We start from the raw sequence: 68501 nt of genomic DNA on the forward strand, positions 1-68501 counted from the left end.
TGAAAAAAAAGGAGATTCATCTCAAAACAATTAATTGTATTACATTTTTAAATCACTTGGAAGCTATTATATCCATTACACATTCAAACCCTCGTTGTTTTCATCTACTTTGTGCCAACTAAACCTCTGAGAATAGCGCCAACCTGAATAAACATAAAAAACAAGTGTGTGTGTGTGTGTGTGTGGGGGGGGGGTGCCTTGCAAAAAGAAATGCTGGAAGCAGCGCGGGATGTTCCTGATTTGTTGCAAGATGAAACGCAACAGGAACACAAAGGAGAACCGATGACGATGCTCCCCGGGGACTCAGGAGGGATTCCAGCACTGATGCGGTGAACACAACTGAGACGGGCGGAGCTGCACATTCCAGCACTCCCAGTAATGTTAACAACACCAATAACCCGGCTGATGGGTGGCCGTCCAGCAGTGGTCCGCGGTACCCAGCGGTACGTATCTCCAGTCATGGGATCCACTCCACACACAGCGGCCAGGACAGGACCTCAGGAAGAAAGTCTCAAACTTCTGACACCTCTTGAAATCATCGACCGCATTGTGGAAATGACAAATCTCCACGGCGGAGGAGAAGACTAAGATGGAAGCTCCGGGTTTTTACAGGTGATGTCGTTTATTATTTGTACAAATTGTGTGTAATTGTGTCGTCATGTCTTTGAGGACCTGGCACCTGATCACAGTGAATTCATATTCTCACACCCAGGTAGTGAAATTACTTTGCAGCAGGCTCATAAACCTATAATAATAAAGGAAGACATGAAGATGTGCTGACACTGAGTATGTAAATATTTAATATTTATGTTACAGAGACAATCGAGTATCTTCACTAAGTTAAAAGATCAGCACTGCGCGGTATACACAGGGTGAACGAGTGTGTGTGAAGGGTCCTGTATTTACGCCCTGGACTGGAGATGTGTTGTTGATCCCTCCGGTGATCAAAGGAGCAAAGTGAGGAATGGTTGGCACATCCCAGCCTGTAACTCCCACATAGAATACTGGACAGTAAAAGAGCCCATCGTCACACCTCCGCTGACGTGAGCTGAAACATCAGAGCAATCACCCAAAATCAAAGTCTAACATTTTGAGAGGAATCTCAGAAATCAAAGCAAGAACCCCCAAAATCGAAGTTAGAAAGGGGGACGGCCATTTTATACATTACTAATTCATAATAAAGTGGTTAACCGGCATTATAAAACCCAGTTGATGAGTGTCTGTCCTGCTAGAAATATCAAAGATATTAGATTTAGAGACTATTTAAGTAAAATGTCATCATGCATTTGAAAGGTTCAACTTCTGTTACTCTAAAACCATGTCATGACTTTTTCTGACATCGTGTAAATGCAGTGACTGCGAAGTGCTGATAAAATCTATTAGTACTGCACCACAAGCAAGACAAGCCGGCAGAGAGGCAGACAATTTGGGAAATGTGGGCAAATCGTCTTGGGAAATGCTGTTGTTTGTTTGTTTGTTTGTTTTCCCAGGCAAGGACGAACAGACGGTCCCATTCAAAGGCTGGTCTTCTTCATTGCAGTTCATTCCGAAGAAGCCATGCAGATCCGGCATCAAGATTTTGGCACCGTGTGATGTAGAAGCCTCTTGTCTGCCGCATGCAAATGTATATATTGGGAAGGCACCAGGCACATCGTTGACACCAACCAGAGGAAACGGGTTGTCCTGGAAAAGAGGGACTGCGAAGCAGAACGGTGACATGTGACGGCTCTTTTTACATCGTATGACCTGGCGGAGGAACTTCTCAAGGGGTCCTCGTCTACAGCCAGACTGCAACCTGGCAGTCTGGCGCCTTATACGAGATGGAGTTCAACAGAAAATGTACCTTTAAAGCGAGTCCTATCCTCTGAGGGTTAGGAATGATGTCATCCTGCTCAGCACCGAGCACTGGGAACCTGAAGTGGCAGGCGTCTACAAGCGCAAGCCAGGTTCATGCTGGATTACAGCTGCTGTAAGGGAGGGGTCGACACCCTGGATCAAGTATCGGTGGTCATGACTGAGTTTATGTGTTCACTTTTTGATGTCATATTCAGTAGCTGACCTCTTATATTCATATGCAGATTGAATGATACGCCATTGTATGGTCAGGTCGTACATTATACATATTTTTCCTTTGGTTCTTTCTTTAAATATCTTCTGCAGTAGGAGAAAGACATGCCCATAACCAACGGCCCTGTTCTATAACGTCATTCTGTAACGCCAGGGTTCTGCCGTGGAACCCTCTCGGAACCAGCAGAAGATCCAGTTCATCACCAGTTCTTCTTGGAGGAGCTGGCAATGTGTCAAGAAAACTGAGCTCTTGCTCCTCAGCACATGAACCTCACAAGAAACAGGATCAGAGCAAGACCTAAAAGCAGCACCGGTATCATCAGACCCAGCGGGACCAGGATGGGAGCAGGAAAAACCTCGAGAACCAAGGATTTCAGTGCCAGGAATATGGCCTGAGGCAGGTGAAGATCAATTCAGAGTCAGGCCATAGGTGCATTATACAAGGTGGAATTCAATTGAATGGTTTCCTTCAAAAGCTAATGCCAGCAAAGTGTGTGATTAATGAATACTTTTATAATGGCTAATCATGGAGTGTGTAATTAATAAGCCATTCTATGATTGTGTTTGAAGTGTGTGGGGTTCATGGATGATTCTATAAATATAGCAATCCATCCATCCATCCATTTTCTGTACCGCTTGCCGTAGCCTATCCCAGCTGACATTGGGCGAGAGGCGGGGTTCACCCTGGACAGGTCACCTGTCCGTCACAGGGCCATCAGGAGCACTTAGGGGTTCAGTATCTTGCTCAAGGACACTTTGACACGGTCACCAGGGGAAGTGAGGATCGAACGAGTGACCCTTCGGTTGCTAGATGGCCACTCTATTCCCGAGCCATGCCGCCTTGGTCTTTAAATGTATGATTTTTAAAAAGGATTATTTGTTCACGACCTTTTGACCCAAAGTGTAATCTGAATGCAGCAGCGGGAGAAAAATAGGATGTGAGGTGATCAAACTGTTATCCTGAAAACAGAAGTAAGCAAGATACTAACTGTCTCTCAGAGAACAGAATTTTAAAGGACTGTGTCACCCTGAAAGAGGAACTAGGAGGGTCAAGTCGAGGCACTAATAAAATTCAACCATGAATGAATAAGAACAGAACAAGAAGCTTCATGACCCATCCTTAAAAGGTAACGAATGAAAAATAATTATAGAGACGATCCAGTACAGGGCTGCACGGTGGTGCAGTGGTCAGCACTGTGGCCTCACAGCAAGAAGGTTCCAGGTTCCAGTCCCGGCTCCATCACAGGATCTTTCTGTGTGGAGTCTCCATGTTCTCCCTGTTCCTGTGTGGGTTCTCTCTGGTACTCCAGCTTCCTCCCACAGTCCAAAGACATCAAGAGGGGACGAGGCTGATTGATACTCTAAATTGACTGTAGGTGTGACTGTGAGTGTGAATGGTTGTCTGTCTCTATGTGTTGGTCCTGTGATGGACTGGCGACCTGTCCAGGGTGAACCCCGCCTCTCGCCCGTTGACGCAGGGATAGGCTCCACCCCCCCGCGACCCTTAATGTGTAGGAATAAGCAGAAGATGACAATGGATGGATCCAGTACAAAGAGGAAATTTACGTACCGCTATAACTGAGTAAGAAATGAGGAAGAAGGCAGCATTCTAGTTGTCTCTTTCAGTGAGGTGTCTTCATCTGAGCACATGGACTGGTCTTGGGTGATGGACGCTCACTAGAGTGAAAGAGAGAGACTTTTGAATGGACTGTAGTGAAATGCTATCGTAGCAGAAGAGCGAGCAACTGAAGAAAAAGCACCACATTTATTGGCCAATGCAAGATCACCGCATGAATTTGGAACAAGATTTGGACATTTGGACAAGAGACTCATTCAAAAAGAAGATAGTCGAGATGCCTGCATGTCTTCTCCCATTCTCATCCAAAAGAAACAGGTCATGATATAGTTTTATTACTATTATGATTAGTAGTAGTAGTTGTAGTAGTAGTTGTAGTAGTAGTAGTAGTGGTTCTTACAATTACTTTTATGACTGTTATTATTGATTCTCTATTTTCCTTTTTCACTAAGTTTTTGAATCAACAATTGATTCATTTTTTTGATCATTAAATGCAAATGCCATTGCCTTTGCTGCAACTTCAATAAAGAAGAAAAATCTGCATTTAAAGTCTGAATTGTGGACATCAAATGATCTCTCTTTCATTTTCCCAAGAAAGGTCCATGGTGTGTGTCAATGCAATAACATCTGCAAGGTTCTTATTAGTTTCTCTAGCCTATTAACAGCTGAAACAAAGCTGCCCCTGGGACTTGGATGATCCGAATTACTAAAGTTCAACATAGCAATTCAACAAGTGCACTTGTTCAAAGAGGAGAGCTTCCTCGTCGGGCGGGGCTGCTGTGGCGTGGCGGCACTGGGGCTGTTCTGCTGGAATCCATGGGCAGAGTAAGCAAGGTAGCTGACTGAAGGAAGTGAGAGGCTAAGTGGGTCTCCCTCCTACCCGCCCAAACAAGGCCTCACAGGAAACCTCTGACCCTTTGAGTGGACAGAGCTGGGGGGTAAGATCAGGACCAAACATTTGGTACAGGAGCTCCTGCATTGCTGCATGAGGCACTGGCGTGGAAAGACAACCCCTGAGAATCTGGGTTCTGCTCCAAGGCATAATGAAGTAGTTCTACATCAGCCTGATAGAAAACAAATACAAGACCTGGTCATGTCCCTCCTTTTGCTGTCTTTGTTGGGCCAAAGCAAGCTGCACACTAACTGCCCAGAACTAATTCAGACGGTCGCTATAACCCAATATCTGGTTGATGTTGGACATCCTGGCAGTGTCTTTTTAAGTCCCTGAGACTGCTCAACACCATCTACATGGGTCTGTTGGCTGTGGGAATGCTCAAATGTGTCTTAAAACTGACTGTGGCTCTGCATGAAGAAGGAAGAAAACCTTGGCCAATAACCTTAGGAGCAATTGCGCTCTGGGTAAGAGGCGTGGGGATAGTGTCACTACTTTATTGGCTGGGTGAAATAAACCACATAAGTGTGCTACTATGGTGATTGACTCATGCTGCATGCTTCCCAAAAAGAGAGGTACCAGGGAAGATGACCTTGGCCACAGAACCACCTCTTGACTAGAAAAACTAGAATTTGATTTCAAAGTGGTCATGAATTCATGTGGGAAGGAAAACCAACCCCCAGTCACCATTTACCTGTAGTGAAGAATGTTATTTTAAGATCGGTGTGAAGCATTAGAAAAATGCACAGGGCCAGGAAGTGGTGTCCACCCAGCTGGAAGAAGATAGACCATTCACAGCTGTGGTACCTCTTGATCCTGCAGGGTTTGGCAAAAGACGAAAGAGACAAAATCAAAGCACCCAAATTTTCTCCGTGATGTCTTCTGATATTGGCACCCATGCCTGCCCAGAGATGATCCATGAAGTAGGTGTTCAAAGGGATACACTCCCGGGGATGCTTACCCCCGGTGAAACATCGGTGGACTTTGGAAAGTTGAGTGCCAACTATAACTACCACACTACAATGATCCAACATCAGCATGCGCTCGGGGCCGCAATGATCTGGGCACCTCCATCCACTCAGTGCTGATCAAACATCAGTTGCTATTCAGGAGATGGCATTGTTCCGTCTCCTGATGGATTCAAGACAGCATCTCCCCATGGTGGCACAAGGCTGAAGAGATAGCACTGTCTCATACATCACTACTGGGAGGAACACGAGGAGTTGCGGCTACTGCCAAGCCAGATAAAAGGGGAGGATCAAATTCCTGCTTTAAGTATGTGCAAGGACCACTCCCTTATTATTTGATGCAGTTGCAGCTGTGATGTGTGACACATACACACGCACGCACAGGATTTCAAGTCCTTCTGAATGAACGTTCTTTTGTTTTTGAATAAACACTGTTCTTGTTCACGGCGCACTGGTGTTTTCGCTTCTTTTTGCTGGAGCCGAATGACAGTGTACCAGAAAGGAATTAAGGGGATATCGTGAAAAAGGGGTTGAAAGTTGTAGGCAGTTTGAAAATGTGTGTTTTGAGGGATTTCTTAAATGTGGTGAGTCAGGAGTTCATGAGGGTGGAGAAGCAATAGAGAAGACCCTCTATGAACTGAAGTCATAGCTCCTCCGAGTGGTTACAGGAAGTAAGCCTGATGTAACAAACATTGGATCTACATCAAAATCTTCAGTGACGTCTCCATGTAGCACCATATTATACCAATATGGTACGTATAGTTTTAATTGGGGCCCAAGCACAAAAGTTTGGGTTGCCAAATTTATGCCTTGCTTGAGTTATTCTCTTTTTGAATGTTTTCTACTTCAGTCACTGCTTATTCATCATAATATTTGTTGTTGTTGTTGTTGTTGTTCTCGAAACATCTCCCTTTAGAGGCAGTGCATCCATATTATAACACACTCCTCAACCTGAGGGGGTTGGTAACTGTGTATAGCAAGGACGCGACACACTCAACTTCATTAGGAAATATTCAGGTAGTGAACGAATCACTTTGAGAAACATCTGAACCCAATTTAATCCCCCTCTATAGCAGCTGAGGAGAAGCTGCATGATAGTGGATCGCTAACAGTCTCCTTGGAGGAAGAAACTCAGGTAGTCAAACAGCATCCCAGGGACTGATGAGCTCCTTCAAGAAACACTGAAGGGTCTTGGGATTGAGGGGCTGGAATGGATGATACATGTCTTTATCACTGTGAGGAAGTCTGGTGAAAAACCAAATGAGTGGCAGACTGGGGTGATGGTTCCCTTCTCTAAAAATGGGGACCAGGGAGTGGGTGCCTGTTAAAGAGGCATCACATTGCTCAGCGCCCTGGAAAAGTCTTCTGAAAACTGCTCGAAATGAATGTTTGGGCAATTGAAGAAGCTGACAGACCAGCTTTTCACTCTTGCAAGGATCCTAGAGGGGGCCTTGGAGTATGCCTATCTGGTCGAGAGAGCTTATGACCAGGTTCCCCTACAGATATTGTGAGAGGTGCCCTGGGAGCATGGGGTGAGGGGGGCACTTCCCATGGCTGTTGGAGTTTGTTTTGTTTTTTTTGCTGTAAGCCAGTTTGTTATTAACTCAAAATGTTATATCGTAAAAATTGTAATAATATCTCACATGGGCAGCACGGTGGTGCAGTGGTCAGCACTGTGGCCTCACAGCAAGAAGGTTGCAGGTTCGAGCCCCGGCTCCAGCACAGGATCTTTCTGTGTGAGTCTCCATGTTCTCCCTGTTCCTGTGTGGGTTCTCTCTGGTACTCCAGCTTCCTCCCACAGTCCAAAGACATCAAGAGGGGACGAGGCTGATTGATACTCTAAATTGACTGTAGGTGTGACTGTGAGTGTGAATGGTTGTCTGTCTCTATGTGTTGGCCCTGTGATGGACTGGTGACCCATCCAGGTGAACCCCGCCTCTTGCCTGAAAGCTGCTGGGATAGGCTCCACCCCCCACCCCCCAACAGGATAAGTGTTAGAAAATGGATGGATGGATGGAAAATCTTGTGTTTTCTGTTGGATTAATTGCTTTTGTCAACACAACAGATGTACCATAATGATGTTGGTAATAATCACATGTACTACTTGTGGAGGGTTTCTATTACCAGCTAGTCGAAGCAGTACATTAGTGTGGTCGTTTTCCTGCTGCAGTAGCATCTCTCTTGGTCCTATCGGCTCTACGTGTGCAGTGCTCTCCGTCAACTCGATAATGTTATGTTGAAATGTTGAAATAAGATAAACACAATATTTGCTAAAATACAGGCCCGTAACCCTTCACTCATTCCTGTGTGTGACGATACTACAGGGAGTAAACTGGGAAGGGTTGGACCTGTTTATGTATTTATTATGTATTTATAAACAACAGTGGAAAAATGCTAATCTTTGTGCCTTTAAAGGTCTTAACTGGCTGATCCATGCAGGGAGGTTATTCCAGAGGAGAAGACTACTAAGCGTTGAGAGATCAAACCGTTATCCGGAGTGTTTTGCAGGTTTATTACCTTATTTGGCTCTAGAAAATACAGGAAATGCACAAGTTGACTTTGAGCAACAGTATTTACAACAACAACAACAAAAAGGACATTTCTTCTAAGCAGAAATATTGTTTCTGTGTGTGCCAGTCAGAGAGAGAGAGACAGAGAGAGAGAGAGAGAGAGAGAGAGAGAGACAGAGAGAGAGAGTGCAAGCACAACAGATGATTGTGGTGAGGTCTTTGTAAGCTGGCTTTCCACATTTCAGCAGCAGGTTTTGATCATCCTCTTTTTTCTTTTTCTTTTTTTTTGGCTGCCCAGTAGAGGCAATGCTTTCTGCTGTCCCTGGCAGCGGTGTGTGAGTCAGGGTCAGGACTACCGCCTCCCACTTCAGCCGCCATGGCAGCAGCACTTGGCCGCTGAAGAAGATGCTGTCTTGAATCCATCAGGAGGTGGATTAATGCCATTCCCAGCTCCTCAAAAGCTGGTGGCAACAGAAGCTCTTTTGCAGGTCTGAGGAGGGCTCCACCGCTGTCAATGATGTTGTAGAATAAGACCATCAGAATGACTCCCTCCTGCATGACTAAGTGGCCACCAGCTTCAAAAGACACACAAAAATGAAGAAAAAGAAAAAGAATGAAGGTATGTACTACCCAACATTTACAAGTACACCGTTCAATCCACAAGTACAGTATATGCAGGAAATTGACGACTGGATATAAAAACACCAAATATATCTATCTTACATGTAAATAGATTCAGAAATTACAATCAATATCTGATCCATGGTGTCAACTCTTCCAGCACCTTTAATCAGGGATCATCTTGGGTTTGCAGTGCTGGTTGTCTACCAGTTCTGGCTCCCAGTGCTTGGTGAGAAGGATGGCATTTTTTTCTAGCCCACAAAATGTAGGATACAGCATTTTCTGTCTGCTGGTAGACAGAGAAAGAGGACACAGACCTTGCCAACAGCAAGATGGGGGGCAGCTCAAGCTTGATTCTCCAGATGCTCCCAACAAGTGTAATCATCTTCCTTTGCAGGTCCTCCGAAAGGTCATACGATGTATAAAAGTTGTCACGTGTCATGGCCAGCCCATGGGCGGGCCCCTTCAGGTGCTGGAAATGGTGGGTGAGGTCATCTACCAAGTGCAGCTGCATCAAAACGCAAGGAAGACAGTGTAGAGACAGACTTGCCCTTTACAGAGGGAAATATTCCAAGGGCAGCGAGGTCCCCAGCATCCCTACAGACTATCTTCCCCCTTCCAGAGGAGGAAGTCCTAGTCAAGAGGGTGGCCTGGGAGATGTCATGCATCTGGGGTTGTGTTTGTTACCTGTTGTTCCTCTTTGCTGCTGTTGGAAGTATTTGTTGCCATGTTGTCCTTTTCAGTGTTGTATTTTTGGGTTGAGCGCGAAGAGGCATGTGTTCATTCTCAGGACAACAGGTGTTGGAGAGTTTCCGCTCGTTCGGGAGCTTCGGCTCCACGACCATCACCTCGGGGGTCATTTCAGGCTGAACGCCCCCAGGATCATCTTAACCTTCATCCCCATTTTTTGTGATCTACGTTTCTGTCCTGGAAGATTACCTGCCACAACCGGCATGGCGTATGTTTGAGTTGTCGTCCTGAACTGCGTCAGTGTGCCCGGTGCAACTACATCCATTCACTTCCTGTAACCACTGGGTAGCGCTATGATGAAGGGTCAACACTGACCTTAATCAAACTCCAATCAGACACGACCACGTCGAGTGAAAGGACAGAAGGGTTGGTGTTTGCAAAATTGATGTAATTCGCCAAGGCGTCTCGTATACATGTCTTAAATTTGAAGACGAACGGATAAAACCCCCTGGTGCAGTTCCTTAAAAGTACGACCTCTGGAAATAGCAAATAGCAGAAGAATTACAGACACACACACACAAAAAAACACACCACAAAGGCGAACTTCCTGTGAGGTTTATGTCCCAGTCCCAGTGTGCTTTTGTAGGTCTTCTCATGTTACGTGTGTACCTATTTTGGAGTATGTAGGTCAAACACATGACTGGGGCTTAATATTTGAGAAGTTTTTAAGGGGCGCAGTTGAGGTACATTTTTACAACACTAGAAACAAAAGCCATAACTTACATAAATGTTCACAGGCCCGATGCACATGCAGTGTTTCGTGAGTTTTGGAGCACGTTAAAACCCTCCACAAGGCGATTAAGTTCTCACAAGTACAATCCCTGGGCACCAATGAGACAGCCTGCTCGTCAAACTTTCTAGTTGTGTTAAATAAAATTTAAAAAAATTAAATTTAAATACCGAACCGTAAAACTGGCAGTAGATTCTCTTCCTCTAGCGCCGGTGGAATGACCTCCATCCACATACCAGACAGGCTGACTCTGCTGAGGCCTTTGATCAAAAGTCAAATCTCATTTGTTCACCTCAACCTGCGCTTGTTCCCACTTTTAAGGTTTCGGAGCTCACGCCTCCTGGATCCATAAACACATTACGTTAAGGTGAGTTGACAGTCAATGCATTTCCATGAATTTATAATGTTAAACCTTTTAAAACACGACTTCAATTAAATGCGTTTTAACGTGCAGGAGAGGAGATAAAGACTCCAGGAGGAAACGAACTTCAAATTTCAGTGATTTTATCAAAGTTGCCTCCAAGGAGGACGGCAGGCAGACATTATTACAACATGCCTCTTACAAGAGATGAGAGAAAACATTTTCTAAAAAAAAAAAAAAATAAACGCAGAATTTGTATTCTGTACTGAAATACTGAAGAATCTGTTTCTGATGTACAGTTGACTTCATGTCAAATTTCTATTAGATGGAGCGATGAAATATCCAGAGAAATGCTCCCGTCAGCGCTTGGACACCGACGTCTCGGGTCTATCGGTGCTTCTTAAAAGCTGCAGAGAAAAAAAAAAAAAAGAGAGAGAGAGAGAATCAAGTTTTCTGAATGTGAATCACATCAAAACATGTATTTCAATGAATTTGTACATCAAGGTCCTTACCCTTTCTCCTAGTTGCCTTCTTCATGGGTTTCTTCTTTTTCTTGGAACGAAAGCTATCCCCATCCTGCGCAAAAAAGATAAATAATTACAGAGGAAGAGACAAACTACAGAAACTTAGGGATTTTATGTAAATAAAAAGGAGCCACAAGCAGTTAGGCCTCAATTATTCTTCAAAACGGACAGCCGCAGACCCCGCAGAGGCACCCAGTATCAACACTTACGTTCTTAAGTTCCACAAGTGCGTGCAGCAGGTCAGGTGTTCACCGAGGACGATGACACTGATCGTTTTAAACCCGGTGGGTCAGTTTTTTTTTTCTCCTGCACCCACACTCGAGCCAGAAGACAGTGACAGAGGATAAATAGTGGAGCACAAAGACACACAGGCCTGGTCATGACGCCTGGACGCCTTTTTAGGATATCGTTTGATTCCCATAGACCGGCAACTAATTAGCCAAGCTAGTCACAAAAATTACTTTTCCTTTCACTGCTCTTCAGTGTGAGGAGAGTCTTAATGATGTCAACGATGACACACCAGGAAAAACAAGAACTACATCAAAGGCAACTCCTCACCAATGGGGTCGAAGGGCTTGTGATTATTTGTGCATCGAAGCGTTCCACGAATGAAGCCCACTGACTGAAGCAGAGGAATTCTGGACATCATGGAACCAATGTTGGAGTTTTCATCAACAGCTGTGTTTCCGGTTTTTCTCAACCAGTGAGAGACGGAATGCACACGCTGCCGCAAGAGCTCACCTGGCCGCCCTCGCCGCCCGTGAGCGCCGTGATGTCACTGAAGTGTGTGATACCGCTCAGCTGGCTCGACATGGACATCACGCCTCTCTTTCTGGAGTTCTTCTCCCGCTTTGGCATGTTGAGACGCACCATCATTGATTCCTCGTACTTTTTCCTGTGAGGAGGAAACGTTTTGGTTTTTTTTAACGGAGCGGCAAAGCGGAGAATGATCGCCATTTGGGTGTGGCTGATGTCTTTAAACGACAGATGTTCAGAACAGACAGGAATTGGGAGTCCAGCACATTATAAATCGCAACATGCGTCCGCTTTTGTGTAACAAATACTCCAGATGAAGGGAAGTAAAAAAACCTGTGTAACTCCTCGCGGCTTTCCCGCTCACTCTGGAAGTCCCGCCTCTCCCTGATCTCCTCCGGAGCGTCACTGTACTGCTGTCGGAGCTCCTGGATCACAGAGCTTCTCAGGGCTGCGCGCCGCTGCCGCTCCACTTGAGCTTTCTTCCTGTCTGCTTCTGTCATGTCGCCATCTAGAGGCAAAGGATAAGACGATGATTTCTTTTATCGATTGCGCTTCACTTAAGGAAAAAAAAACGTCTTTACTTTTGAACACTGAGCATCACAGCTGAGTTTCAATGTGATTAACTCCCACATAATTTAGCTTTCATTATCTTCAAGCATTTGATTTCTATGAAAAGTCAAATACACTACACTAAAACTACAAACGATATTACCGTAATGTACTGCAGCGATCTTGGGAGGTACATATTTCCTGCCAGTAGAGTGGGCTGTCTTCTTGTCTGAGGCCATTTTTGGCTCAGCTTCGTCCTCAGACTCTTCAGACTCACTCAGCTGTTTCAAGACAGAAGTATAACATCGAGAGTCTCCACAAAGCCCTGTTTGTTTGACTAAATCTTCACAAAACCTGTCATTTGTTAGATGCCAGTTCAGATTGAAGGGTCTTACTTTGCTGATGAGATTCTCAGGTTTCGGACGCAGCTGCAGAGGGTCATTTTCAGCTAAAGCCAACAGAGGCACAACACAATTAAAAAAAAAAGAAAAAAGAAGAAGAACAGGACAAAAACGCTTCAAAAACACAAGATAAATAAGTAGATAAGGCGCAGTGGCAAAATAATGATGATACTGATAATAATAATACTGATGATATGATGGTATGCATTTGTTACTAGTAACAATACAGTATATAGTAGTACTTCAAACAGTTGAAGTGCATACGACTTGGAATAGAAGTTTCTTATGAAAAAGTTCCTGAATAAAAGGAGGAAATATTAGGCTGCTTTTCTTACACTATATTTCTCTCATGTGAGTCGTAGTTGATGATGTCAGCGTTGACACGTTTGATCTCGCCATAATATTTCTACATCGAGCCCTACGTACACATTTGACTTTCATTCATACCTTTTAGGCCCTGTGGAGCATCGGCTCCAGATCATAATATTGCTGTCAACGTACACGCCGCAGCTGTGGGGTTTCTTTTTTCAAAACATCTTTTACGGGATCATCGATGGATGCATTCACTACATCAGTCTTACCTAAACTGCCAGTGACAGCGGTGCGCACCAGTTTATCAATCTGGTACTTGAGTTTGTGGTCAAGAGGGCGCATCTTCTCCAGAACCTTTAAAGAAAAAGAAAAGAGACAGCTATTCTGTGTCAGTATGACAAATGAGGATAACCTCTTTTATTACACCCTACGAGCGTCTCACCGTCCTCACTGTCACCACCCGCTTCAAGGCCTCGCTGTCTTTTATTTTGCCTCCTTCCGTCTTGATGCTGATCAGGTGAGTGAGGTCTTGAAGGTAGAAGAGCAGCAGGTGATAGCGAAGGTCCAAAAAAGACAGGCCCTGCAGGGAGAGGTAGTGGACAGGGACATTAGTATTCCAACAAGTATGCAAGCGTACTTTTTTAATGAAAATGCTGAATCCACACGCTAAATGACTTCTGCCCTCTAAATTTAGATTAATATTTGATCTTTTATTCGTTTTGTTTTGTTTACTAAATAATGTGCATATTTTTAAAGGTAAGTGACCTTATATGAGCCCATCAGAATTTCTGGTCTCATCCTGCGGTTTTCTGCCTTACACCTCCTGTCCCAGTGAAAGTTACAGGCCTTCTCATGGCTATAAAATACTGTTTCTTTGAGGGTCCAAACCATCCTTTTACATTCAGACAGATGACGAGAAACTCCAGACAGCCCAGCTCCTCACCTTTGCCGTCTTAAATGTCCCATCTTTGACTTTGGTGAGCAGCTCTTGTATGTGACTTGTGACTGATGCCACCTGGAGAGAAAAGAGGGGGACTTTTAGCCGCTGTGAAGAAGAATCACACTGAATCAAGATAAAAGAGGACAGAAACGAGTAACATAAGTTAATATGGAGTTTGTATATTTTTACTTTTGACACTAGAGTACTCAATTAAAATCACTGTTTTATTAATTAACTGATAATGTTAAGTTAGGAAATAAAGCTGAGACACCAGCTTGCTACTGTACCTGCTCGGTCAGAGTATTCAGCAGCTGAACAGCCTTCGGCAAATCACTTTCAATCAAATCCTGGAAAACATTTACATGTCATGAAATGTTATCAATGGAAAGATGGGACGAGAGAAAGATGACAACACACACACAGAAAAAAAAAACTGCACTCAAAGCTAACGTTAATATAAGAGGCAACTACAGAGGGATGAGCTGGCTGGGTGGGCTAAGTGTTGGAAGTATATTATTAGCTAGCGCTCATCATTAGCAGTTGCATGTATAATAATTTTAATAACAATTATCATAATGTTGACAAAGAACTAGAGCAAGATTATATCCTTTAAAATTATATCCTATCCCTATATATCCTTTAAAATTAGCAGCAAGCTAACTCTACTCACGTTGTCAACCGAAGCCTCCATTTTGGTTTTCTTCTTCTTGTTCTCCTTCTTCTCCTTCGTCTTCTTCTTTGGGATTTACGGCGGCTAGTATTAATGTATAGATCTCACTACTGCCATCTTCTGGACTCGCTCGGCGCCTACATTTGTCATCGTTCTTATCTTCGTTTGCTTTGTCCAACATGCCCTTCAACTCTTTTCCTGCAACTCCGACTCTCCCGCCGTCCTACCTGCCAGTTGATAATAGCAGTTTCCCCCCTCTTTCCTGTTCCCATCTACTATGCCATCTACTCTATTTTGAATTAAATATAATTCTGCACGGTGGTGCAGTGGTCAGCACTGTGGCCTCACAGCAAGAAGGTTCTGGGTTCAAGTCTCAGCTCCAGCACAGGATCTTTCTGTGTGGAGTCTGCATGTTCTCCCTGTTCCTGTGTGGGTTCTCTCTGGTACTCCAGCTTCCTCCCACAGTCCAAAGACATCAAGAGGGGACGAGGCTGATTGATACTCTAAATTGACCGTAGGTGTGACTGTGAGTGTGAATGGTTGTCTGTCTCTATGTGTTGGTCCTGAGATGGACTGGTGACCTGTTCAGGGTGAACCCTGCCTCTCACCTGCAAGGCTGGCTGGGATAGGCTCCACCCCCATGACCCTCAACAGGATAAGCAGTAGAAAATAGATGGATGGATATAAATGTCTACTGCCTATAATGTTCTTCCTTCTTCCAAATGCTCTTTCCCCCTTACTTAATTAATGTGATGTCATTTATATAATGTAACATTACCATAACTAACCTAAATCCCACCACAACAACTTATCATAACTTATCCAACATTTCCTCCACAACCAGTCAGGGTGCAACATTTATCTGTTTTATTTGCCACTGAAGAAATGGTAAGCGAATGTTAGAATTTTAGCAGCCACTCAAAAGATAACTTTTTTTTCATGCTGATGTGGTGTGGAAGAACTGAAGTCATCCCTCTCTGAGTTCGTTACATACTGCTGCAAATGAGCATTTCAAATCCCCATGAAAAGCAGTGTCACCTTTCTTTTTTCCTGTAACAATTTAAATTTCCATTTCAGTATGAGAGCGAAGAGAGAGAGAGAGAGAGAGAGAGAGAGAGAGAGAGAGAGAGAGAGAGAGAGAGAGAGAGGGGAAGTGATGGTGTGATAATCAGAGTACCTGTCTGGTCGTTCTCAGACCATTTGCTGTCAGAGAGTCAAAGAGGAGAACCTAGACAGTATTTGTGCAGAGATAAGTCATGGTAAGTCAGATTCCATTTTTGATTTCAATTTGTGTGTGTGTGTGTGTGTGTGTGTGTGTGTGTGTGTGAGTGTGTGTGTGTGAGAGTGTGTGTGTGTGTGCGAAAGTATGTGGAAACTATCATCAGTTACATAAAATGACATTATTTACATAAGAAACGACACATATTTTTTTTAATCAAATTAAACAAAGAGAAGTCCAATTTACCTTCATTTAACATATCAGGAATGTGAAATAAGGAGCTGTTTAATTTAACACCTTCTTTATGACTATAACTTCTTCATGACTACATCTTGTGGAGAAATATGGCTGAAATGTAAAAACCATCTGTACCGTTTAACCACACCAGCAACAACATCTACTGTTGTTCAATTTGAGATACGTTTGGGTGTTGAAGCCGTTACTTTTGAATTCATCACATTTTGCCTGCGACCCTGACGTGAAATGTACCTTGGAAATGTAAGCTGCAGTTAAAGGTGTTGAAAAAAATGTGCTTACCTCTGAAGTGTGGTCGCGCAAAGGAGCGTGAACAGAAGTACGCATCCCTCGGTTACGTTGTGCGTGTGGTACATTTAATCACGTTTGGGTTTTTGTCGGCCAAAACGGCTTTCCCTTCTCTTCTGAACCCCAACAGATGTCCGACTCGCGGGTGTCATCTGTCATCCAGGAGTGGGTGAGCGCCTACCCAGGTCAGCCCCACACTCAGACACTGAACCCCACATCCTCCACCTCTGCTGGGCCAACCAGTCAACTGAGTGCCATGGACATGATCCCGTATGGCCAGTCTCAGGGACTGGTAAGGATGGGCAGCGAGGACAGAGTGGACGAGCAGATGATGGGACTGTCGTACCTGCCGTACACCTCATCGTGTCTCAGTAACACCTCTAATCCGGGGAGCACGCACCACCACCAGAGCCACGCCAACAATCAGCAGGTGAGACAGGTTTGGATGCAACATGATTGGGACAGTCACACGTAAACTTTACAATGTTTTGATTCGCAGGACTTTAATCCCTTCCTCCTTCCAACTCTGCGAGCTCCGGTGACCAAGAGGAGTATCAGCAAGGACAGTGCGGAGTACAGGCTGAGGCGTGAGAGGAACAACATTGCGGTGAGAAAGAGCCGGGACAAGGCCCGCAGGAGGATCCTGATGACCCAGCAGAGGGCCCTGCAGCTTCAGGAGGAGAACCAGAAGCTTCAGATGCGGATAGGGCAGCTGACACAGGAGCTGGACACTCTCAAACAAATCCTGTCCCAGCGGCACCTGCAGGGAGCTGAGGAGGGACCAGCGGGGGGACCTGGTATCTGAACGGACCCTCGTACGTCTACCGCAGACGTCAGATTCGTCACATTACACGTGCATTTATTCATTTGGCTTTTATCCTGCGTGACCTACAAATGCCAATCCTCAAGCCTCCGTGATGTGGGACCTTAAAGTATCCTGGGTGATCTTTATAGTCATCAAAAAGGCAACCCTGTGTGATAGATTCATCCATCCTTTAATCCCTCCTTTTTAAAGTGCATAAATCTTCAGATGTGCCTCGACCGGATGCAGATTTGAAACTGAATTTGACAGCAGGGATGTCCTGGTTAAATGTAACTTCAAACTGTAAGGTGTCTTCCTGTGACAAAGGAGTTTTCCCTGCCATTATACCCTTACCCAGTGCTTCCTCATGGGGGAATTTTAGATGCCTGTAAATAACTTTGTATAGAGTTCAGCCTCCATTGGTAAAGTGGGTAACGTCCTTTAAGATTTGGTGTTACAAATATAAGCATGAATTAAATTTTGAATAAAGGAAGTGTCACACACTGGCTCGGCTGTAACCACCACTGAGGATGCAACTTTTATTTCTTGTACTAGCAGGGGAGGTTTCATCCTGCACTCGACTGCTCGTGGACACCCAACTTTGCCTCTCGACATCTCGTTTTTGAATCCGGAACGGTTAACGTTGATAACGCCAGGCTCTAAAGAACTGTTTCACCATCCAGCCAGGGAGCTCCCACAAGAACTGATTTCTGTTTGAGACCTTTTTTAAAAAAATATATATTTTCAAATCAGTTCTCTACAAGTGAGTTACAAGTGCTGCGTTGAAGTATCTCCAACCAATCGAGAAACACCTATGTCAGGCGCTAGCTAGAACTATGTTTTTTTACCAGTTCCTGCAGTCTGGACATGCCACAAGGACATGCTTTATTAAGTTCTTGGAACAATGAAACAGTTCCTCTGGTCTGAAAACATCTGAAATTTACACTTGAAATTAGCATTTTTTTTTTAACAATAATTTTACAGAGGGAAAATAAATGCTTCTCATTTATGACCAATGGTTGTGTATTCGGTGGACCATTTGTTAGCAGACGTTACCAGCCGTCGTAATGCTAATGCTAATGCTGATGCTAATGCTAAAACCCCTTGCTTTCTGTTAGCTCTACTGGTGTTTAGCCAATAAATGAAGAAGCTTTTGGATCTTTTCTTTGTAACTCTTGCTTTTTCCCCCCTGTTGATGTTCTGTTGAACCTCTTTTAACACAAAATATAGCAGAGGTTCAACAAGGGAATACTAAAGTGTGACTGGGCTGCTTGCTATCGTTGCTAAATTATGAATAGATAATTGCTATACAAGGGGGAGATTAAGATTGCTCCGATCGCATTCTTGGCTGATGGAATAAAACTTAACAAGAGAATTTAAATCCTTTCCGCTATAAACGGACGCTCAGCCTTAAACCCCCCACCCCCCGCCCTTTAGCTTGTATTCTTTTTATTTTTTCAAAATAAAACTGCTGACAGAACAAGTATCTAAGCAGTTGTTGGAAAAGTATACCTTCAACAGCAAAGGTAACAAATAAAAAAAATATAGGAAAAAGATGCAAAGAAGTGACATTGTGAGACTTTATTTTTGGGGTATTTTTCTGTGTGAGAACAACTCATTCATTACGGTGGTATGTCTGATATTGTGGATATGGCTTTGCAGAGTGAAGTGCTTCGTAGACGACACAAGCACCTGCGTTTGTTTGTCACAGAGCTCTTGAACTTGCTTTATACTGTGCAGTAATGAGGTGGATGTGAATACAAATCCAGGACAAGTGTGATAGGAATCTGGAAAGATCAAAAGTGTGAAACAATTGTGTAAATATATATATATATATGTCTTTAAAAAAAAAATATGTAAAGCTCAACATACTTCAGTTTTCCAAATAATCATGAGAATGGCATCACCTTCACTTACAGGAACTCAACATAGATGCAAAATCTACGGCTTTAATAGATTAAAAAAAAAAAACGATTAAACAAACTCTGTTTAATCGTCTGCCTTACACTTCTTCTTGTCAAATTTTATTGTTGCCCAACAAAGTTACACAACAATCTGTGGTTTGTAGGGTATTCACTGAAATCTAAGTCTCTCTCTCTCTTTGCATAAACTCTTATCTTTATGGGATTACTTGAAAGACCTTTTACACAGTTTTAGATGTGTACAGATGTTTGTTGTTTTTAATCTGATTTTATGATTCCATTCTATTGTACAGTGAACTACTCCCGATGTTAAAAAAAATTATGAATTGATCATTAAAGTATATGAACAGGAAAATGTTTTTAATGTCGTTCACTTGTAAAGCACCTCCCTCAAGTCGCTTTTGCAGATGCAGTAACATGCAACTTTGATTACGGTCCACTGTTCCCTGAGAGAACACGCCTGTCTCATAGATAATGGTGTGATACAACCTCAGAGTCTATATTTAACCATCATTTTTGTCATCGATTCTGCACAGCACGCTTCATCAGGGAACACTATGTGCACCCGCCACTTCATTTACCATAAGTAGTCTGCCCACAGAAACGGACGTCATGCCGTGGACCGTTGTTCACCAGCGGTTTCCCTTTGTGGGATAGGCGAGATTTCAACACAGGGGAGGATGGAGATGAGGAGCGCAGAGATAGCATCAGTGTTTGGGGCTGCCAGGGCCTTCCTGTGGCTGTGATGGTAGCGAAGGGGCGCAGAGATAGGAGACGCAGAGGAGGGGGTGGGGGAAGACATCCAGCACTTTTTTAAATACCCTAAACAATTGTTACATGATGTTATTTTTATTTATCATAAAACATTGACCACAATGTATAAAAATAGGAACAATAGTTTTTTTGTTGTTGTTGTTGTTTTTACCAGTAAGACTTGGTAGTCCTTATCAGATCTGCTCTTTGATTGTTATTCTATAAAAAAAAACAACATCACCATAGGTTTGAGTTGATTCATTTATATTTCTAGCACGGCAAAAATCACAAATTTTATTTAAAAAAAAAAATCACAGGGGCCTCAAATATTTTACTGAAAATAAAATATACACATTTCATCTCATTCACAAGTCTAAAAGAGCAAACAAATAAGAAAAACTATGTATTTAAAAAAAACAACCTCATGTCTGATAGTTACACTATAACCATAAGCATTATAATTTCAAGAGGTGCCAGTCGCTGTCTAGAATCATGCTCTTGGTCTCTCGGTGGACTGAGACGCTGCCCCCAGTTCAAACCCAACCGAACTATTTTTGCTGCATCCTTCCCATCTTTGTCTCCTCACTTCCTGTTCCTACCATCTGATAATAAACGAAATTACCACCAAAGGTTGACAGTAATTTGCCAATATACAACTGTGACTTCAGTCCGAGCATAGTTTCCTAATATTTTAGATTTTAAATAACCAAACAGGAACTCAAACTCGTCACTACTGCTGAGATGGAGTGTGATATAGATCATGCATGCAGCAATGAACCGTGATAGGGACTGAAGGTATGTTTTACTATGAAAAGCAGCAAATAATTACATAATATATACATAATTCATATGTACATATATTAATTACATGATATATGCACAATTAATATGTATACACTTGGTTGTCCATGTGGTAGTGGGCACATCATTTACAAAAGAGAAACTAAGAGTGATACTTACTCCCTGTCATGTATTGAGCAGCACATAGTGACCTCTTGTGCGACCGTGTCTGTTGAAATGTCCCGCAGCGTTGTGTGGGGCAATCTGTGGTCCCAGGACTGCAACATCTCCTCAGAGTGAGGAAAGATTGTATTTCACTTAATCCCCACTGAGTTTCTCAACAGCAAGTAGACCATATATGAACCCCCCTACACACACACACACACACACACACACACACACACACACACACACACACACACACACACACACACACACACACACACACACTGCCCCACGGATGCTTCCATCCTGAAGTCCTTCTCAAGACAGTAAAGACCTTGAATCTACCCTTTTATTGTTTTTGAGAAATAACACGAGTCGAGCAGGAGTGAGATTGGCAGAAATTTCAGTGGAGCTTCCGCAAATGATTTTGAGATGAGAACGGTCCAAAAAGCTGTGTGGCGCTGAAGCCCTCTCACCCCTGCACTCGTCACAGTCGCCTGTTGGAGGGTGAGGAAACCTGCTAACATTTGGATTTTGCATGAAGCCGCAGACGAGTGCATGGACTCGATGACGCCAGATGACACTAGAGAGCACACAGTGTGTTGTTGTACATCAGATTTTGATGGAAATCAAATCATGTTTGAAACATCAGCTGCATTTTCTGCAGTCACTCGGTGCTACTTAGAATATGACCAGTCTTCAGACTGGAACTCTTCTGACCAAAACTGAGACAGACCTGGTCCACCAACTGGAAGCATAGTGTCATTTCCTGTTGCCACCAGGTGGCACCAAGTCTAATCTGCCCCAATTTTAGTTTTTTTTTTTTAAAAAAGTCTGTCATTCGTCCCTATCCCTCATTTCAGTATTAAGGTGAATTTGGTGGAGCGCAGGAGTACAAAATTGATGGCAAGGTAGCTTTCAAATGAAATTCTTCCCACATACACAGCATCGCTGGAAAATAGCGCAGATATTGTGACATTGTTAGACGCTGCATGGATGGAGGGCGGCACGGTGGTGCAGTGGTCAGCACTGTCACCTCACAGCAAGAGGCTCCGGCTCGAGCACGGGGTCTTTCTGTGTGGAGTTGGACACTTGGCAGGATAAGCAGTAAAATGGACGGATGACAATGACAAAAAAGCAGTGCCACCTTTGTGACAATAAAAATCTATACACTGCATAGCAGGGCCGGTAAAAAAAAAAAAAAAAAGAACTGCAGAGGAACTCAGAGGCAAATACATTTTTCCTGGCACACAAAGACAATCACTTTGTTTACTCTACAAGACTCTGAGTAATTGGAATTGATAACAACTGGATTTTTTTTTTGGACATTTGAAAAATTTAAACCACTACTTATTTTTTTTCAGTTACATGCTACCTGTGTGCAGATGCTGCTTTTGTTCACATGTTGGAGAGGCTCCTTGTACCTGCACATAGAGTAGGTATCCATTTGTCCTGTACTGGTAGACTGTTGCCGCAAAAGAAAACAACATACCGAACGATCACCTTTTGTGACAACTCCCTTAAACTCTGCAGGTATTCAGCCTCTTTTAGTTCATCGTGATTTCTACAGAGGCACCAGTATTTGAGACATTCGTGCTAACTCGTGAGCCTCGGGCCTCACAATAACTGGTCTAAAATACAATGACAGACAGTGACAGAATACATTTCAAACAGTGAGCATACCAGCAGGAAGCCGGGAGATCAATCAGTACGTCTGGAAATGAATGTTTCCCAGTCAAAGTAACCCTGAACTATGAAGGTCCTCATGTTGGACCTGCATCACTCGTAGACTGATTTATCGTTCCACCTTGTGGCAGAACTAGGACACTACATGGAGGCTTTCTAAACAAACCACGCTTCCCTCTGCCATTTTTTCTGGGATTCTTTCCCTCTGTGTGAAGCAAGCACGTTGAAGCTTTTACAAAACTTGGTTGTTTTAGCCATGATAAACAAGTTGTTCTATCTAAATTTATTATAGTTCTTTCCCAACTTACCTCCCCACTCCATTCTTTTTTTGAACAAGAATAAAAATGGAGGACACATATTTTACATCTGTGGTTCGCTGGTTTGAAGGGTCAGGTAAAGCTGTTTAAAACCTTTAACTTTATATGTACACATACACTTCAAAATCATATAAACACATTACCAGTCAAAGGTTTGGACACCCCTTTACATGCAATGTATTTTTCTTTATTTTTACTACTTTCTACATTGTGGATACATACTGAAGACATCAAATATAAAAGGCAAGATATATGGAATTATGTAGCAAAGCAAAAGTTGTGGGCAGCACGGTGGTGCAGTGGTGAGCACTGTCGCCTCACAGTAAGAAGGTTAGGGGTTCGAGTCCTGGCTCTAGCATGGATCTTTCTGTGTGAGTCTGCGTGTTCTGGGCTTTGGTCTGATGAGTTTAAATTGGAGATCTTTGGTTCCACGTGCCGCGTCTTTCTGCGATGCAGAAAAGGTGAACGGATGGTCTCTACATGCTTGGTTCCCACGTGAATCCTGGAGGAGGAGGTGTGATGGTGTGGGGGGCTTTGCTGGGGACACTGGTGGGGATTTATTCAAAATTGGAGGCACATTGAACCAGCATGGCTACCACAGCATCCTGCAGCAACACGCCGTATCTGTTTACAATGTAGATTCTCACTGAAGGCATCAAAACTATGAATGAACACATATGGAATGATGTAGTAAACAAAAAAGTTCAAAACATGTTTTATATGTTTAGATTCTTGTTTGGGGTCATTGTCTTTTTGAAAAACAAATGATGGTCCAACTAAACGCAAACCGGATGCGTTTTGCTGCAGGATGCTCTTCTGTCTACTTTGCTGATTGGTTCTTGCGATAATATTAATTTTAACAGTTGTCAGATCGGGCTGTCGGCTGTGTACCAACCTGACTTCTGCACAACACAACTGACAAAAAAAAAGCAAAGGGTGGCTACTTTGAGGACTCTAAAATATAAAACAAATTTGCAGTCATTTAACATTTTTTGTTTTCTACGTAATTCCATATATCTTACTCCAAATATTTGGTCTCTCCAGTATGTATCTACGATGTAGAGGGTAGTAGAAATAAAGAAAAATACATTGAATGGGAAGGTGTGTCCAAACTTTTGGCTGGTCGTGTATTTATATGATTTTGAAGTGTTTTCACTTAATACTTTCAATCTTCGGCGTTTTAAAGAACTTGGTATCATCTGGGATCCGTGACATCAACTCAGAAAATCAAGCAAGGAAAACAATAATTTGTTAGCCTGACTGTAAGCTAAAAACAAATCTAAAATACTGCAAAAAAAAAAAAAAAATCAACATGGACCCTGTTGAACCAGCAAAGAAAACCTATAATAAGGAAGTCAGCTTCGTTGAGCGCTTCCTATGACAGGTACTAACTCGGTCTTTGATGAGACAGAAGACGGGTTCAGCTGATTCCCGACATCTGAATCCGGGTCTGACGATTTTAGCCGATGTTTCTCGAAGTGTGACGCTGCCGCCGGCTGCCCCTTTAAACGGGCTTCTCCCAATGCAGTTTTCCACCCGCTCTTTGTCCGCGACCGGCTGACTGACGACGCGTTTCCCTTTAAGAAGATATCTGCGTTATTTTTTTTAATTTCGAATTATGTCGGCAGGCAGTAACTTGGACAGAACAATAACGCGAAAATAGCGACGTAATAGGAGATTCAAGCATCCAGAGCTGACTGTAGCCCGGCGGGCATCCTTGCATCTGAAAGTGGCGGAGTGTTAGCTTAAACACCAGCACAGACCGTGTCCTTGTGTGAGTCAAACCCGGCTGCAGACTCGGTGTTTATCAACAGCAACAACAACAAGAATTGTCCGGGACAGAAATGTCTTTTCATGCAGGACTAGCAGACAAAACGGGCTGGTGTGGAGTCGCAGAGGAGAGACGGTGAATGCGGTGAAAGTCGTCCCTCTTACCCCGCGATGTTGTTGGGAAGAGACGGCAGACCGTAATATCGCGCTACACGTACAGCGTTATTTTTGGGGTAAGTAAGAAGTTTCATGTGGTTTTGGAGACTACATTAGAGGATGTGTGTGTTTGGGCAGTGTGACGAGGCAGGTGTGTGCTGTCATTCCGGCTGTACCCTTCCTCCTCCCGGGCGTTTAATGGACCTCTCCTCCCACCGCTGCCCTCCTCTAAACCATGCTCTGCCCGTATGTGTTCCATTCCCTCCACGTCCTTTCCCTTCGTGTAAAAGCGCTTATGTAACCCTGTGGGTTTCCTCTCTGCGAGACTTCCTGGCCCTGCCTCTGTGTGTGTGTGTGTGTGTGTGTGTGTGTGTGTGTGTGTGTGTGTGTGTGCGTGCGTGCGGGGGAAACAGCAACACGCCGGCTGCTAGAGGAACTCCATGTGTGCCGGCGGGCGGAGGAAAGCACAGGCTGTTCAGTTTCCAGCCATCCACGGCGAACACACACCTTCATGATCCGCCACACTTTACCCGATGAGCGTGCCACTTTATGTTTAAGCTTTTAAAGTGGACGCGTGCTGCTTATCGAGTTATTTTGTTTACTTTAACTAACTATATTTCTATGAACATGTTATAACCCTTTGATTCGGGTCACTCGGTGTCTTATGTGGCGTATACGAACCTGCAGGTCCTTGGTGATTTCAGGCCTCAGAAACTCAAGACTAGGTATTTATCTACATGTTTTCATCCTGAAATTTTATTTATTCATTTATTTTTTTGTCTGGTGATGCTTTATTGGTTTAGAGGTAAAGATACTGAGAAAATGTAAGATGAAATCACAGGTTAGGAAATATTCTTCAAAAATGTAGTGGCAAACACGTGAACAAACTGAAAACAAACCAGTAACAATACTGGATTACTAAACTAGAAATAGGAAGCAAAAAGAAAAAAAAGACACATTTAATAGCTCTCGGGTTTCTTGTTTAGGGTATATGTTTGTTCACCACTAATGACTTCATTACCGACCTGTCTCAGCAGGGGCCTAAACTTTTTCCCTTGTTGCGCCAAAACTCAAATTAAATGGAGGGCCAGTGGCCAAAAGCAAACAACTTTTGTTGTCTCTGATGCCTCTTCATTTATTTTTCCTATTTCACTTTGTGCCAAACTGGCGTCCGGCACAAAGTGTCACTCTGCGTCCTCATCAGAGGTAGAAAAAAAACAATTGTTAGGGATGCTATGTATCGATGAGTATTTTTGCCTCAGGAAAAAGAAAAACAGCGTAAACAGTTACCCACAGTAGGATTTTCAACTTATTTCATATTTTTTACGAGGCATGTCATAAGTATATTTTTGTTGATGATGATTATAATATTATTATTTTTTACATATTTATTCATGACATCCGGCCAAATGCGACCTGATTCCGTGATCTGTATTCTGCCTTGAGAAGGATGTTGATTTTCAGTGTACTTCCACACTTCCACAAAATGCAAGGCAGTAAATCTTTACCGTTCAGTGGCTGGAACTGCAAAATGTGTGTCTTCATGAAAAAGGACTTCAACAAACGTGCTGACTTTTCTCTGTTGAGTGGTCCGTCAATGAAGTTGTGTCACAGTTTTTGAGGGTTCAAGGACTTTTACTTATATCGAGGTTGTCTGTGGTGGTGTGGAAGGACAGAGTTAGATTACGGTTTGTATAAATATAGTGGAGCCTCCCTGCCAAACGACCTCATGTCTCTCCTCTGTCTTTGGGATTCTGTTGCGTGGACCCCCCCCCCCCCCCCGCCACACACACACACACACACACAGCACTCAAGTTCAACTTTCACATCAGTGTCACTCTTGTGCACAGAGTGTGAGTGGTGTATGAGCAGCGTCAGCTCGCTAGATGTAAAATTTCTAATTAGCCTCAGATGGTCAATTAGTGGGTAATTTATGAGCTGAGGTGCTCACATCAGTGTTGCAAATGTCAGTTTACTTGCAAGAGGTAAATGAACTGTATTTTTAGAGTGCTCTGGGGGAAGCTCCTCAAAGCTTAAGAAACAGCAAAGCCCTTACGATGTCGTAGTGTTGCAGTCAGCAGGGTTCAAGTGAGTTAGTTAGAAATTTACTGTCCGGGGGGGGGGGGGGGGGGGGGGGGGCTATTTTGTCCCCGTAGCTCAATGCTGTTGGGTGTCAACTTTGCACCACATATCAGCGCTAAAACAGGCTTGACTCAGAAGACCTTCACCGCCGTTGAGTTTAGCGGCCCCTGATAAAAGCTGTAACGTTTCCTGAAATGAAGAAGCCTTTTATCATAAAGATCTGGCTAACACGTGCAACTGGTTTGGAAGCAAGTAAACCAAAGATACAGCTGCAGTGTTGCTATCAAACACAGGTGTTTTCTGGATGCAGAGCAGTGATCTAATGTATCTGGACGTGGCCTTACGATTGAAAACTGCTCAATCGTGCCACCACAACACTTCACATTAAAAGCACGCTTACTCTGTTTGCTAGTAATGTTTTTTTTTTTTGGACAAAGCTATAGCGATGATCATCGTTCTCACGATAATAAGCGAACAGCAAGATCTAGCTAGCTCCTCTGCGTAACTGTGGTCAAGACCAATGTGGAGTGACCCTCTCCCATTGCTACAGTCTGGACCCCCCCCCCCCCAGGTGTTTGGACCTCCATGGGCTGTACTCATTAATATGTAAATACCTGTGAAGGAGGCAGAGGGCGAATTCAGGATCCGTTTTAATCATTCAGATCCAGCAAGTCCCTCCATCTTTTAACGACTGACCAATATTCCCCCGGGATCCATCCCTGTCCCTTTGTTTGAGCCTTTTTTGTTCCTCAGTCAATTATTATCTTGTTCTCCCTGCTGCCACTCCCCTGGTATCAACCGTAAACACAAAACCTGGCAGGAAAATTCAGTTCTACAGAGAAAATATCTCCTCCTGGTGCCTTTTAATTAACAGACTGCTCACTGGAAATTTTTGCCATGGAAAATGGTAATGATCTCACAAGGAATCTGACTCAGAGTGTTTAGAATAGCTGCATAGAAATATGCTTACGGATATTCTAATCTGTTGCAGGTGATATGGAGGCACTAGTATTCTTTCAGTTTGGCACTCGTTAAAGGCCCTTTCAATTGCTTTCAACTGGAAATTTGGAATTTAAAGAAGGTTTAAAGTAGTTGCATTAAGGATGAAAATAAGATCCAGTGTTTGTGCACCATTTTTTCTCTCTCTTACCTCTCTGACTCAAGGCTCCTAACATTATGGAGGTATAATGCTATCTCATGAATCCTTTAAGAAGCTGAATAAATAATTGTTTTAGTCTATATATTGTGTTTGCAACAGGAAGTCCATGTTGCTTTACATAAATAAACATTTGACTCTCTAAATAAGTTTATAGAAACATCTCTTATGTTTTCATCTCTTGCGTTCTTTATAGTAAAGTAACATGAATCTTGCCAGTCATCACCTGATCTGTGTTTGTTCTTGTTCAGGTTCCATTAATCAGCCCTGTAAGTCAATACGTGTCATTCTTTCCTCCCACAGAGCTCTCCCTCCCACCCCCCTACCTCTTTACGTGGGTACCAACCATCACCGCCATCCTCAACCCTAACATCATGACGTCACCAGACTCGCCCCCTCTGGTTTCCCCTTCCCCTTCCCCATGCCCTGCTCCCCCTCCATCCCTCCCCTCCTCCCCCGTGCCCTCCTCCCCAGCCCCATCCTCCTCCTCCCTCCCTGCCCCACCATCGCTGCCACCTACCGGGGAGGTGATGGTGCTGGCACTGGGCAGGAAGAAGCAGAGGGTGCTGATATCTCTCTCCATCCTTCCCAACCTCTTCCTGGCTTTCCTGCTTTCTTCCGACCCCCTCATCACCCTCTCCTCACCCCACCGCTGCCACCTTCCGGGGCTCCTGTCATCGCCAGAAGTCCTGAATGCCTCCCTGCCCTGGGAGGAGGGGCTGAGGCCCGGGGACAGCGGCAGAGGCCTGTCCCAGTGTAAGCAGTATGTTACCAATGGTAACCAGACGGTTGTGGTGGAGTGCGAGGCTGGATGGGACTACAACATCACAGAAGGGCTGAGAAACAACATCGTCACTGAGGTAAAGCCTCTCGAGCTCTGCAGTCATGCTGCTGGCCTGGTGGGTTCCCTCGTTACATGAGAAGGCTAACCTTTTGTTTATGTATGAGTGAGAGACTTAAAATGCTGATCCACAGGGGTCTTGCTGAATGTGCAGCCTTGCTTTTTGCGGGGCCTTGCTAAACTTTTAAACAACTGCAAATATGTGTGAGTTGGACAAAATGTCCTGTGAACTGTTAGGTAAGAGTTCCATTATCCTTATCCCAAGAACTTCAAATGGCTTTGAAGTTGCCGTTTCCTATACAAACCCGCTGAGCTCTGATTGTGGAGGTTTATTCCGATCTGGCTGCCATCACAGATTAATGCGATGATGCCTGCAGGCTCAAATATGCACTTGGACCCAAGAATTGATTAGAATTTGGTGGTTAAAGGTCAAGTTCATTGTGACCTCACATACAGTAGCATGAGGTTGGCCATAAGTATAAAATTTAGATTCCTTATTCTGACAAAATAATGAAATGACCACATTTATATACAAGAAGTCAAAGGTCAATTTAATTATGACATCATAATCAATACCATCGTCATAATTTTCTTGATAACTCTTTTGTGGCTACCATTCCGCACCATAACTCCGGTTACTTTTTATATATTTGATTAAACTCCTCTTCTTCACTCCATATATTTTGGACTCAGGACAATAATGGGTGTAAACTGCAACACGAAACAATGCAATCACTCTGCCTCACCCTATCCACCATTTGGGTGGAGGATGCACTTTGACCCATTTTAGGAATGCTGGTTCAACTCAAATCACTGATAAATCTCAGACATACTTGAAACATCTTGGGAATGTCCGAGGTCAGAAAACTGAAGCATGTCACGGAGGTGGAAGAAGTCTCAGCTTACAATCAGATAACTAGGAGAAAGAGAACGTGCAAAAAGGAGCGCCAACACGGCTACGACATTTAAATGAACAAAGCTCTAAAGTCAGCGTGTGACAAGACACTCTGGTGGGAGTGATGCTCATGCTGCCCCATTGCTACCAATTCCGAACAACGACAGAAGTATCTCAAAGTGACTTGGAGTGGACGGCCTCTGGACTACGTCTTCTTTTTTCAGCCATATGTTTACTAATGCACAAGCACTTGGATTTGAGCTTAGCCAAATTGTTGTTTATCTTTATTTGTTTGTTTTATTGTTCATGTGGTGCTTCAGCCTCGAGCGATCCATCACTTGGGAATGCTTGACACAATCCACCTAAAATGCTCGACCTGTCCAGGGTGAACCCCGCCTCTCGCCCGAAGGCTGCTGGGATAGGCTCCAGCCCCCCCCCCCCCCCCCTTTAACAGCATAAGCGGTAGAAAATGGATGGATGGATGTTTTATTGGAGATCCAAGAGTTTGTGTACGCTGAGCATAGAGCTGGATAAAGAATAAGGCTTGGTGTCACTAGGGATTTCCCGAATCGATTAATTTCTGATTCACGTTCTTGGTTTGATTCATTTCAGTATCGATTAATTTCGTGATATTTCATTTTCCATATCAATTTTTGGCTATGAAAGAGATCTTTTTTACTAGTGCTGCAAATTATGCAAAGTTGGAACTCTCTCATGCAGAGATTACTAGCACTACTACTTACATCTGGTTCTTGAGAGCTATGCATCTTAAAAAGAACATATTTACATCACCCTTGTATCATTGCATTCTATACACACACAGTTAGATACGCATGCATACAGATGTAAAAATACCATCCAGCAGACGTAAGTGGTAACACCATGTTTCACTCGTATGTTTACGTGCATTCAAAATGCTGCAGACGTCGGGCTTCAGTTCTGACAGTGGTTCCAGCAGAGCAGCTTCCATCATGATTTGGTTCACACATCTCTAATCTCACCGATCTCATTGGGTGGTCTCCTGAGACTAGTTCAGAGGACTCGGGAAATGTAAGATTTTCTGTTTTCTGTTTTAGATCTTTCAAATGAAGATTGATAAACCATTCCCTAATTAAAAAAAAAACCATTGATTATATTGATTGGACAATGTGGATGAGGGTTTGTAAACAGTTGTTAGCCATCAGCCATAATTAGCCTTAAGCTAAATATGTGGCTGGCTCTTTCTGCGTGACAAGAGTGAGTGACAAAGAAATGACGCAGGTGGGTAAAAATTTCCTTCTGAGCTCAAAGAGACTTATTTGTGTGTACCTGGGGGGGTCAAGTATCAGGCAGACAATATGGTAAATACACAAAATGATGGAGCAGAGAAAAGCTATGATTTTTTTGATCGGTCTGGTCAACACTGGAGCACAATTCAAGATTTCCGTGTAAGACCACTGGATTGCTGCTGGTATGGCTTTTAGTAAAGTCTGGCTGACGGCAGCCTTCTCTCTGTGGTCTGTTTCTGTTTTCATTCCTTTGCCCGATGATGTTGGGAGCCACACCCAGCTGTGGTATTAGTCCCATTCACTAGTTAGCCACCCATACCGGCGCAGTAAATATTTCGCTTTCGATAACGCTAACAAGGGAATGACTTAGCTGTAGCATATTTCCAAATGCATCTCTGTAGACACACTGCTAGTTTGTTGTTTACATACTGAGAGCGAGACAGGCACATGAAGAGGGAGACGCTGATGTCTTCGCACAGGGAGATTTCATTCTGCTTGTGTTGCTTTGCTGTGCGGACAGTCTGGTGAGAAGGAAGGATGACGGCCACCTATCAGCCCCGCCTCTGCTGCTAATCAATAAATAATAGAGTCGTTAACTCCAGTGAAAATCTATTCTTTTCACTGTGAAGAAGGAAAATCAACTTGTGTTGTCGCTGGTGACTCAATTGAATTAATCACATAGTCAGTGACAGGGGGGCCCTGTTCCTCTTCAAATGTAAAAACACCTGATGCAGGCGTTTCTGCTTCCAGAAGCTATTAATCTGATGTAGCTTGAGCCATATCTCAAAGCAAGTCTGGGGAGTGTATGAACTTGTTTGTGTGCATTCTCTTGCCTCCTGTTGTCCAAAGCATTCCACCCGTATGAGCACGATGGACTGCTATGTTTCCTTTTGTTGTGGCTCTGTGTCTCAGCAACAGGACGACTGATATTATGTGACAAGCTTTTATGTTTCTGTGCACAAGCTTCAATTATGCAAAGCGGTTTTTTTTTTCTTTATCGGCAGTCCTCTGTTCTTGCTCTCTGTTTCTCTCTAGATCATTAAAACCATTTGGCTTTCCGTTGCCAGCAGAGCTCAGCTGTTAATAGAAATCAGCGGGTCGTGATTAAAACTCTGATCTGGAAGCAGATATCGGTGTTTATTTCTTCCACCGCAGAGGTGATGTTTTCACATTACGTCAGTGTGTAGCAGCGCCATTAGAATTTAGGGCAGATCTGTTCAACGTTGTGACACTCTATCTTGACAGAGGTCTGCGCTCTCCAAGGACCCTTCATGTCAGCAGATGATGCCGTTCCATGTGGCTGCACTGTTCAGTAATGGTCTAAATAATTACATGTGAGCAGAGCAGCAAGCTGTTCTTATGTAATACTAGTGTTTCTACTTCTCACGAGAGTAATACTCCACTGCCCTGTGACTGCTGTGGCCACACAGACACGATTAGATGATGACATCATTTTGCTTTCGTATCATAAAGGGTTCTTGTAGGTTTTGGACTGTGCCTTAGCCCACAAGCTCCATTTACATGAAGAACATGCTTATTTGTCTGCGAGAAATTAGAGGAAGAAGCATTTATAATTCAGGTGCTCTTACCCCCATCAAGGACCAGAGGTACATAACACAGATTCGATAGCTAAAAGTTAGTGCCTTCACACGTATTTTGAGTTTGCAAACATTAATCAGTCCTGAGCTTCCACTTCATTCAGATTGTGTAACTCATTATTGCCCGGGATAGTAGTGCTTCACTGTACAAAATTATTTACGTGTCAGCTTTGACATTTTTATCAGCCGAGGGAGGAAAGTTTCTCTGGCAACCAGTGATGTACTCTAGTTTGGAGTGGTGGGTGTACTGGGATGATTCCGTCCTCCCTCCACATATGTACTAAATTCTGTCCCACACCTTTGTTGATGTGTGTAGTTGCACATTTTAAAGTGGGGATACTGAAATCCCGCTTAGCACAGCACATCACTGCCCGTAGCTCAATTTATATAGTGCTTTTATACCTATACCTCTCAAAGTAGAGCTTTTATTTGTGCTAAACTTAAATCTGTGTGAACCTGCATACCGACGATAAGTCATTTGAGAGCTGTTGTTTGATATGTACCCTGCACACTTGCCCTATGGAAACTGGAAGCAGTACCAAGGCTGAGAATGAAATCTTGTTTCCAGCAGATACATGTTTGATATCAACAATTTTTGTTTCTGGTGTTTTGTTTTTTTTAATGAAATGATGAGGTTGTAATATTAAGAAATTTCAAAACATCCAACTGGATATATTTTTGTATATTTTACTTTGCATATATTTTTCCAAGCATATCTAGACGTTTTAGTTTTTGAGTGGTGTATATCCACATTCTGAAGGAGTTTTGAGGTCTTGTGTTCATAATTAAACACTAACTTTAGAAACAAGCCTTCACAGCGAGGGATAAATCAGGTCTGAGGTCAGATAATTCACCGGTTTACCATTTAGTCTGACAAGCTCATTTGTTGGTCAACATGATAATTATCAACGTAGACGTTGGAGTTTCCAAGATTTTATACAACGCGTTGATGGGTAAAGGCGAGACGACATCACGGAAGCAGGACGATCGCAGTGTGTGTAACTTGGCAGTGGTAATGTTTAAGGTGAGCGTGGATGTGGGTTTTAGCTCTCTGCCCTGGATCAGGCAGCCTCACCCTCACTGATCTCTTTTCACACACATTGTTATGTTTCTGCGCAAGCGGCAGTTTTCAGCTTGTCTGTCCATCCCATTTTGTTAAATTCTGTATCTCAGGAAAGGGTTGAGGGAACTTCTTTGACTTTGACACAAGCACCCACTGGGACTGGAGGATGAACTGAAAAGACTTTAGCAGTCAAAAAAGACCTTAGCAGTCAAAGGTCAAGGTCACTGTGACTTTGCAAAAGTGTACAGCCGCCATGCGGTATTTGTAGTTTTTAACTAATCATGCTAACCAACTCCCCTCTCTCCCTTTGGTGTTGTGCTGTCCAGTGGGATCTGGTGTGTCGTCAGTACTGGTTGGTCCCGGTGGAGGAGGTGTGTTTCATCCTGGGTGTACTGACTGGGTGTCTCGGCCTTGGCTATGCTGCTGACAGGTAATGCAGGATTTGATGCATGCACACACACACACTTGTGTTTCCTGCATGGTTGTGTTTACTAGCAGACAGCCAGAGAGTTAAGACACTATGTGTATGTGACACAATCAGCAGTCACATACGTACACGCACACACACACACACACACACACACACACACACACACAAAATCTGTCTGTACTTGCAGATATCACACTGTTCTTCATTCTCCTGCCCTGAGTTTGCAGTTTCATTACTCCACAACTCTTTATAAACACTTAGACACTCACACACACACACACACACACATTTCCTCGATGTTGATGCTCTAATGTAATTAGATGTAGATTTACAGTGCCCGCCAGTCGCTCCTTTATCAGTCAACAGCTCGTAGCCTCCTGCTGAAAGAGGAGAGATTTAGTATCAAATGGCCTACATGCCAGTGTAGAAGGCGCTCTATCACAGTGAGAAATCCTTTCACGGAAGAAACACTGCTATTTACTACAGAAACAAACATTACAAACCATTGTCCTATACACAGGGAGTGAGGAATAGGTAATGCTAGAGAATGTAAACCTTTTGCCAGCTTTATTTAGCAAGATGTTGGAGTCCAGGAATTCATGCTGAACAGACTGCATCAGGCCCCTCCCCAAAATCTCACAGCTATAGTTTTTGGAGAAATTCAGAGGGAGACGACTGCAGTTTAATCAGCTAAGAGCCATCATTAATTTGCAGACCAAGTGAGCATAGCATGTGTTTGTAAAAGGCAAGGGAATTAATGCTGCCTCCAGGGAACAACAAAGAAAAAGAAACGCTGGAGGCAAAAACAGCTGCACGCATACCGTGATTGGCACATCATCACAATTACTGATCAGTCATGCTTTAGCGCTCAGTTCCATGAAGCCACTCTAGAAATTGGACCGTGAATGCTTTATTTGATAAATTCAGATAGTGTGAGTTCTGCATCAGATATCTCTGGTCTCCATCTCTCTTTCTGGATTATTCTAAATGGCATGAAACTGAGAATGTGTCCAGTTTACTCGGGATTTCTTAACTCTGTATTTCCTCAGAAGAATGTTCTTCTGCTTTCTGTTCCTCCGTAGGAATGTTAAATGTGACATAGTGACTTCCCTTTTCCTGTATCAGCACTTTGATTAAGATTTATCTGTGCTTTACATCTTATTTTTATTTGCTTTTCTGGATTTTAATCTTTTTTTTTGTAGCTATTTTTTCAATCATAAAAAGACTTTCATGTACAAAAATAATAATGAGAAGGTCTGTCGTACCCAGATGTTACCTCACAATAAATTACAGTGGATTGTGTTAGAAACGTACATGTAAAGTATAACATTTTATAAATACCTCGTGTTTCTGTGCAGGCTGGGCCGCTCCAAGACCCTGCTGACTTCACTTACCCTGTCAGTTGTGTTCGGAGTGCTGGTGTGTGTCTCTCCGTACCCATCCATCTTCATCGTCATGCGTTTCTGTCTGGCAGCTGCTAGTGCTGGAGTCTACCTCACTCTGTACATCACCCGTGAGTATTTCAGCATTTAGAGGACACACTATTTTGTAGAAACAATTGTAAGTTAGCATTGTCAGCTATGGGTTCCCTCAACCAAAAGCTGATGGGATTTGGGATTAATTCTTAAAAACAGCTCCATAACACAGTGAGACTTAAAAGTCTTTTTTATTACTTTTTTATTTACTTACTTTTTTTTTGTTGAAGGGTAAATGTAATTTCTTGAAGTATGAAATAACATAAAATAGATAAAATTAACATAATGCACTGAATGAACAATGACATGAACACATGACTTCAGTGTCACCACAGCTAGCGTTTGCTCATCCTTTGTCTTGCAGTAACAGCAGAAATTGAGAAATGAATCCTTACTGGCTGGATGGCTGTGTTTTTGTAGGCCTGGAGCTGTGTGAGCCGTCTCTGAGGCTGGTCGTGACTATGCTGGCCGGGCTGATGACTGTAGCTGGAGAGCTGCTGCTGCTGGCTGTGGCCCTTGGATTCCAATCCTGGAGGGGCCTGCTGGGAGCAGGCGCTGCACCTTTAACCCTTTTCCTCAGCTATGGGTATGAGTCAGCTTGTATTTCCAATGCAAATAAATGTGTTTATCATTGAATTTATTTTCTCATCCATATGTCATCATGATGATGGTAAAGTCCTCATTATTCTGACCACAGAAGGATAGAGAAACCTGGGGCAGGAACTTGATCGACATTTGATTAAGTGTCTTGATTCGACCTGACTTGCTGAAAGCTTTGTTGGATAGTATTGATTCCAATCCCCTCATCACACTGAGCCTTTTGGCTCATGTCAGAATGTATTAAAGCTGCTTGACTTAAAGTCCCCAGCCCCTCTAAGACTTTGGTTACAAGATAAACCTTCATTGAGGTTTCAAAACCAAATTAATGCAGATTAATCTTAGATTACTGGCAAGGAATTGTTGTTTTGAACAAGTATGTCAGAAAAGATGGATTATGAAACAAGGAATGTAGATTCTTTTTGACCCACATTGGTTTATTTTCCATGCTGAGGTAGGAACTCTGGTTTACTTGATGCAGGGCAAAGGTCAGCAAACATCAAAGACTGAGCCCTACACATCTTTTGTCTTTTCTCTGCTGCAGCATTCCTGGGGTTTATCCAGAATCTCCTCGCTGGCTGCTTCTGTCAGAGCGATCCGGGGACATGCACTCATTCAACGAGAGAAGAAACTCGAACAGAGATGATGAGAGCTTCACAGGTGTGTGTGTGCAGCAAGCTGATTTATCAGATTCTTTCTCCCTTGTATCCATCTTGTCACATCATTAAAAACTCATTGAATTCTTAGAACTGTCACCAAACTTTTGGTAGTACCGCATTGGCTTCATTCATGGTCTTGACATCCGCCTCGAGCTATCAGCCATACGTTGATTGCTTTTATTATGCTTGTGGATCCTAAATAATTCACCAGCATCATTGTTAATGAGCCTGGTATAGCTACAGAACTCTTGTAGATCAAGTCTGACCTCTACATGAGCAGCGTCGATTTAACATTGTGTCATGTTTCAGAACTGAAAACAAGGAATGACCTATTGACGAAATGGGAAACTAGACCATGTCATCCTTCTCATTGTTGTGAGAAATCCTGTTTTGTCTTTTTTGTTGGCTGTAGAACTGGATTCAGAGCCTACCCCCTCCACACGCCCCCACCTGTCCTTCCCTGAGCTCTTCCACAGCAGGAACATCTGGAAGAACATGTGTGTGCTTGGCTTCACCTCGTAAGTCATCCCGCACTCTATCATTTAGCAGTGCTGCATTTTTAGTGTCGGTCCTCAATGTCTGTAGCTCTTTAAGCTCAGGCTAGGTTGTTGCTGCAGTATCGTCTTTCAACTGCAGGGCTAACTTTACACATTTTTATTTGAAACCGGTTTGAAAACAAATGCTGATAGTGCGTCTTCTGTCCCTCCTCAGATTCATCTCTCACGGCATTAGTCACTGCTACAGCTCTTTCCGAGGTGATGTCAGAGGCACAGCCCCCAGCTTCTACTGGACATACCTACTGTCTGTGTGTGCCGGGGGCGGTGCTTGGCTGTTGCTCTGGGTGACCGTAGACAGGTGCGGCCGCCGTGGCATCCTGCTCCTTTCCATGACAATGACTGGGCTGGCCTCTTTGATCCTCCTGGGACTCATGGAGTGTAAGCAAGCTTTAGCTGGCAGCAGGAAAGCTGGAATGAAGTTAATGTTATGTGAAGTTGACTGCAAATATCTTGTCCTATCAGATTCTCTATTCGTCAGTTATTTCATGTTTGACCTGGTTTCATACATCATGAATTTGATTAAAACCAAACTGGTCAGCTCTGTTCATGGAAAAATACTAAGTTCCTTCTTCCACAGCCAGGTGTAGAAACCTTCACCGTTAGCTGAATGTCTGTTGCCCCCTTGTGGCTAAAAAGTAGAAGGACATTTCTTTAATGTAGGACACTGCAGTGGCAGCAAAGTCAAAACAGTGTCAGGCGCTGTGCTTTAATCATGAATCAAAGGCTGAGGGGGCAGAAGCACTGGGTGGAGCTGAGTCTTCACATGAGGTTGCTTATGTCTGCTGTTAGTGGAATATCCAAAGTAAAAGAGTGGGTTATAATTTACTCTTTAAGTGGCGTCAGGTCAGATGATTTATTATATGAATGTCAATATTAAAAATGCTGCTCCAAATCAAGCTGATTTAAAAATCTCTCCTCTCTCATGGCTCCAGATCTCAGTGAGATGGCCATCACAGTTTTCTCCGTGCTGGGTCTCTTCTCGTCCCAGGCCACCGCCTCCCTCTCCATCCTCTTCACTGCAGAGGTCATGCCCACCATCATCAGGTAGGACAACGTTTACAGGCAAATTTAACATTCATGTTGTTGGGGTGTCGATTCAAGTGGTTGACCTTTACCCATGTAACAAGGCTCTCCATCAGTCCTACACACCACTGCTACACTGAAACATAAGAAGAAGAAGAAGAAGAAGACAGTTTATGTCTCACTAATCATTAGTACCTGTAATAATACATGTTAAATGAGTTCATTTACACCAAAAAGTCACAAAAAATGTAATTAACCTCCCCTTAAGTCTGCATGTGTTATACGAGTCTGGATAAAAGGGCAAATGGACAAAGAGAAGTTTCGCTGCTTCGATCCTCTCTTCCCCAGTGACCATGTCGAGATACTGAGCCCCTAATTGCTCCTGATGAGTAGGTTCGCGCCTTGCATGGCAGCCTCCACCATCAGTGTGTGAGTGTGTGTGTGAATGAGTGAATGAATGAGACGACACTGTAAAGCACTTTGAGTGCTGCTAAGGTAGAAAGGCGTAATATAAATTGAGTCCATTTACCATTTACATATCAACTAACAACTGAGGGGGTGTGTCTACAGAGGGAGCGGCGTGGGTGCTGTGCTCGCACTTGGCTGCGTTGGCCGCCTCAGCTCGCCGCTCATGGACCTGAGGAACCACTACGGGTACTTCCTGCACCATGTGGTCTACTCGTCCCTGGCTCTGCTTGCCGTCCTCTCCATCCTGCTGCTGCCTGAGAGCAAGAGAAAGCCACTGCCCCAGACGCTGGCCGACGGGGAGCAGTACAGACGCCCCCCGCTGGGCAGGAGGAGGCGGGACAATGTACCATTGCTGGCCACACCCAACCCAGAGACATAAAAGGGCCAGACAAAGAGGAAGTTCTCCATTCACTCACTTAGACTGGCAGCCTATCATGCAGCCATAACATTTACCTCCATTCACGATCACACAGAAGAGGAGGAGGAGGAGGAGGAGGAGGAGGAGGAGGAGCAGCAGAGACGAAGGCTGGCGATGAACCAGACACACTAACATATCATCTTCTAGTCATTCCAAACGCAGGCGGTTGGGTTGAGTTGCTTCATCTTCCTCCATTTCCCAACATTTAGATCTCAAAGCTGATATTGTGTTCCTGCTCTCTCTCTCTCTCTCTCTCTCACACACACACACACACACACACACACACACACACACACACACACACACTCACTCACTAACAAATCATCTTCTCGTCATTCCAAATACAGGCAGTTGGGTTGAGCGGCTTCATATCTTCCTCCATTCCCCAACGTTTGGAGCTCAAAGCTGATATTGTGTTCCTGATCTCACACACAAACATACACAAGCGCACACACACACAAGCACACACACACACACACACACACACACATATCAATGAAAGATGTCATCTCCTCCTGACACACCAGCATTCACTGCTGCACACCGTCCTGCAAACCTAGTGTGTTCATGTGTGTGTGTGTGTGTGTGTGTGTGTGTGTGTGTGTATAGAAGAGATATTAGCTGCTTATTCTTAACTTGATCAGAGGAAGATACTCTGTTCTCTGAGGAACATGAACTCACATGGAGTATGTGACAGTCAGTTTTGTATACTTTTATGTGATGTACACCTTGACTGACAGGTGTGGTAAAACTCCCTGAACGGGGACGATGGACCACAGTTGTCAGATGGATGTTTTAACACTGGAAGGTGTCTTGTGGGTGTCACCTGCCTTGTAAATACTCTTCTTTCTCTTCTATGGGCGTCTGGGTTTTGTTACAGCAGACTCCATGCCTGGATGGAACAGTACGCTATGCAGTGGAAATGTCTGGTGCCGAGCACTTTGAATCGTTCTTTTGAAAAGACGACGGTAATTAATTTGACCAAAGCTTTCAAATTGTTAAGGTTTGCACCATTTGTTCAGTCAGTATTGGGAATCAGTCAAAAAAATAAAAGGCTCTCACACAGAGGAAACTCACTAAACCTGGCCTGGAGCCAGACATATTTATACTTTATTTATGTTGTTATTAGACATACTGGCAAAACCAACAAAAAATGCGCTCCTTTGGAAGTATGAAGCTAAATAACGAGGCATGGAATCAAATCTCGTGATGATCAGAGCAGTGAAGCTGGAAACATTCCTCTCTGCATGTCGGGAAGCACTGAAGGGCTTGTTTTTCTTCTCTGTATCTCCTCTGAAGCTAATCGTTACTCAATACCTCTCTAGATGACCAGCTGTAGGACTGTAGATGGGTAAGAACAGTAGAACGGTGACCTGTGTAACCATAGATTCTTGTCAGGACTTGCTATTTTTACGGTTCTCTGTTATTTCGCCTGAATGTTTATAGATGCTGGAGCAAGGGCCCTGTGATTGTGCTCCACGAGGTAGCTAAAGAGGGCCACTCAGATCGCCAGATGGACACATGACTCCTCTTCCATCGGCCGTTGTCTTCCAAGCATCTTTGTTTGAAGTGGCAAGTTAAGCCCTGACTGAGAATTACTGAAGCACGCCAGTCCTCAGAGGCCTGAGCGCTCTGGTAGTTCTTTTCTCTCTCGTGAGCTGTGAAGAGGAAGCAGGTGTGGTTTCATCTGGACTCTGAGGATTACTGAACAATAACAAGAACACGCACCTCTGCTGACGGCTTCTTCCTCTGTCAGCGTTTGGTAGTTTTTTCCCCCCTGTATGTAGCGCTCAACAAGTCCTAACACTTATACACTGATGATTATAATCACTCTGATTAACTTGGCTCAAGTAATAATGTCTGACAACACAGATGATCTGTTTAATGATGAGTGTGATGCAGTTAACTCTATAACTATAACATGTCAAATAAAACTGGTTACAGAAAACGCTCCTTCACGTCTGCTCATATTAAATCATGAATGAAATAAATTCATGAAAGTGAGGACAAAACTAAGTCTGCAGTTCAGAAGAAAAGCTTGTGTTTTTGTTGTTCTGTGCAGTGATGATATGAATTTACAGTTTAGGAGAGAGAAAAGGGCTGCACGGTGGTGCAGTGGTCAGCACTGTGGCCTCACAGCAAGAAGGTTCCGGGTTCGAGTCCCGGCTCCAGCACAGGATCTTTCTGTGTGAGTCTCCATGTTCTCCCTGTTCCTGTGTGGGTTCTCTCTGGTACTCCAGCTTCCTCCCACAGTCCAAAGACATCAAGAGGGGACGAGGCTGATTGATACTCTAAATTGACTGTAGGTGTGACTGTGAGTGTGAATGGTTGTCTGTCTCTGTGTGTTGGTCCTGTGATGGACTGGTGACCTGTCCAGGGTGGGATAGGCTCCAGCCCCCTGTGACCCTTAACATGATAAGTGGGAGAAAATGGATGGATGGATGGATAAAGGAGATGGAGATAGTTGGCAATCCGTTGAAGCTGAAAAACCCTGCAGCATAACCCTACCATATCTATTCCCCTTAATCTAAAACTGTAAACTCAAATGAGAGGAAGACAAATTTTGTTTGATGCAGATCCCAGAGAAATCACAGCATTACCATTTTAATTCTTAATTTCAATTAAAATTGGACTAATTATATCAAGAACAATATAATAATATTGCAATTTAGATCAACATTGCAATATCAGTCACAATACAAATAGAAATTCAAATCATGCAGGCCTGGACGGAGATCAGCGACTACTAACCAACGCAGCACCGAACTGCGATCTCGCAGGAGTATCTTTTACAAGTGAGAGACACGAGAACTGGAACGGCATTTTCTTGGTGATTTATGATCCGATAAAAACCCTTCAGCTCTGAAAAATTCAAGGTGGGTGCTACTTTTCCAAGACGTCCGCTCTACCTGGCCTGGAAAGACTCGTCTATCTCTTGGTTTAGAATCGTCCAATAGGGATGGTTTTGCTTGTAAAGAATACACTTTGAACCACAGAGAAGCCAGATGTTTACCTCTGGAGAGGCTTCTGCTTTTACTGTCGTACGATATGTAGAAATTTCTAGAAGAATCCACCAATTTCTCTTACCTCCAATTGCTCTGTTTGCATTTCCCCTCATTTCGTGATGTTGGATGTCATTTCCTCCCCGGATGAAAATCCCATCAATTTATTTTTCAGAACCCTGCTAACAGACGACGACAGAAGCTCCCCGGCTACAAAATGTTCTGTAACGAGGGCGGTGACATTTCTCAAACCTTATCAATTGTTCTTCAGCCCAATTTCGCAACCAAAGTTAATCAACATTCCTGCACAACTTTTTCAGTTATCCTGCTACTGGACAAACCAGTGCAAGTGATAACATGTCCTCATTGATGGAGGGGAAATTAAGACTGAAGAAAAAAGAAAAGAAAAGATCATGAGGTGCTTTTCTTCTGTGAGATATTGGAGAAGGTGGAAAGTTTCTGTTTGGGTCCATCGATGATGTCAACAAGGAGAAAACACGACATGTTTGTAATAGGATACCTCAGTATTATGAGTTTACCCTTCATACAGAGGACCTGCTGCTGTTATTTCCCCCAAAACTCAACAGGCGTATGTACAGGATTTTGCACGTGAAGGAGGTGAGATGATGAGATCGCCGCCTTTTCGTAATGTGAACTGCTGCCTCGTCTTTTTTTTTAATTTTTTTAAAAAAATATTTTTTGGAATTTACAAAAATGTAATAAGACGTACGTCGGAGTAAAGTGCAATATTACACATACTAGCAAGAAATAACAAGAAAGACAACAAGAATGTGCCATTGAAAAAGAAAGAAAATAAGACGAAGTCATGAAAAAAAGTAAGTGAGAACATTTAATATGTAACACGCGATGCTCTTCAGTGTGGCTTTAGATGAGACGGGGATTAAACAAACACGAGTCTGTCATTTACCCTGGAGTGAAGTTTTTAAAAACCTCGCAACGTGTAAAAGGAGGGCGCAGTTGCTGCTTCACCAGCCAAGCAGGTCCTCGAGTAAGAAAGCCAGAGGCCTGGAAAAAAAAAAAAGAAGAAGCTTGGCAACAGTAACGGGACAACCAGGAGGAATCTTCTTCAACGTGTTTAGGCGCAGAACCAGAGTTCAGAGTAATTTAGCGAACGAGCAAAGAAAAGAGAACTAAATGTACCAGTGAAAATAACACGAGAACAGAAAGTAATGGCTGTCTCTTCCCTTCTAATCTCAGTTGAACTTAATTGGTGAGTGTAAAAGCGCTGTGTGTGTCATCGTATCAAGTGGGAATGTGGGCAATGTGTATCTTTTCTTCGATCATGACCAAAATGTATTTATATACAGTAGCACCTTTCAGATAGATACAAGTGTCTTTCAGGTCATGGACTGAAGATGGGACGGTTCAGAGACTCGTCAGCGTCTCTCTTTTACTCCTGAGTAGAAGTGGCTTTTAATTCTTCGTTGAATGCACAAATTCTCATAAGACAGCAATGAAAGATCAAGATCACGAAACACAACGTATCCCATCAACACAACAACATGCGTAAAACTGAGAAATACCACATCAAATCAGTAGGTTATGGTGGAGCAAATTGTTGGTAAAGTTAGGTACAATTTGAATACAGTAATGATCGAGAGGAAAATGTTAAAAATAAAAAAATATACTTGCAATAAAACTGTAAATCATTCCATTAAAGCAAGTCTAAATAGATGGATATGATTAGGTTGTCATTTGAGGAAATAAATTTGACTTGAGGGGCTCTGAGGCGTTGGTGCTGCTGAAGTGCTGCTGAAGTGCTGTTGAGACGCGTTCTCTGTGTGTGAAGTTGATTGAACTTGGTGCCAAATAGCCTGAGCCGACTTCTGCCACTTAGCGTTAAAACATGAACTTTTACAGCTGCACTAATTTTTTTTTTTTTAGAAGTGACGCATCAGCATGAAACGAGCCCACCGTCGCCTCCCTGTTGACTTGGGGCACCTGTGGTGTTGCAATGGGACAAACCTGGAGAATATATGATGTTTGATTGATCCCACGCTGGGATATCATTCACCCTGATGTTCTCACCTGTGCCTGAGATGGAGGACCTTGGAGCTATTTGTAACTCTTTGCTCCAGAAAGGAATTGTGTACCTCAGAAATTTAGATTTCACAGAGTCCCTTAAGGTGCAAGAACAATTAAAGGCGTAAGAACGTTTCTTGAATGATTTTCACACTGAAAAACGCGTGTCAACACGGGTTTTTGGACCCGCGTTTGCTCGGCATTAGGGCGCATTCAAGCTTCCAAAAAGCCCGGGTCTGAACTCCCGCTGTGAGGGCTGCGTGCCTGTGTTTTTCTCTCTCATACGTCATCGCGCTGAGAACGTCATCATTACACATAAATGTGCGCCGGAACACTCAGAGGTAAATGACTGACAACATGGACATCGTCGAGTCGAACGTTAGCGTTGTTGTTCGCGGAACAGCAACAGGGGGACTGATCTTACGGCAGAGGTCAAAACTGTATTGAAAGGTGAGTGAGCAGCTCTCAGCCCAGTCTAAGTTTTTTTTCATTTATTTATTTTCGGAGCTTCTACGATGACAGCCTGACAGGCGACACAGTGACAAAATCAGGATGCGACAGGAAGGTCGCGTGAAACCTGAGACGACGCGAGCCGAGACGGACCAAGCCGCTAAACTCCCGGGTCGCTTGGCGAGTCAGTCGACCCGCGTTTTTGGTGCAGTGTGAAAGGGGCTTGAGACGCATTGATTTTTCCTGCATCAGCGGGGTTCAAGAGTGCCAAGTCAGACGATGAGACGAGAAGAGTCCACGAGAGCAGTCAGAGGGTCGCTCGCGTCTCTTTAAAGGCCTTTCACAGAACCACGTTTCTCTCAGTGTGCACCTCCATCGTAAGAGGAACTGCTTCTTTGACTCCTTCCACTCTTTCATAAATGAGGCACTTGACAAGATGCGAACTTTGCCTCTTGTCCCCCCCGCCTTTGACTCTGAAATAAAACTAAATGCGTTTTTGTCACTGAAATACATTAAAATGATATCAAATAAAAGAGAGTAAATCTAGCGGTTCGATGTCTCTATGGAGGGATGGGAGACATAAGTTGTAATACAAAATGTCGTGAAACCTTGAGAGAAAATCCGCTGCACACCTTCACCCAGAAAATCGATCGTACTCTCCCACGATCGTTTTATCATCTCAGCAAATGAGACGTTGTGGCGAGTATAAGGCAACTGGGAGTGTGTGTGTTCCACCCTGGTTGCAAAACAAAGCCCCGAAGGTTGGGGTGGAGCCGGAAAAGGCGATGGTGTTGAGACTCACACTGTCTCCTGTCTTATTAACACCTTGTAGGGAGACTGCAGACTCTCCCTGAAGCACTTACACCTGACTGCTCTGTTGACCCTTACTTGTTGAAGGAATACATTCAAGCCTGCGGTGCTGAGCTCAGCGGCTTGTTATTTACATCACGACCACTTGCTATAATTCAGATGCCAGCATCAAATACCTTGAGTCATTCATATTCCTTCACTGAAATACTACGTTAGAATAAAATCACAAGATAAAACAAACCTAGAAGATCTCAAAGGAGTATTTTAGGGTTTATGGGAACTCTCATATTGAAATTTGGATACCAGTATGGAGGCTGCGCGGTCAATCTCACATGGATGAGTCATTTTGCCTGACTGGTATATAATTAACTCTAATGACTACCAGAAAAACCACGGTTACATCAGAAAACACAGTTAGTATGCATAAGGAGTGCTGTACTTTAATCAAGTAAAACACAGCGCATACGCATAATGAATCAGGCCTGACCTACTGCCATACTTTTAGAATTTTACATGCATGAATGATCATTTTCGGGAGGAGCAGCCAAGGACAAGTTTAAACGCTAGCCTATGACATCGAGTTGTCACTAGGGCTGTAATCTCCCAGTCGACTTATTAGTCAATACGTTCTGGTTCGACCAAAATTCTGATTGGTTGTTTTTTTGCCACGTTAATTTCATCAGGAGGAAAGTACCAAGTGCTAATGAAGGTGTTTTCAAAGCAACCCTGTTTCACAGATAACAATCTATCTTTGAACACCCCCCTTGTTTTTGCTATTTTGGATTAGCCCGACCCGCTAGAGACAGACAGACTGAAGAATACTAGGCCAACGTCTGGTGGTTTGATGAATGTACATTTAATTTTGACGGTTTCATTTAAGGTCAGTCCTCGTCCACCATGTCAAAGACATGTGCAGCATGGCAGCATTTCATGAAAACAGATAATGGAAAAAAGTCGAATGCAAAGTTTGCAAACAACAGTTTGCATATCACAGCTCCACCACAAACACGACGGCGTATCGCCTAGAAACGGTAAGCTAACTTGTCCACCTTAGGTTGCCCCGTCAGTTTTGAGTATATGAACATATCGGCATTGACATTTCAATGTTTTAGTCTAATAATTGTTTTGTTTTAATAGTAAAAATTCTTACAGTGGACCTGCCTTTTGTGTTTAAGAGTAAAGTTTTAAGTTAAAAGTCTATTTGTGTCTCAGCCGCCATGCCGAGCTCCTCTGTTCAGTCTCGCTCTGTGCGCAGGACAAATGATAGCGTCGTCACTTATTATAACGTGACAAAAACAATTGTCTGAATCTTCCTCAACAGGTTTTGTGCTGATGGTTGACACAGTATATTTTTCACATTTAAAATTTGTCGATTTTTAGTCGAAATTTGAGGGCTTCAGTCGACCAAGAATTTCTTTGGTTGATTACAGCCCGAGTGGTCACGTCAAAATGCTTGATATTCGCTGGAAATGAAACCTCACCAGCAACAATCAAACCACAACATGAAACACTTTGCATGTTAAAACATGAGAGGAGCCCAAAAGTTCCCGCCTTCAGTCCTTAATTGTGAAATAACCAATAGCCTTCAATGCTATTCTAGCAGCTTAAACAAAATGAACCTCAAAACTGGTCTTGGATTAAGTTTTTAAAACATTTCAACGGTGTTTGCATGTTAAATGACCTCTTCTGCACAGTTGAAGAAATGACTAAATGTCAGCAATTAGCTTACAAGAAAAAAAAACAGTGATTAAAGGCAAAATATATAAAGATATGTGAAGCTTTCCATATAGCGCCACATGTCCTCTATTGTCTGAATCCATCAGAGGGCAGTGTCGTACTAATACACTCCTGCTGAAGCTGCCCCACAGGGTGTCCAAGAGCTTAACTCAAGAATTCATGTTTTCAAATCTGGACGTTTGCTTTGGGGTTTTTAGTGACTAAAAACCGCATGATTTAAACATCTTTTATTCTGAAGGAGAAGCTAGTCAGCATATTGAATAACATGTCTAAAAAAAATGGAAAGATTCTATTATTTCACTTTAATAGGTGTACGAATAGTTAATAAATCCAATGGCTAAGAGGGTTCGATTGAGCATTCACAGATCCAAAGAGGAATGAGGTCAGATTTTACTTCCTTGTATTTGAAGGAGTGGGACCTTCAAAAATATACGAAAATTCAAAGCAGAAATAAAGAACAAAGCAGTTCTGCTTGTTTGGTAGCTTCTTTTGTTCCATTAAGAACAACCGCACCTGCAATGTGCCTCGCATGGCTTGTGCATCAACACACACACACACACACACACACACACACACACACACACACACACACACACACACAGACAATGGCCAATGTCCAATGCTACGACTTCCCATGACAAACAAGTCCGTTAAGTGAAAGTGGATACAGCTGCCAAGTGCATTTGAGGCTGAAATGAAGAGAGTTGCTTGTTTTTGTTTTTAATCATGCCATGCAGGTTTTAAATGTGGTGGTTTGAATTTGTTTTTGTGGCCTTCCAAACTAGATTAAACCCCTTAAATGTCAAATAAAGAGGCTCTGTCTGTCCCTTTCTCAGCTGTAGGCGATGCAGTCCTGTGTGTCCTGTGGTGTGGCTAGAACTGCACTTCCCCACTGATGACACTAGCTTGGAAAAATAATTCAATTAAGTCAGAGCTTTGAAAACTATGACACATGATGTCAAGCAGCCATGTCATGCAGCCGATCCCGCATGATGCAGCAGCTAATAATACAACGGAAAGCAGATGGTCTGGCTGCCTCACCAGCAAACACACACATGTGAAGTAGCCATTTCATAACTGAATGCACCCACTTAGATGGATGTTTTACCCGACTGTCACCATAACAGTTTGTTTCTACGACTGAAAGCAGGAGAACACCCACTTGAATAATGTGAAACTGCCAAAGCGCCCCACCTACGGCACACTATTCAGAGCAGACACAGTCCCACAAAGCTTCGGTACTAATATGGTGAATTGAAAGCTGGCAGCGGAGCAGGAATGTGTCCTTGGTTACTAAACGTTTGTTTGTCACTCCTCCACTTAACATACCTTTTCACTTTCTGTAGTGTGTAAATATTGTGATGGGAACTGTGATAAAAATGACACGATGAGAAATCAAGATGCCAGGAGTACATCCCTGAAACATTCAGTGAAACACACTCAGCCATCGTCAACATACGAAACAAAAAGCAGGAGCTTCTTCTTTGGATTATTGCATTTATTTATAAAATCGATATATTAAGACTTGAATTTTCACTGTGCAAATATTCAGGCTAACAAACAAGATTAGGCACTGTATGGAGCACTGGATGTCTGATAAATATTAACATGATTTCCTAAACCTGTTAAAAAGTACTGTCAGCTTTACAACATCTTCCAACATAGAAGAAAACATAATTTCACACATTTATCTACCTTCACCTTAGCACTTATTGGTAAGTAGCAGGATGACATGATAAACCTAAATGTACAGTTTTTCAGTGAAACAACACGAGCATCCCTCATTGTAGGCATGCAACATGCATGCAAAAATATCTCAAACATTCATTATTACTCATTGACACATTAATAACATACACTGTACATACACTAAATCTTTAAAAAGAAGCTGAAAATATGTCCTCCCATGATGCCAAACTTTAATGAAAGGTCCACAGAGTTAGCAGGCGCGTCACGGAACCTTTATTTCATCTCGCTGGCCATGTTAACAGGTTAGCACCACCACGAAGCCCTTGTGAGCTGCGTGGCTTCAACCCCGTGTCCTCAGCAAAGTGAACTTTGTCAATATTGTAGTTACTGATATGGAACCGACATTGCACCTTTCACTACATAAAACCCACAACCTCAAAACTGAACGTAATTCTATTACAATGTAGGTTGGAATTCATAATGAAATGAAAAGAAACATGATGTTGATGGCCATTAATGACGGAGTCAATGAAAACAGAACTGGCAGTCGTGTCTTATGGATGTTTCTTTTTTTCAGAACATAAAGTTCACAATTCTGTCTCTTTTTCTTCATCTTCACCAGTTTCTAAGTAATATTCATCATCTGTTGTAGTGTCTGAACTGCTGTCTGAAGACTCTTCAAAGGTGCTTAGGCTGGAGATATAACCCCTGGAGGGTAAATGCCCTCTGGATGACTGGCTCTCCTGTGGTTCTCCTGATGAGCTGGGAAAGATTGGGGAGGAAATGCTGGGTGGTTTGGACATGCGTCTAGAGATTGGGGATAGGGGAGGTGTTAGAGGAGGAGTTGGGGGACACACTGTGTCCCATGGAAGGTGGCAAGGGCTCCAACGACGGGCTGACTTTGAAGCTGAGACAGTCACAGGAGGAGAAGCAGAGACCTCCGAGCCCCAATTTGCTAAATGTCTGGTGAGTGAGCGAGGAAGAGATCTTGATCTCATTTTATCTGGGTCACTGTGGAAATATGACATGTGACTGCCACAAGTAGATTTGAAAACATTTTCTGTAGTCCATTCAGGGGCAGCAGACCACTGATCATAGTCCTTGCCAGTGTCTGTGTAAGTCAAGGCCGACTGAGAGAGGTCACCCACACTCATGACCCTGGATCCAGTGGAGATGCGTCCAGGCCCTGAGGGTCGACAAGAGAGTACTGAACTCACAGAAAAGGACCTCCCAGGCTCAATGCCATACTTTAAGTCTGCATAGGATGATGCCAAGTGTTCCTTGTCCTGTCCTGGACTTGTACTTGGGGGACCTGTGGATGCTCGGCTTCTCCTTGAGCCACCCAGGCTGATTCCCTCCCCGGGTTCACATGGTGATGAGGATTCTCTTCGACGCTGTAGCTTTGGACTGTAGAAGACACTGTCATCGGTTACATCAGTAGAAGAAAATGGGGAGACTGGAGAAAGAGAGGAAAAGGGGGAGAAGGGGCTCCTCGAACTGGATGTGGACATCTTGAACTGAGTAGGATACGCACCAGGATGGTTAGGGCTCCTACTGGGGCTGGGATCTCTACAAGAGAGCAACTGGTTTGATGGTTGATCCGTCGTGGTGTCTTTGTATACGTCAAACTGGTGAGTTGTTGGACTCTGGATTGTCAGTTGAGTTTGGGTTTTACTTTCAGAAAAATTTTGTTGATTAGTTTCAGGATTCGAATTTTCTGGCCAAAGGAAGAATCGATCATCTGATCTGTTCATGGAGTTTTCTACAGCTAAAGATGGTATGAGGGTGTACCTGTTTTTTGCCCATCCATCTGTACCCTCTGTCCTGTTTTCGGTGTCCATCAGCAAACCTCCTGTGTCTTGCTCCTCTAGTGTTTTGTCACTCTCAACAGTTGCATTACTGACACTGCTGATGTCACTTGAACCACTGACAGAGGTCGTTTGGGAGGCTCGCTTCCACTTCCACGGGAACGAGATATCATCATCGGACCGTCTGAATGTTTGCTTCAGCTTGTTAAAAACCTGGTCCATTTTTTTGTTAGCCTTGATCCTCTCTGAGTCAGACCTTGATAAAGTGGAATTTGGTGTACTGGCATTTTTCTTCATAACAAAAAAACTTTTCTTTGGACTTTGTCCATTGTTGTTCTCCAATGAAAATGATCTGCTTTTATTGATTACACTCCCCTGGATTCCTCTGTTGGAGCCTTCACCATTCAGGGACTTACTGTCTGCTGAACTACTGCCACTAGAGTTTAGATTTGAATGACTGTGTCGCTCACACTCTTGACCCTTACTTTGAATTGTGTTGGACTGTTGACTGAACTTGGGCTCTCCAGAAATTGATGCGCTTGCAGTCTGATGCAAAGTTTCAGTTGATGTGGTCTTTGGAGGAGCTGCATCTGCTACAGATTTAATGCTGTAAACCAGGGTCTCGGTTACATATGTTGGTGTGCTGTGTGCCTTTTCATTCTGCAAAGACTGTGAGCTGAAATGAACTCTGTTGTCAACAAGTAATATCCGGCCATTTCGGTGGTCTTGGCTGATATTCTTGCAGTGCTTTTTGTTGACTTGATCTGTTTGTGAGACACAACATTGCAAACTCTTGTTTTGAGAAGGACAGGACAATAGTTTGGGTGAATTGAGTGGTGAGGATTGTTCAGACTTTGGTAAGGTAACATCTGCAGCTGTTTGTGACGAAAGATGTGTGGTATACTTTGACTGGGAGTGCCTTTGGAAGAGGGGCGATCTGGGTGTTATATTCTTAGTTTCTCCAACACTTGTCCTGCAAGACATGAGAGTAGAATAAGGTGGGCAACTATAACGAAGCTTGTACCCACTTGAAAAGTCAGGAGGGGGGGACGGAGAGGCAGGGGAGTTACCCTGAACTGTGCCAGACTCTACTGATAATGTCCTCTCCTGTCTAGGTGTTGCTGATTCCTTTCTTTCGGGGTTGAAGGTCATAGCGTCAGTATGTTTTTGTTTAGATCTGTCCCACTCTCTTGATAACATATCAGCAGAGTCAGATGATAAGGAGCGATACTTCCCTCCTTTCCCCACTTGAATGTATGAGGTCTTGGGTGAAGCAGGGCAGAGAGGAGTTGTACTTGTTGTCGTACTGCTTGATCTTAGGAAAGAGAAGATGGATGGAGCTCGAATGCTTTGCTGGGACTTTGAGGAAGACAGAGGGTTTGGTACATCTTGAGATAGCAGTTCAGACTGTTGATGCGCAGAATCCTCCCATGTTACTCGTCTCACTCTCTTTGTCTTTGGGTCTCTTTCTAGGTCATTTGAGAATGTCCTCCCTTTTTTAGGGCTAGGTGTTTCTGAGTCAAGGGGGCTGGTACTGTTTGGGGTAGCAGGGGGAGTAAGGAGATGTAATGGTGTGCTGGGACTTGAGGATGAAGAATGGCCATCAGGGGAACAGGAGGGGGTAGAAGACGTAGGGCTACAGTTTGTATTTGGGACCGAGGAAAGAAGATTTGACATGGAATGATGTTGGAAAAGCTTGGGGATGGAGACATAGCTTCTTTCAAAACCAAGAGGTGTAGTTGTGTGTTTTTTGGGGGATTTTGGTGGTAAGGAGGAAAAGTCAGGGAACAATGAATCAGGGATATTAGTTTGAGAAGACATTGGGGATTGAAAAGAGGCACAGGTAGGTGTGCTCTGATTCAGGTGGGCACCATAGTCACATGTAGGGCTAATCGTTTGACTGCTAAGAGTGTTGGTGGTGGTAAGAGAAAGAGAGTGTTTTAACTTTTGGGAATCCTTGTGTGGAAAAGCAGTTACATTCTTAGTTTTGAGTGGGCAATGTGTATCTTTGTATTTGCTGCTGCTCTCAGTGGATGTGGAGCACTTGGGATTTAACAAGGTAGGTGGTAATTCACTTACATTTGCATTGTGAGTTACATCATTCTTCCTGAGATCTTTTGGGTGACTCAGTGTTGTTTGTGCTGGAGCTCTGCTAATTTTAGAATGAGACAAAACATCGGAGGAACTCTGAGAAATTTGTGGTTCCCCACTGTTCCAACTGGAATCAAACTGCTGTTTGACACACCTGTCGGATTCTTGGCCAAGTGCAGCCTCGGTATTTCTTTGTTTGAGGTTACGAGTTCCTTGCTGTGTGATCATTACAAGGTTCATGTTACTTTTGCAAATGGACTCTGTTGTGTTATTGTTGTCACTGGTATTGGGAGTTCGACAACTGAATCTTGAGTTGTTCATACTTGAGGAGAGCGTGTCATTATTGTCATTACATGGTGGATTTGAAGGTGTGTTTTGCTTGTTGTTGATGTTGGTTATATCATTTAGGATTGGGACGGAACTGCCTTCCTGGCTAACTTGGGTCCACCAGGAAGCAGATGTCAAGGTGGCCCTTCTGGGAAGGGAACGGGTTTTAAGGAGGACAGAGCGATCATAAGGGGGTTGTCTAGGTGAGCTCTCTGCCATTAGGTTTGTGCCTGAACCTTCCCATTTTAATTGACTTTCAGATGGTCCTCTCCTGAGAATTGTCTGTCTGGAACTTGAAAGACTGGACTCAGTCTGAACTGCTGTTTGGGCAAAGGGTGTGTTGTTTGTGAATCTGTTTGTGGGCGAAGATGAAAAGAGGTGTGTTTTAGAAATATCTCTTTCTACATGATTGGACAATGAGGGAGAACTGATTTGGTCAGTTTCAGTTGCCCTGTAAGGAATGGATGGTGGAGAGAGGGGGGAATTTAACTTTTCCTGTTCAATGTTGCCGCGAAAGGTTTGTGGAATGTGTGCTGTGAAAAGTTTCCCATCTTGATCACTGGGTGAACTGTCCATAGGTGATGGGTTAATCTCACAGTGGGTGGGGGTTACATTAGTGCCCCTACTATTGGTATTGAATCTTCTTAATGACAGAAGAAGACTGCTTGTTGTTGGTTTTGAACTTAAAGATGAGAGTCTGACTCGTGCATTCCTGTTTTGCTCATTTGAATCAGGGGAAAGGGGATAAATGGGAGATGTAGTTTCAGCATCTGTTTTCCTGTGGTCCATCTTCCTGTAGTTTACATCAAGAGAGACAGACTGAACCACTTTCCTTTTGGAATCATAGTCCAAGCTTGCAGGCCCACTGTTAGATGACCAGCCGACTGTGTTCCTCCTGGTACTGAGAAATGGGACCCTTGGATGGGATCCATCTGTGAACATCCTCTCAAGACTATGTTGGGTCTCGGGAAAACCTTCCTGTGCACTCTTTTCCTCAGTGTTTGTTGTGTCTTGGGACTCAGAATTTCCAGTTCCCTCAAATCTTTTGTTCCGTCGTAGTCTGCCGCTCCAGTGAGGGGCCAGAACTGTCACCACAGCAGAGGACAACATGATTACAGAGGGTTCAGATACTTCCTCGATACCAGTTTGGTTCTCAGGTTTTATACAGTCCTTTAAATCTTCCCCTAACTCATCTGATCCATGCCTGGATGTTCCTGGTTGTAACCTACATGGAAGTTGGTAAAGGCCATTATGCTCATGTACTCCAAAATAATGAGGGTTGCTCAAATCAGGGTTAGTCCCTAGGCCATTACTGACAATATCTTTGTCCTTCTTGGCTGGAAATGGTATCTCTGATAATGGAGAGTCACCGGCTACATCTATTGAGATGTATGGCTGAGAAGTTCCATTAACCTATAAAGAGAAAAAAAATTACAACAACAGTTAAACAAAATTGGCCTGCTTTGCTTGTACAGTAACACTTAGAGCTGGGCTGGTGTCTGTTCCCATAGTGTAGGTATTTAAGAGATTCCAATCTTGACAAACAGGTTATTTTGAAGGATGTGAGATTTCAATGGACGAACTTGAAAGCACAGACACTCGTCTTACTCATGTAATAAAATTAAATCTCAAGTGTTTTCAAAATTGCTGAATTAAACTCCTTTTGTAACAAATGGCTTTCTTCAGTGGTTTTCAAATTGTATGATTTCGAGTCCCACAGCTTGAACGGGATAGACGAGATTTGGGGATTCAAATTGCGCGATTCATATCGCTGTATGTTTACCAGTTTTTACAGCGAATGTTTCATTATGATGTATTGTGATCAAGGCTGATCCTTACCTGAGAACTGCGGTGTTCAGCCTCGGTTCTCTGTGATTCAGTTGAACTGGCAGAGCAACAGAGGAAACATAAAACCATCATGAATACCTGTTGGAATTACACCTGTCACTGATGTAGATCTTACGTTACGTAAGATCGTTGGAACTAACGCTTAGAGTAATGTTGGTAAGGGTTACACTGTCACATATTTCATAGGATTTCTGCGCTCTACTGTAATGTTTTAGTGTGAAACATTTGAGGAATGACGAGCCAAACATTTACCACAGCCATGCTGATTGACAGGATGGTCAGCATTCTTCTCCTGTCCTTCTCAGTTTACTAAACACTTTCCCTCCGTCAAGTGTTCACGAAAGTCACACCTGCAGCCCATTTAAGAGAACGCTTACAAGGTATTTCTATGTTAGACATGGCTGCACATGTCCATATATGGTCATGTTCCACAAGACGATGAAGACTGGAGGTAGCTTTCATGCAGTTAAAGGTGCGTGTCTTCTATTGAGCTAATAAAGGCAGTTTAATTAATGAACACTACTGAAACCCTTTGGCACACATTGCATCACACACAGAAATGCACATAAGTCTAGCACAGACACCCTTGACACACAAAACCAACAATGTCACATCGGAGCAGATCAAAGGAAACTGTTATAATTTTTTTCGCCCCTAAAATGTCCTCGTATAGTTTGACACAAGGATGAAACTGCAAAAAAACTTCAGGCCACAGACCGATGGTTGGTGAAAGTTTATGACCTTAAAGTGTGAGAAGGTAAAGTCAGTCCTCTTTTAGGGCGGTGATAGTTTCTTATCTTTATGAGCTGGATTCTAAAGCCTGGATCAGGGCACCACACAGACTCTTGAGCTGAAACATGTAAATGATTAAGTACTAAATTATGAGTTCATTCTTAGTAAAAGGGATACAAAGTGATCTTTAAGAAGCAACATAATGCATTTTAGTTCTTGTATCTGCTTCGAAACTTTATTTGTTCATTTTACTTAAATATGAACCAAAACTGTCCGGTTTGAACTGCATTAAACTTTGTACATGGTTTGAACGCTTCCATAATTAAGAGAAAATCTGAAGACAGATTGGGACTTAACTACTTTAGAGGGAACACATTAACTTCAATCCACGGATAACATTCTTTAGAGGCACTTCCTTATTTATACAAGCAGCTCCAGTGTGTCAACTGCTGAAGGATGCAGACAGGGTTCAGTGGTTTGGTTAATGTGTAAACATCATTTTTATAACGTTTACCCATAGCAGGAACATTCGCACCAGTTTTTACAGTAAGAGGCTGTATAGGGTTGAACAGCATGAATGAACAGTAATCGTGCGATAAAATTCAACCCGGACTAAAGATGTTCTTTATGGGATTTTTGGCCGATATTTACCGATGCCGACATCATCTGTATAAAAACGAGTTTATGTGATTTCCTACATACTGAAAAATACATGTTAACACTATTTCGGAGCCTATAAGGCACGTATTCTCCCACTGTTTCCATCCTCTCCGACACCGAACCGATAGTTTTTGGCATCGCGACCTCAGACAGTTTATTTATTGCAAAGACTTAATGAACAGGCGGCAAGCGAGCGCACTGTCACTGGAGGTATCTGACAGAAGTGATTACAACATAGACACAAAACAGTGCAACTGAACACAACATTCGTTAACGAGTTACAGTGGAATGCAACTCAGCTGATGAATGACAACACTGTTGTCAGCTGTGACATAATGATCCCGCTATGACAAACAGAACTGAATCCAAACATTGCATTTGTGCAAGCTGCAGGTCGAGAGCGATGAATAGGTGACGGTGTAATTTGATATCCGGTGAGATAACTTACACGTCCTTGCTCACCTGTCAAGACCGGAATCTGGCTTCTTCTTGAGTCTCAGCTCAGGATTGTCCTGGTCCTGCTTGCTGGAGAGTTTCAAGAAGAGGCTGGATGTGTATCTGGATCCAAAACGATTGTTTTGGATCTGAATCTTCGAGTCAACACAATGGACGGCTACGTCCTCTCTTCGGCTTTCTGCTGTAAATATAAGCAAAGAGATTCATTGTTGATGTGCACAGTCAAAGGTTTTGTGTATGACTTTTTTTTTCAAAGTGTGTGTTTAACCTTTGTGTGTTCCCTCCCGTCTGATGGCTGGACAGTGAGACTCCTGCCAAGTGAGTGTCTGAAGATGATCCTCTTGCCTGCACACATGAATCCAGATTAATCACTTTAGTCTTTTACACATACAAACGCAAAAAATGATTCAAAAATGGTGCAAGGAGTGCATTTAAAAAAGTACTTCTCTAGTCTAGTTACTACTTAAAGGCTAAGCTGTTGTCAGGTTCACATACAATCGCACAGTGATAGAGGGGGTGCTCAATCAGTTGCTCAAGATTATGTTGCAAACGAGGCGAATTAATCAAGAGGTTCTCGTTGTTTTCAGTTCCACTCCAGTTCTGCTACAAATCTACTGATAGAGACTGATTCCTGATATCAGAGCTCTTTATTGACTCTCATTATTGTTGGTATTTTTGGTGGGATATTATTGAAGACGAGAAGACCATCAAAACATTATTCAAGATGACCTCACTCTTATTAAAAAAGAGCCAAGATATACATTAACGCATTGAATCTAAATGTATTCCCAAGCAGTTCATTTGAACTGATCTTTTAATAATATTATTTTAACTCAATTACAATATTCCCAACTGGATATGCGCTCCACATTTTTGGATGGATTGAAAAATATCCATTGCCTTCACTTGTTAAAACAATCATCAAACCGTGGCGTCTGTTCAGGACAGCCTGAGTCAGCAGCACGCGCGGTAGCTGTGCTACGGGACAATCTCGACCGGCATCATGTTAATTTGAAGATAACAACATGGGCAGCCCACGTATCTCCGCGGACTCCGGTGGCCAATCTGGCTCACAGAAGGCAAATGTTAGCTGTGGTGCTTTCTTCTGTGGCTGTGGATTTTAGGTCTGAAGCTTTAGAAGCTAATGAATGATCAGGCGTTCAAGTTATACCAGCGTATCAAAAGTTACGCTTGTCATACTGTGTACATTTGCTCTACTGTTTCCTGTCAGTCAGGATAGAATATTTTAGAAAAATGTGTATGTTCAACCTAGTGCTGGGTGCTACACAGATTATATATACATATATATACATATATATATGTATATACATATATATATGCTGCAACAATGAATCGATTAATCTATTCAAAGTCGATTAATAAATTCGTTGCAAAACGAATTTGATTATCGATTATTGATTCATCGGCAAAGAAACGCGAGTGTTTTTCGACTGTAATGCCGCGAACATAAAAGGGGAGACGAGTTGCGCGCACTCGCGACCGCAGACCACAACAACAATGGCGGCGTCCGCTGCAGCAGCATGTGGCGGTAGGCTGAAAAGAGCTAAAGGCTGGGAGTTTTTCACTCTCACTAAAGAAAAACTTGTAAACTTTGCGAGGAGGACTTCGCTTGGCACGGGAGCACGACCGTCAAGAATGAACACCTGAGCAGAAAGCACGTAGGAGTTTTAGCGGAGCTGGACGAAGACTTGCCTCGGTAAGTCAGCTTGTGGGCTTGTGAGTTGTCTTGGCTTTTAACATTTAAAATGCACTCGGGTCCCATCAGCCGATTTACTGCTCTGTTTGTGCTGTAGAAACATGAACGCAGGGACGTGATCAGTTCACTTCGCAGGTTGCTGATCCGGTGTGGGGCGGAAACACTACGTGCGTGTACGTGCAATTACCGGATACGGGAGGCGGGTCTAGCGGGTCGGATCCGAGCTCTGAGCAGTAATAGAAACCAGGCTTTAGCATGCAGCCCTGCACCTTAAAGCCGAGACATCTACGTCATCTATACATCTATACCTGCTGCGTGCCACATTTAATTTTATATCTATAATACAATTTTTTTTGACCAACTACGCTATTATGGCCATATTAATGATTATGTACATTAAAAAAATCTCACTGTGTTGCTGTTGTGTGATAGAATTATTAGTCATTACTAAATCAGTGCCTCAAAGTCTATAGAGGATTTAGGTCAGAAATACCAGGGTAAGGGATGGACCCTCCCTCTGGTGGAGCACAGGCCCTTCACCGGCTCAGGCATTCATCATTTTTTTATCACTTTTGACACAGTTTTACTCGCCAGCCATTTTTTTTTTCATTAATGTATCAGAACCACCATCCCTGAAAAACCACTGTCAGTAGATTTCATGTATTTTCTCTCTCTCTCTCTCTCTCTCTCTCTCTCTCTCTCTAGTGACTTTCCTTTTTTTGCTGAGACACTTCTGGTTAAATTGAATGTTTTTTTTTCCTTTTCCAGAAAACAGACACTTCAACAGCACCTGACACAATTCTGTTCAAGATGATACAGCAAGAAAAAGGAATCAGATCCTCTCGTCTGAAACACACCAGTGACATTAACCAGTGTCTGAGCAGCAGCTCATTTCTTTTCCTCATCAGCTCGCACCGCTGCAGCTTTTACACGCCGCCCCTATCCCTCATCCTTTCATTTCTACAGGCACTTAGATCGACAACGCGGAGCCGATATGATGAGCAGTGGTTATGTAACAATTCAACTCTGCTCTCTCCACACTTTCTCCAACAAGCAGCTCTAACACACCCACTCACGCACTCGCTAAAACATGCACATGCACAGTTACTGCTGCAGCAGCCCGAAGCTGAACCCACACTGATGTGCCAAACGCTGAGTAGGGAGCAGGCAGAGCGTGCATTCATGTCAGGGCAACCTTTGCTCACTCAACACACAAAAGTAAGGACAGTAATTATCGTTTTGTGTTCGAAAATCAATATTACTCCTTTTTAAACTGAGTCACAGCCTTATGTAACGTGCAGAGATTCACAAAGTAATTTCACACGACTCAAATTTAAGTTTCTCATTTTTTTTTACATGTATGTTCATTTAAAAAAAAAAAACCCACCAATAACTTCTACAATAAACCAACTTTTTGTTGAAGTCAGAAACACGTTGGCTGTTGGTTTTAATGATTCTTTTTTTTGGTTTTTTTTTTGGGGTTGTTAGATATGTTGGAAGTGAATCAAGAGCCATCAAAAAGCGCACCGCCTGTCCTGATCCACCTCGCCCTCAGGGGCAGTTCATTAGCCACATTAGAGCTTAATCTCTGCTCTGCTATTAGAAGGAAAAAAAAAAAACACCTGACTTGACACGACAGAGAAGTAGGCAGAAGTACAAGGAGGAGGATCTACTTCTGTGCCAAGTTTAACACGCCTTCCATGCTGATGAGTTGCTGTGTGTCTTTTGTTCCTGAGGCTCCTGAAGGCAACACAAGAAATCAATTCATACCACACCTACGTTGGAGCTAAATTAGCACATAGCAACCGCAGAGGCAACCGTGTTTGGATGTTTATCTGACCTCACCGGTCAGAAATGGGTCCGAATTGATAAAGCAGGAGGAGCTGCTTTTTCGATGTCACTTCTCTCTCCAGCTCTCCTGTGTACCATCTGCTGGCGTCATGCACTGTCGCTTTGTCCGCCTTAAAAAGTGTCTGACATTTGTGATCACAAGATTGAGAAACTTAATGCTGTGCTTCTGAAAAAGTAGTATTCTACGCTTCTACCCCTTCGCTGTCAGGCTGAATTTTGTCCGAAAAGAAACCTCTACATACCAAAAAAAACCCCCCAAATAAACAAACTGTTATTTGAAGGTCAATTTGAAACCCTCAAATTATAAATTAAATTCAACTCAAACCAAGTGTACTAAATGATCAAAGACAGAGTAAATAAAACCTTTAAAACATTTTTAAAAGCAAGATAAAGTGTTTTTCATCCGTGGAAAAAGTAGCTGTACAGTTATGAGTTGCTTAAGTGTACTAATTATCACCCGCACAAGAATTTGTACTTTTTTTTTCTTTTTTTTTTAAACGGCAGATCTCCTAAAAACATGAATCTGTAGTCGCCAAGCTTAAAAATGATTGTTCAGATGTCAACACGCATATTCTAATCCCAGATGCAGATTATATTCCCCGAACCAGTCGGGTTTTTCAGTGTAACTAAGAAGACAAGTTCTGAGCGGTGAAAACTCACCTCCACACTGAGCAGTTACGTCTCGGGTACAACGACGACAACACAGCGACAACAAAAACTGCCGCATCCTCTCAAAAACCCTCCATCAAAAGTAAAGCCGTGTTTTAAGTTGTCCCCACACGCTGTGAAAGGAGCTCCTATTCTTCCTCTTTTTTTTTTTTTGGTTGATGTAACGCCACATGCCAAAACTAGTGTCCAAGCATGAGCCAATCAGAGGCCGGGTAGGGGTGCGGGCTGGATTCTGCTTACAAATATGGCAAAATGCTACATCTTGCGAGCCGTTTGTGGAGGTGGAGGGGTGCACACAGGAAGCTAGATGCTACAGGCAGTGCAGGGATAAAAAAAAAAAAAAAAACAGTTTTGGAACCAGTAAAAGGCTGGGAAGACATTGATAGCCAACGATTTACACTCATCATTTTACAGGTAAACGTAACATCCCCGACCGTCCTTGCGCGTCGGAACAATTTGACTAATAAATGATCAGTGGGTTAAGAAGTCTTGAGGGGAGTTAAAAAAAAAAAAGAGCCGTTGTTCAAGCTCAAACAGATCAGATTCAGAAAACTGCAAAGCTGTTCTCAATCATACGTCTGTCTGTGGCAGAGGGTTTTGGTCTCATTCAAATGTTCAACTTGGTTTTTTTTATCCCAGTTCTTCTCAGCGTTGCGTACGTTGCATACAGAAGCACCGAACCTTCCTGACCGTGAATCACTGCACCCAGTGGGTCAACAGCTATTTTGATAACCTGATAATGATTGAATTAACATAATTAATTCAAGCAAAAATCACCCAAATCAATTTTGGTGTCTAAATCTACTAAAAATAAAGTAGTACGTTAGATTTCTCCCCCCCCCAAAAAAAGGGGATTTATGAAAATCTCTCATTTGAATGGCAGTATGAACTTGATTTATTTCATGGATGGGACAGAGGACAGTCTAGCACCTTCAGAGGTTCCCTTGAGAAGACAGGAGAACCCAACATACCGACACTTTGAATACGTGACAGCAAAGTAACGCACATTATCTGAACATTGTGAACTGTTTGTTTTGATGTCTGTTTGTTTTGATGCGCCGATGACTAATTGTTTTAAATTGACATGCAATCTGGGCTGCAGCGCCGTGTGTGTGTGTGTGTGTGTGTGTGTGTGTGCGCGCGCGCGCGTGTGTGTTCTAAAGGTATGCTGCTTCTTCGTTTGAGGTCAGCTTTGCTGTGGGTGTGAGCCTGTATCTAACAGCTAGCATTTACATAACCACAAGGATGCCGCCTGAATCCAAGTGTGGGTGTGTAGGCAACACTGACAAACTCATGTCATGTTCCAAAATGAAAGGATGAACGCCCTCAAAGCCTGTTGTCAGGTTCAAACCCATAGAATTGGATGACTTTGCATTCAGGGTGGCAGCTAAAGGCGGCGGGGACAGGGCGAGTCTGCCGGTGCCACACCTTCAGTTAGCCTAAGGAGTTGTTTATTCAGCCTATAGAGGAGTACAGATAACCTTTAGTGTGGGGAAGAGCAAGTAATTCCCATATGACTCAGGACATGCACAGACAGCGGCTCTGGCAGGCCTGGGTGTGCACGCAGGAGCTTGCAGGTCTCACCACTAAAGCTGGACTGCCACCGCACAGCTGAACCAGGCGATGCAGTCACTTCAAGACGAAAACACCCGAAAAGCCTCAGTCAGTGTTCCTACCACTTTCACACAGTGACGCCGAGTAGCAGTCCAGCGTCCCGTGCTCACCCTCGGAGCGGACTCCATTCCGCATACGTCACGTTTTCTGAATTGACACCGAACCCTATTCAAAAATCTGGCGACACGCGCAAATCACGGCAAAACAAATCTCTAGGATGTATTCTTTATTATTATTATTGGGATTATTATTATTATGAACACCGACACGTCCTCAAGTGTCGCCAACAAAATATTTCCTCACGAGCGCTTCCCAACACTGAGTGGAAGAGTTTGCTGGTCAGCACCCAGCTGGGAAGTAAACGTACAATAACTGTAAAAGTCTTCATGCCGAATTGTCGTAAATAAATAGATGAATAATCAGTCTGGGGTTTTTGTCAGCTAATGGATACATAGGTATTTCCAAGCACCAAGAGAAACTTCAAACATGGAACTTTGTAAAGGCAATCTAGGGCGTTCCTGCCCGCTTGTAAGAACCACTAGATCCGCGGCTTTAAAGACACCAGCGACAACAAATACGAATAAAACAAGACGACTAGATTCAAATATTATAAAGGTATTCGAAAAACAACAACATTTTGAACCTACCTTGCAATGGAAGTGCGTTCTGTGCGCGCTTCCCACTTCAGAGGCGGAGATGTCTCTCCTACAACTCGGAGCTCCAACTCTTCTGCGTCACTTGTTGACATCCTTTTTTTAACCGGTTGAGTGAGGCTTCGATATTCAGGCAGACGAGACAATGCATCTTAAATACGACGGGTAAATCCAGCAGCCGAAGAGCGAACATGCTGTGTCCATGGAGTCCGTCATTGCCAAACACTCGGAAGGTTAAAGTTCAACACCTACTGGACAAGTGCAAGCCTGCGAGGCGAGGCTTGGTCCCTCTCCCTCGCTCCCTCCTCACAGCATCTACATTTATACGCGCGGAGATTCTTATTTGGGGGTTTTTGGACAATGTAGTTGTGCTTGTTCATCATCTCTCTTTAACAATTACTAAGTAAAAGTGAGGGTGTGTGCTTTCGATCTTCAGCGGAGCGAATTGTTCTTTGTTGCCTCGATTCCGTTCTGGTGAAGGTTGAAAGTTGGCAACATTTAGGCTCCTTTTCAAATAGCTTCTCATCAAAATCGACGTTTCTTTAATTTCATTAAAAATGCAGATTGTTTCGTAAGGAAATGTGGGGTTGGGTTTTGTTTTTGTTTCAAGTTTTGTGCGAAACTGCTTTTTATAATCACGAGTTTCCCCCTCGTTCATGATCGATCACACGTCAATCACCTCATTTTAAACGATCCTTGATCCACGTTAGAATAAAGGCTATTTATGATCAATGCTACGTGTGTCCTCTAAAGGCAGTGTTTGATGTTAGTGGCCTTTTTATAAGATAGTTACGGCCAAGTAGTAGTTTTTAGTCTTCCAGCCTTCTTCAGTCTCTACACTCTCCATCACCTCCCGGCGCCAGAAACAAGTGGCCAAGTTTCTGTTAGTTGAACAGCGCCCTCTACTGACGGACATTTTCTGCACAAAAACAAACGAAACTGAGAGCAACTCAGACTCTGACTACAAATAATGCAGTCTGTAAAGGAAGTGAACGAACAATTGCAGTATTATTGATTAGAGGCCAACTTGACGTAAACTATTCAGAATTTACACCTCAACAAGAGTAATTAGTTCAGAAACCATATGGAAAATTCAGGAAAATTTGGGTTCAGTGTACTTGTATTTGATAGCGCAACTGTAGGATTTCTTTTGCATTCATTAGTGAATCTTAAACTGCACTTTTGGAGGTTTAATGTCAAAGGAAATCACATGTCAGTGTTGCTGTAAAGACATGGAATAATGAAAAGATGCTTTAGATGATTTGTATCAAGATAATCATAATTAAAATCTATTATACATGCATTTAGAACGATTGGCGGCTTCATTTTAATGAGACATTTGAAAGAGGTGTTGCGATCTAAGTTCCCGGTTTTGCTCCGTCTCACAGCCAACGCAGCGTTTCTTTCCATGCTCTTGATTGGCAGGTAACAGCCCTTAAATGAACCCGCCACACGGATGAGCTTCCCGTGGGCTCATACTGCCATCGTCACCAGGCTGTATTCTGCTGTGTCCCACTGTTGTCGTGCTGGACTTTTATGTGCTAAGACAAGCAATCAAACAAGAGCTCATTGTTAACCACGAGGTACCCAAACCCATTCCCAGTCCAGCACGGACCTGCGGACCTGCTTGCGCTGTCGTGTCCGTAATGGTGGTGAAAGTCACCGGTGGGCTATCCAGCATCGTCTAGGCCCCATTGTGTTTGTGACTGGGTTGAGTCGTCCAGTTAACACTTGAAGCGATGCAATGAGGAAATAGGAGAGTCAGGATGAAGCGCTGCTGGAAATGTCGTCCTACATGCTGTGCACCTACGTCGACTGTTACATCGATCGTGTGAGCTGAATGTCTTGCTGCTGTACCTTCTAATGTCCTCGCTGCAGCTGATCTCTCCGCAGCCAGTTGTGCAGCTGTGTAGATTAGTTGTGTAGCTTATCGAGGGGTCATCAGAATCTGAACTTTTGCTGTTGTAATGATCGTTTTGGTTAATTCAGTTCAGACGTTCATTGTTTGACAGGTAACCGAGGACACAGGTGCTGCAGGTACTATCTCTTTTTTGCTCTACGCTTCTTACAGCTGCAAACGCTTGAAGCCTCATTTTGAATCCTCTTCCTTTGGGGAACCCCCCCCCCCCCAAAAAAAAAAACCCACACACACATGTTGAGCCCTCCAAGATGCTACTGGAGAACATGTGCTGTTGTTATGAAGAGATGATGAAAATAGTCCATCCAGGTCATGACGCTGTCTTAGTTGCAACAGAAAAAAGGGACAGCAGCTAATCAAGCAGAGAACGCAGAAAAAAAAGGAAAATACATGAAGGAGCTTCAGCAATAGTTGAAGGCCGTCACTCCATGCTGGTTGCGCAATGAGAGGAGCTTCACTAAGATGATCCACGTCAGCGTGAAGAGGAGATGCGCTGGTGTGAAGCAGCAGACAAAGGCCCAGCAACTGGCTGAAGCGAGGCAGGTCAGGAGTTCAGGGTCAGGAGGGAAACCGCTGAGCTGAAAAGGAGAGATGATGAGCCGAGGCAGCCGGCACCATCTGAAGGTCACAGCCCGTTTCTACGCAATGACCCCTCTTCATTACAGCTCAGCGACTCATCCAGCTTCAGCACCCGTCAGCATCACTTTGACCATGAACAGCAGACGGAATTATGACAGAGAGGGGAGCGCTCGTCCCACTGATGGTGGCTCATGGATGTTTTCCGATCAGAGCCCAGGGGCAGAGAATTTCTTAGAAATATTCCCGTCCAGTCCCACTTGATTCAAACACGGCGCACAAACACACACCTCCTATTGTCAAAGGAGAACGGAAAAACAACAGCAAGGAGGTCTTAATCCTTTCATCATCAAGTACTCATTCTAAAGAGGATGAAATGAATCATTGATCAAGGGATGATCAAGTGACTTTGTTGAAGGTCTCAGCACTTTCCCTTCCAGATCGTTGTTTTGCCTTGTCTTCTTTGAGAAATACTGCTTTTAAAACCTCAAGCTTTGTGGCAAACGAAACAAAATTAAAAGTTTGTCTCACATAATTTCATTTAAAAAAAATAACCAAAACAAAACATTACGAGGTGTTGTTCTGGCACTTGAAATCTGTTCTGCTGAGTGTTGGTAATCAGGGAAAACCCCCCACAACACTCATGATAACACAACGCAAAAACAAAAATGTCATTCATGTAGCAGGGGTGGTTAAAATTAATGTAAGAGAGAGTGGGTTCAAATTTGTCAAGAGGTAAAATGTCCTATAACTGCTTTGGCCGCCGAGTGAGTGGACAAGATGAAATGTGGCCGTTCTGCGTCTCGCGTCGTCTCCTACGTACACCAGGGGGGGACAAAGCACGCGAGAGATGCTCCTTCTGCATTTTTCTTGCATTAAAGTGGCATCAAAGAGTGGCACATAGTTTCCTTTTTATCTGTTGAGTCTTTCTCCTTGTGGACTTGACGAGCTGAGATGGCGCTGATTAAATCAGTCCGATTCTAGGACACAATCGGCCATGCGCTCATCTTCCTGAGGGGTGAATGCCGTTCTAGAATTTTACAGACGCCTGAGGAACGACACCATTAATTTAATTGCCCCTAATTGATTCTGATGTGCTTAAAAAGAGACAAGAGCTGGAAGTACGAAACACCACACACGAATAACAGATGGCAGTAAATGCAAATGTTTGAACAAGAGGAGTCTTTTTTTTTTTAATCAGACCGTATTTAAGGGAAAAAAAATCAATCAACAGGGGTGAAATATTAGTTCTAGAGCTTTTTTTTATTAGGGCTGGGCCTATAAAGGTTACAAATTATGACACAAACACAGAAAATACTGAATATGTCAGAAAACGTAATCAAAACAACGTTGTCTGCACACTACTTGATGAGGTATTCATATCCAAATGTTTCATTTTGCCGTTTTCATATTCAGAATTCATAGACTGTGTAGGTTATACTTCTCTTTTCCGATCATTTCAGGGGTGATGTGAGAGTAACATTTATTTCATGAGGCAGATTCTCACAATTCTACGGATGCTAATCTGGAAACACTTTGTGTACTGTTCCTTTACAGAGAGACCAAATTCCCAGGGGGACGTTTGTCGTCTTGAAGCGAGCTTCCCACCTGGCGAGCTCCACTTTCATGCGCCCACACCTTCGGCGAGAAGTAAGCAGTACTGTCCAAACTGTTGGATTGTTTTATGCTGCTAATGCAAAGAGCCTCCACCTGGTATCTCCGCCAGTAGTCTGTGCTCTAGCTACACTACTCATGGCTTCATCGTCCTCTTGATATGAAAAAATATTGACACATTTAAATTTGTAGGCTCTGCCCTGACACATTGATGACAATATGAGTATGACTTGCCTTCAGAGTCCTGTACACGTATCTCCTTGATACTGCTACCGAAGGGTGGTGCTCAAGTGTTGATAATTAAGATGAATTTGCAGCTTATTCACGTTTGTGGAAGCTGAAACTATGAGGAGCTAAACAGTATCTCGCTTTTTAAAAAAAAAACAACTCTTTAAAACTTTTGTCCATTGTCTTTCATTGATTTGAAGGGTCTTTAAGTATTGCGTGTTTGTTCAAAGGCCTCCCTGATCAACAAGTCTTTGTTTTCAGTTTTCAGTGTGGAATCAAAGCTCTGGTACCGAGACAGCGTGGGACCCGACAGAGCAGAGCGTAACCAAACCAAACCCCGCCACATGTATTCCTCTGCCAGACACAGCAATAGCATCTGTTCAGCATTTCCATGTGTGCTTCATAGCTTCAGACGTGCACCGCGGATGTAAGAATTCATATAATGAACAAGATTTTCTGCTTTCTAACTCCATCGGAGTTTTTAGCGAGATGAACGGCCCTTCAATCGTCTTTTTCCGACTTTTTCCTCTGCTGTCTTAACCTGGACTAAGAGAGTCTAGTTTAAAACAAGTGCTGATCCTCCAACGTGACCTCCGTGTCTCTTCCTCATATGCGGACGGCCACCCTGATGAAAACAGCTGCCTTGGAGGATGATAGAATTAGAGCTGTGATGAAAATCCACCAGACGATGTACGGTTACGTCAAGTGAGTCTTGCATTATTCACAGTTTTCTTCCTT

The 68501-nt window shown here is 43.3% G+C and overlaps 4 protein-coding genes and 1 long non-coding RNA gene across 8 annotated transcripts; 3 read left to right on the forward strand and 2 right to left on the reverse strand.

Annotated features, from left to right (window-relative positions):
- Positions 1 to 232: 232 nt before the first annotated feature.
- On the forward strand, positions 233 to 15120 carry LOC147241818 (uncharacterized). Its single transcript, XR_015110885.1, has 3 exons — positions 233 to 612; positions 1491 to 3282; positions 14985 to 15120. It is a non-coding gene; the product is annotated as an uncharacterized LOC147241818 (long non-coding RNA).
- ngdn (neuroguidin, EIF4E binding protein) lies at positions 10602 to 14723 on the reverse strand. 2 transcript variants are annotated; one of them, XR_015110843.1, is made up of 11 exons: positions 14628 to 14723; positions 14245 to 14304; positions 13961 to 14032; positions 13460 to 13597; positions 13287 to 13371; positions 12700 to 12752; positions 12468 to 12585; positions 12089 to 12263; positions 11209 to 11894; positions 10988 to 11051; positions 10602 to 10882 (listed from the first exon to the last, which is right to left on the reverse strand). XR_015110843.1 is itself a non-coding variant. In XM_086191060.1 (11 exons), the coding sequence occupies exons 1-11, from the start codon at positions 14646 to 14648 to the stop codon at positions 10863 to 10865; spliced, it is 960 nt and encodes a 319-aa protein (XP_086047186.1). In that variant the 5' UTR covers positions 14649 to 14723; the 3' UTR covers positions 10602 to 10862. The 2 variants fall into 2 exon arrangements, 1 of the variants encoding a protein (XP_086047186.1); XM_086191060.1 differs by having other exon boundaries at positions 11741 to 11894.
- Positions 15121 to 15793: 673 nt separating the features above from the next.
- Positions 15794 to 19331, forward strand: cebp1 (CCAAT/enhancer binding protein (C/EBP) 1). Its single transcript, XM_086191421.1, has 3 exons — positions 15794 to 15886; positions 16520 to 16819; positions 16889 to 19331. The coding sequence occupies exons 1-3, from the start codon at positions 15884 to 15886 to the stop codon at positions 17192 to 17194; spliced, it is 609 nt and encodes a 202-aa protein (XP_086047547.1). The 5' UTR covers positions 15794 to 15883; the 3' UTR covers positions 17195 to 19331.
- Positions 19332 to 24309: 4978 nt separating this feature from the next.
- slc22a17 (solute carrier family 22 member 17) lies at positions 24310 to 39591 on the forward strand. 2 transcript variants are annotated; one of them, XM_086191744.1, is made up of 11 exons: positions 24310 to 24588; positions 24675 to 24817; positions 28282 to 28838; positions 33970 to 34073; positions 35432 to 35586; positions 35969 to 36134; positions 36690 to 36805; positions 37217 to 37322; positions 37516 to 37739; positions 38294 to 38405; positions 38955 to 39591. In XM_086191744.1, exons 3-11 carry the CDS (start codon positions 28353 to 28355, stop codon positions 39229 to 39231), a joined length of 1746 nt encoding a protein of 581 aa, XP_086047870.1. In that variant the 5' UTR covers positions 24310 to 24588; positions 24675 to 24817; positions 28282 to 28352; the 3' UTR covers positions 39232 to 39591. The 2 variants fall into 2 exon arrangements, with proteins under 2 accessions (XP_086047870.1, XP_086047869.1); XM_086191743.1 differs by having other exon boundaries at positions 24310 to 24817.
- Positions 39592 to 48801: 9210 nt separating this feature from the next.
- LOC147241822 (uncharacterized) lies at positions 48802 to 63669 on the reverse strand. Of its 2 annotated transcripts, none has more exons than XM_086191687.1 (5): positions 63422 to 63669; positions 57192 to 57268; positions 56930 to 57101; positions 55067 to 55112; positions 48802 to 54640 (listed from the first exon to the last, which is right to left on the reverse strand). In XM_086191687.1, exons 1-5 carry the CDS (start codon positions 63520 to 63522, stop codon positions 49589 to 49591), a joined length of 5448 nt encoding a protein of 1815 aa, XP_086047813.1. In that variant the 5' UTR covers positions 63523 to 63669; the 3' UTR covers positions 48802 to 49588. The 2 variants fall into 2 exon arrangements, with proteins under 2 accessions (XP_086047813.1, XP_086047812.1); XM_086191686.1 differs by having other exon boundaries at positions 56930 to 57104.
- Between the last annotated feature and the right edge of the window lie 4832 nt (positions 63670 to 68501).

The sequence above is a fragment of the Aulostomus chinensis genome, chromosome 21 (assembly GCF_037954235.1).
Source record: "Aulostomus chinensis isolate RoL2024-O1b breed Wild chromosome 21, RoL_Achi_v1.0, whole genome shotgun sequence".
Lineage (NCBI taxonomy): Eukaryota > Metazoa > Chordata > Actinopteri > Syngnathiformes > Aulostomidae > Aulostomus > Aulostomus chinensis.

Excerpts from the sequence above, each read along its gene's own strand:
- ngdn (XM_086191060.1), bottom strand. The coding sequence starts at position 14,648 with ATGGAGGCTTCGGTTGACAAC. Across the intron at positions 14,033-14,244 it reads TGAATACTCTGACCGAGCAG|GTGGCATCAGTCACAAGTCA; the intron begins GTACAGTAGCAA and ends TTTTCTCTCCAG. Across the intron at positions 12,753-13,286 it reads CGCTGTCACTGGCAGTTTAG|CTGAAAATGACCCTCTGCAG; the intron begins GTAAGACTGATG and ends TGTTGGCTTTAG.
- cebp1 (XM_086191421.1), top strand. Across the intron at positions 16,820-16,888 it reads GCCACGCCAACAATCAGCAG|GACTTTAATCCCTTCCTCCT; the intron begins GTGAGACAGGTT and ends TTTGATTCGCAG.
- slc22a17 (XM_086191743.1), top strand. The coding sequence starts at position 28,353 with ATGACGTCACCAGACTCGCCCCCTCTGGTTTCCCCTTCCCCTTCCCCA. Across the intron at positions 28,839-33,969 it reads GAAACAACATCGTCACTGAG|TGGGATCTGGTGTGTCGTCA; the intron begins GTAAAGCCTCTC and ends TGTGCTGTCCAG. Across the intron at positions 37,740-38,293 it reads CCTCCTGGGACTCATGGAGT|ATCTCAGTGAGATGGCCATC; the intron begins GTAAGCAAGCTT and ends TCATGGCTCCAG.
- LOC147241822 (XM_086191686.1), bottom strand. The coding sequence starts at position 63,522 with ATGTCAACAAGTGACGCAGAAGAGTTGGAGCTCCGAGTTGTAGGAGAG. Across the intron at positions 57,269-63,421 it reads GAACGCACTTCCATTGCAAG|GCAAGAGGATCATCTTCAGA; the intron begins GTAGGTTCAAAA and ends TCATGTGTGCAG. Across the intron at positions 55,113-56,929 it reads CCAGATTCCGGTCTTGACAG|TTCAACTGAATCACAGAGAA; the intron begins GTGAGCAAGGAC and ends TTGCTCTGCCAG.